At 41.5% G+C, this 72,089-nt stretch overlaps 3 protein-coding genes and 1 non-coding gene across 5 annotated transcripts; 1 reads left to right on the top strand and 3 right to left on the bottom strand.

Moving 5' to 3' along the window:
* Nucleotides 1-20,512: 20,512 nt before the first annotated feature.
* Nucleotides 20,513-20,619, bottom strand: LOC125579653. The gene has a single exon (XR_007317713.1). It is a non-coding gene; the product is annotated as a small nucleolar RNA R71 (small nucleolar RNA).
* A 20,496-nt stretch (nucleotides 20,620-41,115) lies between these two features.
* Nucleotides 41,116-46,406, bottom strand: LOC125579288. The gene is made up of 2 exons (XM_048743278.1): nucleotides 44,855-46,406; nucleotides 41,116-43,387 (listed from the first exon to the last, which is right to left on the bottom strand). Exon 2 carries the CDS (start codon nucleotides 43,384-43,386, stop codon nucleotides 42,322-42,324), a length of 1,065 nt encoding a protein of 354 aa, XP_048599235.1. The 5' UTR covers nucleotide 43,387; nucleotides 44,855-46,406; the 3' UTR covers nucleotides 41,116-42,321.
* Nucleotides 46,407-56,633: 10,227 nt separating this feature from the next.
* LOC106432240 (11-beta-hydroxysteroid dehydrogenase-like 4A) lies at nucleotides 56,634-58,790 on the bottom strand. 2 transcript variants are annotated; one of them, XM_013873092.3, is made up of 6 exons: nucleotides 58,061-58,288; nucleotides 57,763-57,955; nucleotides 57,585-57,670; nucleotides 57,237-57,368; nucleotides 57,012-57,140; nucleotides 56,634-56,946 (listed from the first exon to the last, which is right to left on the bottom strand). In XM_013873092.3, the coding sequence occupies exons 1-6, from the start codon at nucleotides 58,241-58,243 to the stop codon at nucleotides 56,770-56,772; spliced, it is 900 nt and encodes a 299-aa protein (XP_013728546.2). In that variant the 5' UTR covers nucleotides 58,244-58,288; the 3' UTR covers nucleotides 56,634-56,769. The 2 variants fall into 2 exon arrangements, with proteins under 2 accessions (XP_013728546.2, XP_048598657.1); XM_048742700.1 differs by having other exon boundaries at nucleotides 57,763-58,790.
* A 7,289-nt stretch (nucleotides 58,791-66,079) lies between these two features.
* Nucleotides 66,080-67,099, top strand: LOC125578961. The gene has a single exon (XM_048742120.1). It carries the CDS (start codon nucleotides 66,080-66,082, stop codon nucleotides 67,097-67,099), a length of 1,020 nt encoding a protein of 339 aa, XP_048598077.1.
* The last annotated feature ends 4,990 nt before the right edge of the window (nucleotides 67,100-72,089 follow it).

Here is a 72,089-nt window from a genome sequence, read left to right as displayed (position 1 = left end):
CCCTCGGGTCCTAACGTAACCTCCGAGTTACGAGATCAGTCTCTAGACTCCAAGAGTCCATATTTTAGCTTGAAAGCCTCAGGTTCATATCCCATCTCTCTGGTCATAACCGTAACCTCGGGGTTCCCAGGCTATCTCCTGATCCCTGCGTAATCTCAAGGTCCAGGACAACCTCGATACAATGGCTCAGCTCAACAAATAACTAAAAAGTCTGAATACAGATTAAAAAGAAGGCCACAGCAGGGCCGTTGTTCAAAAATAATAAAGGCCACAAAGGACCGAGGTTCAAACAAAAACCATTATTTAGAAAAAGGAAAAACAGATGAAACAAAGACACGAAGTACAGGTCGGAGATCTTCTCGGCTTGACAGACGAATCCACATCCATCTCAAAAACCGGCAGAATTGCAGGCCCATCCTCGAAGGTAGGAGGGGGAACACCTTTGTTCCTGGCCTCCTCTTGAACCACGGCCTTATATTTCTCCAGCGCCGTGACTAAATCCCAGCGGCGCTTTGTTTCCTTAACCATTCCCTCATCAACTCCCAGCGAGCAACGACCCTTGCTCCGTTCACGGCCATCACCATCTCAAACTTAAAGGTCTCCGCCACCGCCTTGAGGGCATCGATCTCTTCTGACTCTTTTGGCTCATAGCCAATGCATCAGCTGAAGATGCCTCTGCCACCTTCTCCAGATCTTTCACCTTGTCCTTAAGATCGCGGATCTCCAATTCCCTGGCCGTCCGCTGATTCTTCTCTCCTGACACCCGGCGCTTCAGGTCCTTGTGGGAACCGAAATTCGCACTGTCGATTTCCGTTTAAATAAGGAAACTAGGAAAACCCTAATTTCCCAGAGGTCCCGGATCTCTGCGAGAGCCAACGACAAGTGATCGAATATATGCGGAAATCATGAAAAGATAACAAACGAGTTTAGAGAAAACAGTAGATCTTATTTCGAGTCCGCGTAAGAGCGTTGCGATCATTACAAGAGAATACAAAGGCTTTGGCCGCAGGGGCCGTCAGCGAGTTACCTAGTTCTAGCAACATAAAACCCTAATCCTAGTTGAGTCGCAGCTCGATAACAAAGGACGAAAAAGATATCTAAAAGGCTTAGATTGATTTCGGACTGAACCTTGTTAAAGGCTGCCTACGTACCCCTTTCGAGGATCAAGCCGAACGTAGTTCAATTGATAGAGCTGGACAAGAGATCGAACTGCCTGGGCGAGTTCGTCTAGTAATTGAGTGCCAGTCATAGAAACCGAACTTGTCGAGAATAAGCCTAAAGTTTCTAAGTGCAGAGAATTCCGAATCTAAAAAGTTTTCCCTCTTGCTCCTCGCCTAGGACTCCTTATATACTAGCTCCAAGGTCGGTTTACGCTTTTACTCTTCTGCCCTTAAGCCGTCATAGCATAAAAATGGAGATATTCCATTTTTCCCGATCTTCACAATTATCTTCAAAACTTCCGTATTTATCCGCGGAAACTTGACATTTATCCTTCCTTGTGGACCAAGCGTAAACCAGGCTGTGGTTTACGGGCTTTTGATTAGGAAAATCGTAGGATGGGCCTCGAGTCGTGTTTTAGGTCCCTTTGGGCCGTCTTCCGACTCGACACGTTTACTACGAGTTTTCCGCGGTTTCTAATCCGCGAAGTTTGATCGATGAATTAGAATGGCGGGAAACATGGACTGAGCTTGCTACGGTCTTCGGGAGATAGCATTCGAAGGTTTTGACGAGAATGCAAGAACTGGTGTCGTATTGACGTTCGGAAAGGTTCAATCGCTACACAGCGACCGAACTTTGGCTCGAGCCCGGTCGCTTCGTAGTGACCGAGCGGGACGAGTGCTCGGTCGCTACGTAGCGACCGAGCTTGGCTGAGCTCGGTCGCTACGTAGCGACCGAGCTTTGGCTCGAGCTCGGTCGCTACGTAGCGACCGAGCGGGACGATCGCTCGGTCGCTACGTAGCGACCGAGCTTTGGCTCGAGCTCGGTCGCTACGTAGCGACCGAGCGGGACGATCGCTCGGTCGCTACGTAGCAACCGAGCTTTGGCTCGAGCTCGGTCGCTACGTAGCGACCGAGCGGGACGATCGCTCGGTCGCTACGTAGCAACCGAGCTTGGCTGAGCTCGGTCGCTACGTAGCGACCGAGCTTGGCTCGGGCTCGGTCGCTACGTAGCGACCGAGCGAGACGGATGCTCGGTCGCTACGTAGCGACCGAGCTTGGCTCGAGCTCGGTCGCTACGTAGCGACCGAGCTGTGTGCATGCTTGGTCGCCGCGTATCGATCGAGCTTGGCTTGTCCGCGGTCTGATTTCCATACTCGAGCTTGTCCGCGGCCGATTTGGATACATGTCCGTTGCCTTCGGACAATCGGTATTTAGTGGTTCGATTGAGATTTGGACGATATTTTACTGCAAGGCTGTTCGTAAAGATATCTTTACGAAGATTACTTTTCGTAAAAACGGTTATGCTGATTTTTACGGACTTTCAGACATTGATTCCGTCGTGACCGATTTTGAATCCAACATGGTGTAGCCATGACCAGAGATATAGAAGAGGAGCTGAGCGAGACTGTTGAGGATGAGCCAAGTGATGAGACTGCCGTAGAAGAGAGGTGTGAAGCTGAGGATACTGAAGAGAACCGGAACCAGAGTGAGATACCATGTGAGCCAGCCAGTGTGTGGAGTGGACCAGTTACTAGATCAAGACTGAGAGCACAAGAGGAGAGGCTCCAGGAGATAGCCAAAACCGTGGGCCTTGGTTCAAGGCATGGAGATCAAGATAAACCAGCTTGTTGGTTTAATTTAATTACTTTGTAAGGGCTTCGGTTATTGGGCTTTCATTTAATTTAAACCAAAGACAATTAGGATTAGAATTAGAATTAAACCACCTTGGTTTACTATTAGGGTTTTCGATTTTACCTTTAAGAACATGGGGGATGCAGCTTTGTTTTCTCAACTTTCAATCTAAGAATTATTCAGTCAACTTTGTTGTCTTGTCTCTAGCTTTCTCTGTTCAGCTCTAGAACATTGATCTCACTTAAAGGAAGGAATTCCTGTGAATCCCATCTTAGACAATACAAGGAGATCTTGTGTCTTTGAGTAGCAAACCATCCTTGGCGCCAACCCACAGGCTCAGGGAGACGTTCATAGTTCAAAGGAGAGCTAGTAGCCTCTTAAGAACACCCTCTATCCATCCACCTTCAAGTGATCCAGAGTTTAAGCCGTACCCAGGCTGCACCAAGTGGTATCAGAGCCACTTGAAGGTTAGGGTTTGCGATTAGACTACTCAGATCATTCATTCCATCAAACACTTCTCTTATCTTTCTATCTGTTGTAAGCCAGCTGAGCCAACCCTGCAAATCAAAAAAAAAAGAAAGAAAAGAAAAGAGATCTCTGATCCAAATCAAAAAAAATATATATATATATATAGCTGAAGAGTAATCCAGCTAGCTGAAGAGAAATCCAGCTCAGGGTGGTAAAGTCAGCTGGTGCCTAAATCTCTTAATACTTTCTATCTGGTTCATTGGGGTTTTAGTTCTAGATCTTAAGTGTAGAACTTTGTTTTTCAACTGAACTTGTGGGAAGAGCTGAGACTTGGCGATTTGAAAACTTGAGTGAGAGAGAGATAATTCTGTTCCTGGCTTTGTGTTTTCTCTAACTATTTCAGGAACAATGAGTGAAGAGAGGCGAGATGGAAAGCAACCTGAGAGTTCAGGAGAACCGGCTGTCCAGCAAATCAACCTCAACCAAGTTCAATTTGAGGCTATGATAGCTGAGATAACCAGAAGAATGCAAAATACTTACAACCGTGCTCAACAAGCTAATGAAACTTTACCTGGTGATAATGCAGGGCAAGAGAGGGACGCGGTTGCTGCTGGAGCTCAGAGAGCACGCATTGGACCTATAAGAGGGCAACGAGTTGAGCTTAGGGGTCGTGGGATTTATGGAGAACATTATCAAGAAGATTCAGCTGATGAAAGTGATGATGGATCTCAGGCTAGTCATCATGGTAGAAATCACAACCGCAGGCGACCAGCTACTGATAACCTAGGCAATCTCAAGCTTAGAATCCCTCCATTCCATGGGAAGAATGATCCTGATGCTTACTTAGAGTGGGAGAAGAAGATTGAACTGGTTTTCAATTGCCAACAGTTCATCACTGAGGAGAGAAAAGTGAGACTAGCAGCTACTGAATTCTGTGGTTATGCTATCAGCTGGTGGGATCAGATTGCTACTACCAGGAGACTGTTGGGGTCAAAAACGGTTACGACGGAATTACCACCCGAAAATCCTCAGAGATCGTATTTCCGAAAGAGTTAGTAAAAGAAGGGATGTAATTTTCGTAAAAATAACCTATACGAGGTTGTTTCTACGAAGAAGTATTCTTTTGGATTCAAACCGAACGATCGTCCCGCTCGGTCGCTACGTAGCAACCGAGCTCGGGCCAAAGCTCGGTCGCTACGTAGCGACCGAGCTCAGCCAAGCTCGGTCGCTACGTAGCGACCGAGCGATCGTCCCGCTCGGTCGCTACGTAGCGACCGAGCTCGAGCCGAAGCTCGGTCGCTACGTAGCGACCGAGCTCGAGCCAAAGCTCGGTCGCTACGTAGCGACCGAGCGAAGCCAAGCTCGGTCGCTACGTAGCGACCGAGCGATCGTCCCGCTCGGTCGCTACGTAGCGACCGAGCTCAGCCAAGCTCGGTCGCTACGTAGCGACCGAGCGATCGTCCCGCTCGGTCGCTACGTAGCGACCGAGCTCAGCCAAGCTCGGTCGCTACGTAGCGACCGAGCGATCGTCCCGCTCGGTCGCTACGTAGCGACCGAGCTCAAGCCGAAGCTCGGTCGCTACGTAGCGACCGAGCTCAAGCCGAAGCTCGGTCGCTACGTAGCGACCGAGCACTCGTTTCGCTCGGTCGCTACATAGCGATCGGGCTCGAGCCAAAGTTCGGTCGCTGTGTAGCGATTGAACCTTTCCGAACATCGATACGACACCAGTCCTTGCATTCTCGTCAAACCTTCGAATGCTATCTCCCGAAGACCGTAGCAAGCTCAGTCCATGTTTCCCGCTATTCTAATTCATCGATCAAACTTCGCGGATTAGAAACCGCGGAAAACTCGTAGTAAACGTGTCGAGTCGGAAGACGGCCCAAAGGGACCTAAAACACGACTCGAGGCCCATCCTACGATTTTTCTTAACCAAAGCCCGTGAACCACAGCATGGTTCGCGCTTGGCCCACGAGGAAGGATAAATGTCAAGTTTCCGCGGATAAATACGGAAGTTTTGAAGATAATTGTGAAGATCGGGAAAAATGGAATATCTCCATTTTTATATGACGGCTTAAGGGCAGAAGAGTAAAAGCGTAAACCGACCTTGGAGCTAGTATATAAGGAGTCCTAGGCGAGGAGCAGAGGGAGAACTTTTTCAGAGCAAACTTAGCACTTAGAGCGATTTAGGCAACTTTCCGTTTTTGTTATTTCGAGCTGCGACTCAATTAGGTTTAGCCGTCTTAGGGTTGCTAGAACTAGGAATCTCGCCGACAGCTCTCGAGCCCAGGCTTATACCTTGTTGTAACGCTCATACGCAGATTCGGAATAAGATCTACTTTGCTCTCTTTTCGATTTCTTATTTTTATCGTTGTTATTCTCGTGTTCTGATTGCTTGACGTGTGGTAATTAACAGATATCCGGGTCCTCTGGGAAACTAGGGTTTTCTTAGTTTCCTTATTTAAACGGAAATCGACAGTGCGAATTTCGGTTCCCACAGTTTGGCGCTAGAAGGAGGGGGCCTTACGGATCAATCTAACCCGCAAAAGCCACACACAGTCAGACATGTCAACCAACGACGCGGATAACGTGCAAACTCCCCTTAACGGAGGCAGCGGCACCGATCTCCACACTCCGGTAGCGGACGTATCTGCGGCCAACGCGCAAGCCAACGCCGCGACTCTCGAGGAGTTTAAAAAGATGTTCGCCACCTATGAAAAAAGGTCGGAAGAACAGGATAAGCTCGTGAATACCTTGACCAAACAGGTTGAAACCTTAACGGCAAGGACCCAAGCTATCCGTCCCCGCGGAACCACCAAAATCCGCGGGAAGAGGCTCGATTTCGCCACCCCACTCGATAGAGCAGGAGCCGCGCGGGAACGACCTTCCGGTCAAAACCCCAGCGAGAAGTCTCCCATCGAGAAGGGGAACTCTGAAAGTCTTCCGCTCCCTGCAAAGGACTCGGAGGATAACGAAGCCGAACACATTGACCTGGATCCTAGCGATGTCTCCAACGACACCGACGAGGATGTCGACAGACATCCAAGAAGGACCAGAAGCCGATCCGCTCGGGAAGGCTCCCCGTTCGAAAAACCAATGACGGAAGAAGAAGAAGTCGCCTATTGGAACGAACAAGAGGAGCTGGCCGAAAGGCAAACCGAGCTCACTCGCAGTAAGCGCCGACAGGCTCGGAAATCCACTGACGAGACATCGGATATCCGCGATCTTCGCGACTACATCACCAAGACTGCGGCAGAAGTGAGAGCCGTAAAGTCTCAAATCCATCATGCTACTAGTGCTGCCCCCGAGATCGATCGACTGCTGGAAGGAGCTCGAAAGACCCCCTTTACCAGTCGCATTTCGGACATGAGGGTGTCCGATCCGGGAAAGATCAAAGTACCGAAGTACGATGGTACGGCCGATCCGAAAGCGCACCTTCAGGCTTTCCACATCGCGATGGGAAGAGCAAGACTGAAGGACGGCGAAAAGGATGCCGGCTATTGCCGCCTGTTCGTCGAAAATCTTGAAGGAGCAGCGCTCGAATGGTTCGCACGCCTTCGTCGCAACACCATCGGGAGTTTTCGACAGCTCGCATCGGAATTCCTCAAACAGTACTCTGTATTCATAGACAGGGAAACCTCCGATGTTGATCTCTGGAGTCTCTCCCAGAGGGAAGACGAACCCCTCCGCGAGTTTATCAGTCGGTTCAAACTGATAATGTCCAGGGTCAGCGGGATAAGCGACAAAGTGGCCATCGACGCGCTGAGAAAGACGCTCTGGTACAAGTCGAAATTCAGAAAATGGATAACTCTCGACAAACCGCGAACGATCCAGGACGCCCTCCACAAAGCAACGGACTATATCATAGTGGAGGAAGAAACTAAAGTCTTATCGCAAAAACATAAGCCGGCAAGACCATCCTCGAAAGACGCAGATCCGAAGGGGAAAAAGAAGAACTCTCGTAACGACAAGTACGTCCATCACGAGGGGGAAGATCTCCAAGGGGCGCATAACTATGCGATCAGTTCGGATCAAGGCCGGACCACGGGCAACACATGGACTCGCAATCAAGGGTATGACGAAAACACCTTCTGCGAGTTCCACCAATCCCGAGGACACTCCACGACTAATTGCAAAGTCTTGGGAGCAAGACTGGCCGCGAAGCTGCTCGCTGGAGAACTTTCGGAAGTAACTAGCGTCAAGGATCTCATCCTCGATTCTGATCGGCCTCCAAAGACGGACAGAAATCCGCCCGCCGAAAAATCTCCTCAACGAAACCAACCTGGGGATAAACGCGGTAGGAGGCCGGATGACAAAGGGAACGATAACAATCGTCGCAGAGTCAATATGATCATCGGAGGATCTCAATACTGCGGCGATACCGTGTCAGCCATCAAGGCTTACCAACGGAAGGCAGAATCAAGCGCAAATTGGCCTACATGGTCTCCTCCTCGAGACGGCCAAAATTGCTCGATCACCTTCACGGAAGAAGAAGCCGGCGGTATCGACCAACCTCACTGCGACCCGCTCGTCATAGATCTCGTCATACGAGATTTAGAAGTCGGAAGGGTACTCGTCGATACGGGAAGCACGGTCAACGTAATCTTCCGCGACACTCTCAATCGGATGAGTATCGAACTCGGAGAGGTAATTCCGACGCCAAAACCACTCACGGGTTTTTCAGGCGAAGTGTCGATGACTCTCGGATCAATCCAATTGCCAGTCATGGCCAAGGAGATCACGAAAATCGTCGAATTCGCGGTAGTCGACCATCCCGCTATCTACAACGTGATCATGGGAACCCCATGGCTCAACGCCATGCAGGCAGTTCCGTCAACTTACCACCTGGGTCTCAAGTTCCCAACGCCGAGCGGAGTCGCGGCCATCTGGGGATGCCAAAAACAGTCGCGACTATGCTTCCTCGCGGAGCATAAGTTAAGGCAAATCACGGCTTCTGCAAACGGCAAACGCGCGAAGATAGATCGATCTTCGGCCAAAAGCGCCCCGCACAAGGACGAAGTAAAATCGTCTGTCAACGCAAACGCATCGGACGTCGAAGCTCGACATAAATCCGAAGCCCACGCGACAACTCAACCGGAACATCCGGAAAATAGCGTCGACCCAGCCACGATCGACACGGTCAAGGCGGACATCGCGACACCAACCGCCGAGTAAGAACACTCGCGGCATGAAACAGAACTACGAGATGGCTTGATCCTCGAAAGGGGTACGTAGGCAGCTTGTCAAAAGACGAGTTCAGCTATCCCCCTCTCTAAAAAGGGGGGGGGGAGTGGGTGCGTATACTCGTATACTCCCACAATCGCCATTATTGTAATCGAGTTTTTAGAAACATAAAAATTTTTACAATATACACTGTCTTTTTATCGAAAACGCTTACGCTTCAGTTTACGCTCGTCTGCGGCCTCATCCGGCCCAAAAATCGTAAAGATTATCACCTTTCAAACACGCATAATCCTCGAAAATAACTGCGAGACGTCGCAAAAAGTTAAAATTCGAGGACAATGCTAAACAAATTGTCCGAACGCGACCACCAAAAACCTTACACCCCGTTCGTCGATTGGCCCCGACGAACACGCCAGCCGTCTTAAACAAACGCAATCCGATCACTCTTTTGATCTTTAAAAACGTCCAGCACAAGGACAAAAGCGCGCTACAACAAAAATCCGAAATTTTGGTTTAGCACTTCCAGTTGATTCTGAGAAGATGCTCGATTCGTACCATACAAGTCATATAAGCCGAGAACATATCGCGGACTTTAAACCGGTGCGAGTCAGGAAGAAATCGCAACAGGAAAAACGATAGCCGGCTAGTCACCGCACAAACCTTAACCGAAAGTAAACCTAGGTCTTGCCCTAAACCCAACGCTCTGGTCTCAAACATCTCAAGGCATGATATCTAAAAGATACGAGATCATAAACCATGCCTCTCCGTTCGTATCTCAATGTTCTCGAAAATCGTAAAGACAGATAAATTTTTACGAAAATCACGAACGAACCAACAGATTGAACGTCTAATTAGAACTACATACGAGACGACAACTCGTATTTACTTCAACCCTACTCAGGAAAAACTCGAAACGAAACATTTATCATATAAATAAACCGCGTAAAGCGGCAAGGGATTCAAAGCCACCAACGGCCAGTCCCCGAAATACAAATACGGCCATCTTGGCCTAAACGAAATCCAAATTCAAAGGGCCATATTCGGCCGAAAACAAGGATAACTGATCCATCCCTCATAATCCAAAGTCGAAGTCCCCGGACAACGAAGCACCAAACGCATCCGCAGGACGATCCACTTCCTCGCCACCATCGTGAAAATCGATCGGGACCTCCTCGGTATCAGGAGAAACCGGGATGGAATCCCAGAACCCTTGAATCCTCTCGTCGATCGGAGGGATAAGCGCCTCAGCGTGGGCACGGTCACTCATCCCACTCTTCATCAAGCTCATTTCCTCTTCAAACACATAGTCGTCGGCTTGCGTCCTCCAAAGACTTCCGACCGAACCACGGCACTCGCGAAAGTCGCCCACCGAGGTAAAGGCATTCTTAAGGTTCCCGTACTCAACCTGGAACTGAGATGCGCGAGTCTTCATCACCTCGACGATCTCTCTTTTGCCTTTCCTCTCCGCTCTGCGAACAGCCCGCGCATGATCACGAGTAAGCTGTGCCTCTCGCTCCAGCATCTCGCCTTGCACGCGGGCGAGATCCCGCTCCGCTTTCTCCGCCTTGAAGCGGTAGACCATGGCTTCTCTATGACCCGCCTCGATGGCCGAGCCCAGCAAGCTCAGGCCCTGCAAAATCAATGGGCGTGTTACAAATCCATACATAGGATAATCACTAAAAAATTCCCAAAAAAAAACTAACCCCATTGATGATGCGAGATCCTTCCGCAACGACTCTCGGCCTCGCCGATTCTTTCGTAGGAGGAGGAGCATCGAAACCCGATGACAGCCCAGCAAAGAAATCATCGAAGTCCGGAATGGGGGCCTCGCTCGAACCGCTTCCGTCGCCGTAAGCAAGGTTCGGATCCCATCCTGGAAGCATAGAGTCATCCATCGAAAACTCTATGTCGCCAAGATCGACATCTTTTCCCTTCCAAGAGCTCAACTCCGGCGCAGCTGTCGGAACTTCGACGGGACTCTGGTCGTCGGGTTCGGAGTCGCTTCCCGTATCCGCGTCCAAAGCTGGACCAGGTTGCACAAATTTCAGTGCCTTCCGAACCCTTCTCGGCGTGAAAGAAGTCCAGAAGAAGGGACCATTCCTGAGAAGATCCCTCACCGCGATAATGTCCTCAGGGAACGGAGCAAGAGGATTGATGAAGGGACGATTGTTCGGCAACCTCCGGAACAGTGGAATGCAACTCTCTTCGACGGACGCAGCGTCCAAACGAACAAAGAAAAAGAACTTCTTCCACGAGTTGAAGTTCGAAATGAACTTCTTAACCACCGACATAAATTTCCGAGGGACAAACCTATGCTTATCCGTATCCTTGACAAGTTGAAGCCTCAAAAGCGCTTCATAATGATCGACGGAAAGGGAAAGGCCATGCTCATAGCTTAGGATCAAGATCCCAATAAGGTGCTGAATGGCAAGGGGTGTCAACTGACTTATCGCGACTTCGAAGCGGTCCAACACTCGGACGAGAATTTCGGGTATGGGGAACCAGAGGCGACAACGCACTATGAACGCCTCATAACAAGTAAAGTAACCCTCCGGGGGGTTGTTAGCACATTCCCCGCGGCAGGGAACCCGGAACTCCACAACATCCGGGATGCGGTAGAACGACCGCATCGTCGCGAGAAACTCGTCAGTAGTCCTGCTTGCGTCCTTTCCCTCGACTCCACGATGGACCAGGACCGGGAATGGCTTCTCCTTGGGAGGGATCAACGAGCCGTAATGAGCAACCCACCATGCCTCGTTCTCGGCAGGATGCACCGAGTGAGGCACGAACTCCATCTTCGGAACGACGAGCTCTTCGTAAGGACTCGCGGACGAAGACCCTTTTTTCGCAATCTTTTTCTTGCTCGACATCTTTACACTTCTCTTAAGAGAATAGAGGAAAAGGGTGGAGAGAAAGATAGAAAGTTTTTTGAAAGATCTTAGAGAAAAACAAGAAAGTGAAAAAATTATGGAACAAGTTACCTCTCTTCTTATAAGACATGAGGATTTACTATTCAAGCTCGGACTTTCGCATATTAATTCCATCCATCACGCCTAACTTGCCAAACATGCCTAACCGCACGCTAGGATCCCCCCATGCATGATCCTAACGGGCTGGGGGGCTAACTGTTGGGGTCAAAAACGGTTACGACGGAATTACCACCCGAAAATCCTCAGAGATCGTATTTCCGAAAGAGTTAGTAAAAGAAGGGATGTAATTTTCGTAAAAATAACCTATACGAGGTTATTTCTACGAAGAAGTATTCTTTGGGATTCAAACCGAACGATCGTCCCGCTCGGTCGCTACGTAGCAACCGAGCTCGGGCCAAAGCTCGGTCGCTACGTAGCGACCGAGTGATCGTCCCGCTCGGTCGCTACGTAGCGACCGAGCTCAGCCAAGCTCGGTCGCTACGTAGCGACCGAGCGATCGTCCCGCTCGGTCGCTACGTAGCGACCGAGCTCGAGCCAAAGCTCGGTCGCTACGTAGCGACCGAGCGATCGTCCCGCTCGGTCGCTACGTAGCGACCGAGCTCAGCCAAGCTCGGTCGCTACGTAGCGACCGAGCGATCGTCCCGCTCGGTCGCTACGTAGCGACCGAGCTCGAGCCAAAGCTCGGTCGCTACGTAGCGACCGAGCGATCGTCCCGCTCGGTCGCTACGTAGCGACCGAGCTCAGCCAAGCTCGGTCGCTACGTAGCGACCGAGCGATCGTCCCGCTCGGTCGCTACGTAGCGACCGAGCTCAGCCAAGCTCGGTCGCTACGTAGCGACCGAGCGATCGTCCCGCTCGGTCGCTACGTAGCGACCGAGCTCGAGCCAAAGCTCGGTCGCTACGTAGCGACCGAGCGATCGTCCCGCTCGGTCGCTACGTAGCGACCGAGCTCAGCCAAGCTCGGTCGCTACGTAGCGACCGAGCGATCGTCCCGCTCGTCGCTACGTAGCGACCGAGCTCAGCCAAGCGGTCGCTACGTAGCGACCGAGCGATCGTCCCGCTCGGTCGCTACGTAGCGACCGAGCGATCGTCCCGCTCGGTCGCTACGTAGCGACCGAGCTCAGCCAAGCTCGGTCGCTACGTAGCGACCGAGCGATCGTCCCGCTCGGTCGCTACGTAGCGACCGAGCTCAGCCAAGCTCGGTCGCTACGTAGCGACCGAGCGATCGTCCCGCTCGGTCGCTACGTAGCGACCGAGCTCAAGCCGAGCTCGGTCGCTACGTAGCGACCGAGCTCAAGCCGAAGCTCGGTCGCTACGTAGCGATCGAGCATTCGTTTCGCTCGGTCGCTATATAGCGATCGGGCTCGAGCCAAAGTTCGGTCGCTGTGTAGCGATTGAACCTTTCCGAACATCGATACGACACTAGTCCTTGCATTCTCGTCAAACCTTCGAATGCTATCTCCCGAAGACCGTAGCAAGCTCAGTCCGTGTTTCCCGTTATTCTAATTCATCGATCAAACTTCGCGGATTAGAAACCGCGGAAAACTCGTAGTAAACGTGTCGAGTCGGAAGACGGCCCAAAGGGACCTAAAACACGACTCGAGGCCCATCCTACGATTTTTCTTAACCAAAGCCCGCGAACCACAGCATGGTTCGCGCTTGGCCCACGAGGAAGGATAAATGTCAAATTTCCGCGGATAAATACGGAAGTTTTGAAGATAATTGTGAAGATCGGGAAAAATGGAATATCTCCATTTTTATATGACGGCTTAAGGGCAGAAGAGTAAAAGCGTAAACCGACCTTGGAGCTAGTATATAAGGAGTCCTAGGCGAGGAGCAGAGGGAGAACTTTTTCAGAGCAAACTTAGTACTTAGAGCGATTTAGGCAACTTTCCGTTTTTGTTATTTCGAGCTGCGACTCAATTAGGTTTAGCCGTCTTAGGGTTGCTAGAACTAGGAATCTCGCCGACAGCTCTCGAGCCCAGGCTTATACCTTGTTGTAACGCTCATACGCAGATTCGGAATAAAATCTACTTTGCTCTCTTTTCGATTTCTTATTTTTATCGTTGTTATTCTCGTGTTCTGATTGCTTGACGTGTGGTAATTAACAGATATCCGGGTCCTCTGGGAAACTAGGGTTTTCTTAGTTTCCTTATTTAAATGGAAATCGACAGTGCGAATTTCGGTTCCCACAGAGACGCAATGGAGAGCCTCAGGTAGCTTCCTGGTTTGAGATGAAAACTGTGATGAAGAAGAGATTTGTTCCTAATCACTATGGAAGAGATCTACACCAGAAGTTGAGAAGGCTTTCTCAAGGATCTAAGAGTGTAGAGGACTATCACCAGGAGATGGAAACACTCATGCTGAAAGCTGACTTAGAAGAAGAAGTAGAAGCTACTATGGCTAGATTCCAAGGAGGTCTTAACAGAGATATACAAGATAGGTTGGAGCTACAAGAGTATGGGGACATGGATGAACTGCTACATAAGGCTATTTTGATTGAGCAGCAGAACAAGAGGAAGAGCTCTACCCGGTCTTCATACACTCCTGCTTCAAAACCGGCCTACTCCAAGGAAGATAAGCCAGGGGATAAGTCCAAAGAAGGTTCTTCTTCAGTGGAGACCAAGAGAGATGACAAGGGTAAAGGAGTAGCCACACCTACTAAGACCAGGAACATTAAGTGTTTCAAGTGTCATGGCTTTGGTCACTATGCTAATGAGTGCACCAACAAGAAAGTGATGACTATCTTAGCCGACGGGGAGGTGATATCTGAAGAGGAGGACGCCGGCCAAGAGTCTGATGAGGAAGGCGTGGAGTACCCTGTCCGTGGAGAGCTATTGGTCACCAGGAGACTTCTCAATGCTCAACCTAAAACCAAAGAAGATGAGCAAAGGGAAAACTTGTTTCACACCAGATGCTTGATTCAAGAAAAGGTTTGTAGCTTGATCATTGATGGAGGAAGTTGTACTAATGTAGCAAGTGCTGAGTTGGTGGAGAAGTTGGGTCTTCAAGTGTTCAAGCATCCTAAGCCATATCTCTTGCAATGGATCAATGATGAGGGAGGATTAAAGATCACCAAGCAAGTGAAGGTATTGCTATCAGTGGGAAAGTACCAGGATGAGATCACTTGTGATGTAGCACCCCTGGAAGCTAGCCACATCCTTCTCGGACGTCCATGGCAGTATGATAAGAGATCAGTACATGATGGCTTTACCAACAGATACACTTTTATCCATAAGGATAAACAAGTTACCCTGGCGCCAATGACCCCTCAGGAGGTACACCAGGATCAGATGCATCTCAAAATGAAGAGAGGAGAGTCCAAGGCCGCCAGCAAGTCCTTGCTTCTTGAAGAGACCAGCCAGGTAAGTAAACTCAACCTCTTTGCTACCGCTAAAGACATCAAAACTGCTGTGATTGAACAATCAAATTTTTATACTAGTGGTTTATAAAGAATTGTTGAGCTCTACTACTAACCCTGCTCCTGCGATTCCAGAGGAGATTGAGAGTCTTTTGCAGGAGTATAGAGATGTGTTCCCAGAGGACAATCCCATAGGTCTGCCGCCTATTAGGGGAATAGAGCACCAGATTGACTTTGTACCAGGAGCTACTTTACCAAACCGTCCAGCATACAGGACCAACCCTGTGGAGACTAAGGAGCTTCAGAAACAAGTCAATGAGCTAATGGAGAAGGGACATATCAGGGAGAGTATGAGTCCTTGTGCTGTACCTGTCCTCTTGGTGCCAAAAAAAGATGGAAGCTGGAGGATGTGTGTGGACTGCAGAGCCATCAACAACATAACAGTTAAGTACAGACATCCTATTCCTCGCTTAGATGATATGCTAGATGAGTTACATGGTTCATGTGTCTTTTCTAAAATTGATTTAAAGAGTGGTTACCACCAGATTAGAATGAAAGAAGGAGATGAGTGGAAAACTGCCTTTAAAACTAAGCTAGGATTGTATGAATGGCTTGTGATGCCTTTTGGGCTTACTAACGCACCTAGTACTTTCATGAGATTAATGAATCATGTCTTGAGAGCTTTGATAGGACGATTTGTAGTTGTATTACTTTGATGATATCCTGATTTACAGCAAGACCATGAAAGAACATGTTAACCACTTGAAACAAGTTCTAGATGTGCTTAGAAAAGAAAATCTGTATGCTAACCATAAGAAGTGCTCTTTTGGCACAGATAACCTTGTCTTTTTAGGTTTTGTTGTGACTTCACAGGGCATACAGGTTGATGAGGAAAAGGTGAAAGCTATCAGGGAGTGGCCGATTCCTAAATCTATTGGAGAGGTCAGAAGTTTTCATGGACTTGCTGGCTTCTACCGGAGGTTTGTGAGAGATTTCAGTACAGTTGCAGCACCACTGACTGAAGTAGTCAAGAAGAGTGTAGGTTTCACTTGGGGGCCAGCCCAAGAAGAGGCATTTCAAATGTTAAAAGAGAAGTTAACAAGTGCTCCCTTACTTGCACTTCCTGACTTTTCTAAGACTTTTGAAATTGAATGTGATGCATCTGGTATTGGAATTGGAGCTGTGTTGATGCAGGATAGGAAACCCATAGCTTATTTCAGTGAGAAACTAGGAGGCGCCACCTTGAACTATCCTACCTATGACAAGGAGCTGTATGCCTTGGTGAGAGCTTTACAAGTGTGGCAACATTACTTGTGGCCTAAGGAGTTTGTGATCCATACAGATCATGAATCCCTTAAACATCTCAAAGGGCAACAGAAGCTGAACAAGAGACATGCCCGGTGGGTGGAGTTCATTGAGACCTTTCCTTATGTCATCCACTACAAGAAAGGTAAGGAGAATGTAGTGGCTGATGCACTCTCAAGAAGGTATACTCTTTTATCTTCAATGGAAACTAAACTCTTAGGATTTGAACATATCAAATCTTGCTATGCTAATGATCCTGAGTTTAAAGATGTGTTTAGAGAATCTGAGAAGCATGCAAGTGGAAAATTCTATCAAGTAAAAGGATTTCTTTTCTATGATAACTGCCTGTGTGTTCCTAGTGGTTCTTTGAGAGAATTGTATGTTAGGGAAGCTCACGCAGGAGGGCTGATGGGACACTTTGGAGTCGCCAAAACACTCTCCACCTTGCAGGAACACTTCTACTGGCCGAGTATGAAGAAAGAAGTGGAGCGTGTGTGCTCAAGGTGTGTCGTGTGCAAGCAAGCCAAGTCTAAGGTCCAACCAACAGGTTTGTATACACCCCTCCCTATTCCTACTGCACCATGGGTTGATATCTCTATGGACTTTGTCTTGGGATTGCCTAGAACTAGGAAGGGAAGAGATAGTATCTTTGTGGTTGTTGACAGATTTTCTAAGATGGCTCACTTCATACCTTGTCATAAAACTGATGATGCATCTTTGGTAGCTGATCTATTCTTTAGAGAAGTTGTTAGATTGCATGGTATGCCTAGGACTATAGTTTCTGATAGAGATACTAAGTTCTTTAGCTACTTCTGGAAAACTCTGTGGGGAAAGTTGGGAACTAAGCTATTGTTTTCAACTACTTGTCATCCCCAAACTGATGGTCAAACTGAATCAGTCAATAGGACATTGTCTACTCTTTTGCGTGCCATCATTAAGAGTAACATTAGGACATGGGAGGATTGTTTACCACATGTAGAGTTTGCATATAACCGAGCAGTGCATTCAGCTACTAAACTTTCTCCTTTTCAAGTTGTTTATGGTTTTAATCCATTGTCTCCTCTTGATTTATTTGCTTTACCTTTAAAAGAACAAACTAACCTTGATGGCAAGCAAAAGGCCGAGTTCGTTTTGTCTTTGCATGAACAGGTCAGGAAGAACATTGAGGAGAGGACCAAGATGTATGAGAGGCAGAAGAACAAGGGGCGCAAGGAGCTAGTGCTTGAACCGGGTGATCTTGTGTGGATTCACATGAGAAAAGAGAGGTTTCCTGTTGAGAGGAAATCAAAGTTGCTACCAAGGAAAGATGGACCTTTCAAAGTGCTGAAAAGAATCAACAACAATGCCTACCAGATTGACCTTGAAGGGAAATACACAATCAGTTCTACTTTCAATGTTTCTGACTTGGATCCTTTTATTGCAGATGATTTGGATTTGAGGTCAAATCCTTTTAAAGGAGGAGGGGATGGTGTAGCCATGACCAGAGATATAGAAGAGGAGCTGAGCGAGACTGATGAGGATGAGCCAAGTGATGAGACTGCCGTAGAAGAGAGGTGTGAAGCTGAGGATACTGAAGAGAACCGGAACCAGAGTGAGATACCATGTGAGCCAGCCAGTGTGTGGAGTGGACCAGTTACTAGATCAAGACTGAGAGCACAAGAGGAGAGGCTCCAGGAGATAGCCAAAACCGTGGGCCTTGGTTCAAGGCAAGGAGATCAAGATAAACCAGCTTGTTGGTTTAATTTAATTACTTTGTAAGGGCTTCGGTTATTGGGCTTTCATTTAATTTAAACCAAAGACAATTAGGATTACAATTAGAATTAAACCACCTTGGTTTACTATTAGGGTTTTCGATTTTACCTTTAAGAACATGGGGGACGCAGCTTTGTTTTCTCAACTTTCAATCTAAGAATTATTCAGTCAACTTTGTTGTCTTGTCTCTAGCTTTCTCTGTTCAGCTCTAGAACATTGATCTCACTTAAAGGAAGGAATTCCTGTGAATCCCATCTTAGACAATACAAGGTGATCTTGTGTCTTTGAGTAGCAAACCATCCTTGGCGCCAACCCACAGGCTCAGGGAGACGTTCAAAGTTCAAAGGAGAGCTAGTAGCCTCTTAAGAACACCCTCTATCCATCCACCTTCAAGTGATCCAGAGTTTAAGCCGTACCCAGGCTGCACCACAACAGTTAGCCCCCCAGCTCGTTAGAATCATGAGCTTCTAGCGTGAGGTTCTAGCGAGTGGCTTGGCAAGTTAGGCAAGTTAGGTGAGTTAGGCGGAATTAATGGTTGAAAAGGTCTGTGGTAAGTGATCTTCTCGCTCTCCTAAAAGTAGAAAACGCGATAAGATTGGGGCTGCGCCTTATGACGGCTGCCTACGTACCCTTGTTGAAGGGATCAAGCCTTTCGTAGTTCATCTTGGAGTTAAGGTTCTTATGACTAGTTTTCCAGTAGGACCTTTATGGTCTAGTTTTTATGTAGCGGTTATAAGGCGTGTTGCTGCCGATGGCATTTTGTATGGGTGTAGAGGGAAGACTACGAGTTGTCGTCTCGTAATCTAACTCTGTGTGAATTGCCATATCCATAATCTGTTTCGAGAGTTTTCCGCAGTGTGTAAACTTGCGGGATTTTCTGAAGACGTTCGAATATTGGCAAAGAGACAAATTTTGGGATCTCGTATCAGGGTGTTTGATACTATGCCTAGAGATGTTAGAGACCAGTGCGCTGGGTTTAGGGCAAGACCTAGGTTTACTCCTGGTTTTAGAGGGTGCGATGACTAATTCGACTTACGTATCCCGTTTCAGTTTCATCCTGATTCCATACCGATTAAAGTCCGCGATAGGTTCTCGGCTTATACGACTTGTATGGTTGGAATCGAGCATCTCTCCGGAGACCGGAAGTGCTGGACCAAAATTTTGGATTTCTTTTATAGCGCTATTATCCTTGTGTCGGATGTACGAGAGTCATCTCGACGAGATGGCTAAGTCTGTTTAGGACGTTGAGAGTTTGTTGTGATCAGCAACAAACTTAATGGTAAAAAATACCGTTTCGAGTCTTCGCGAAGGATATGTTTTGAGAAGATGTTAGTGCGTATGACTGTCTGGTCTTCCAAGAAAATGTTTTTATCGAGGAAGGAAATTTCGTCGAAGAACGAATCTTCAGGCGTCTGCGACGTCTCGCGATGCTGAAGATTTGTTATTCTTTCATATGCCGCGTTTCGGGCTTGAAATGTTCGCGGGTTTGTAGATGTTTCGCGATGTTGCAAGGGTTTAGTCTTAGCCCTGCGTTTGAGAAACATTCTGGTTTGACTACGAATGTTCGCAGCCAAAATTGTTGTTCCTGTTTGGATGCTAATAGTTTTATTTGCGATCGAGGAATTATGACTGAGGTGTCGTGTAAATTTGTCCGTGGGAACAAGCGTTTTCCTTCATAGTGCTTTTGTGAAGTGTTGGCCTTCCGAGATGTATTTCGTGCACTTTTTAGGATGTTTCGTATAGCTCTAGAAGCTTTGTTACGACTATTTCCTTTCATGCCGCGTATTATGGTTAAAACGTTGCGGGCTTAAAGTGAATTGTGGAGCGTATTGAACTTGGTCAATTTTCAAAAAGTTTTAGATTTTCTGTTAACCGTTTGGTTGTTAGGACTTAGTTCCGTTATGAAGAATTTATCATATGATTTCCGACTGTGGGCTATACGATAATTTATCATATCACATAACCGATTTTACGAAGGTCGTAACTCAGTGATATGTATACATATGTCAAAGTAGCATTGTTTCTGCGGGTTCTACGAGAAACGTTCCCGCTGTGATTTTGATCTTAGGTGAAAGTTGCTTGGAGCTACCCATGGAGTATTACCGAAGTTTATTTCAATACGATCAAGTCGCGGGACGTTTTTCATAGGTTACGCTTGGACTGTGATTTCGTTGTTTCCACGTTGACGACTTGGGATATGTCGGTTCCGAGGAAATTGCCAGAAATGAATCGGTTTTAAGACGACGTTCATGTCTCTAACTTTTTCTCTTTTTAGGAAGCGAGCTTGATATGCGTGGCGATCGTTTCTCGACTTTCGGAGAGTTTAGATCGGTTTGCAAGATCTGGATGAACAATTATGGAACAATATATCGAGACAGGAAAAATCGCTTAAAACTTAGTTCGCTAGACTATCCGCCTAGGTTTTACGTTCCCTAAAGTTCTATGGCAGCCTCAAAGTAATTTCCTACGAAAATTCCAAGTCTGATTTCAAAAATTTCAAGTCGGAAATACCTTAGTTCACTCGAAGATGCAGTTTTGTCCCTTCTCAGTTTTGCGTGCTCATTTCCGTTTCCTATTCTCGTGTATGTTCGCCATTTCCGATATTGGTGTTTATCCTTTGAAACTTGACATTTATCTTCCGAACTTGACTGTTATCTTCTCCTTAGATAAGACGTCGATTTTTGTAAAAAGGTTCAACGTAATCTTATAGTTAAGGCGGCTGAAGAACTTCAGAACAAAATTTCCACATTCTCGCAGGAGGCTGGAGAGTCCTTCAAAGATGTGTGGATTAGATTTAGGTTCTTCCAGCGAGACTGTCCACACCACAGATTTAACAAAGTGCAGCTGCTAAGCCCTTTCTTCCGAGGTCTCGCCTTACAGTATGAAATGGCTCTTGATACGGCGAGTGAAGGAAACTTCACTACTCGAAACCCGTTGGAAGCTGTGAGACTTATCGAAAACCTTGCTAACAGCAGCAGCACCAAAAACACTGACTCTGAACGGAAGAAGTTTGTAGCCTCTATCGGGAAGGAACAAATGGACGAAGTAAGAGCTAAGTTAGATGTGGTGCACGAGCTTCTTAGGAAGCAAGTCTGTTTAGATGAAGGAGAAGTAGCAGATATGGAAGGAGAAGAAAATGTGAACTACATCGGAGGTACCGGATTCCAGAAATTTGGAAACCAGGGCGGAAACAGAAACTTCTTTGGAAATGGTCAAAGAAGTAACTAGAGTTCACAATTTCAAAAACCCTTCAACAACAGCAAAAGCTACTCGAACTCCTACTACCAGAATCCACCACCCCAGACTCAGGAAAGCAAGATCGAAGAGATGCTTGATCGAGTATTGTTGGGACAACAACAAATCACCGTGGATTTCAACGGTAAAATAGACTCCGCCTACAACAATCTGAACACCAAAATCGAGACCTTAGGGACTCAGGTGAGAAAACTTGAAACGCAAGTAATTCAGACTGGCGAGACTATAAAGAGGCAAGAAGCTTTCGCTAGAGAGGCAGAAGCCGACAAAGGAAAACACCACGTAAATGCCATCATAGATGATGATTTCTGGCAAGTGGTAGAAATGAAAAGTTTGAGGAAGGAGACTTCGAAATCGAAAGCTCCATGAGTCTCGGCGGATCCCAATGGTGTCGACCGATGTCGATGAACTCACATCGATCGACAGACCATGACGAAGATCGATGTACGGATTACTCCAGTCATCGATCGACGTCGTCCGCTAAACCGACTGAATGCAATGCAGTTCGAATTCTAACTCATGAGGAATTCTGATACCACTCAAATTACCCTAAGGAGTGTTACTCTCATCAAAAGAGGTTCAGATGTAGTACTTAGGGATTGAATCCACAAGGAGTTAGGGAACAATTAAATCTAGTGTTTATTAATTCTAAAGGTTGTAATGTTTTAATGAAATAGCAATAGTAACAAGCGAGTAAATGATAAATGTAACTTAGGTTGGAAATGATATTAGATGCAGGGCCACTATTCAGGTGTTGGAGATTATAATTCCTATAGATGCCTAACTGTTGCATGCATGATATATTAGAGCTCATTCGCTTAACTCAGTGATCAGCTGTCGCATGTACCACTGGTTAACAGACTAGATCTTGTGTCTCACCGGTTAGATGCAGACACAAGAGAGTGTCGATCGATAGTCTATTAAGACGTCAACCGATACACCTTTGCCAACATCGATCGATTGTCAGTTGTGGACATCGATCGACGGGTTCTAGCCAGGCCTATGCGCGAGTATGAAATGCCCTACTAAGATTCTAAATTGGCGGTTAGCCCTCTCTAGCAATCCTAATATGATAGATATATTTCAAGATGGGATAACAAGGATGCTTGAATATGCAATCCTATGATCAAGTTCTAGTTAGCAAGGCTAAAAGAAGCAATGAATACAAATCTATCATGAATATCACAACAAGGCAGATCTATAGTTTGGGGCTAATCCCACAAACCTATCTGAACCCTGGATCTAACAGTTGAACTACTCAGACATAGCAAACCAATTCATATCAATAGATAAATAGAAACTCATAGAATAGATGAAAAGAAATAGAAACAAGGAGTTTCAATCACAAGTGATCTTCTCTCCAAATGAAACTTGTAACAAAACTAGGTCTAAAAAGAAAAAGCTCTCTCTGCCGTCAAAATACTTGCACTATATATATTCTACTAGGTTAAAAACTCGTCAAGGCATTTTGGTAATTTGGCTTGGCCTTGGTTTTTAAGTCTGCTGAATCCAAAATGTCGCGTCTGGTGTCTGTGGGAACCGAAATTCGCACTGTCGATTTCCGTTTAAATAAGGAAACTAGGAAAACCCTAATTTCCCAGAGGTCCCGGATCTCTGCGAGAGCCAACGACAAGTGATCGAATATATGCAGAAATCATGAAAAGATAACAAACGAGTTTAGAGAAAACAGTAGATCTTATTTCGAGTCAGCGTAAGAGTGTTGCGATCATTACAAGCGAATACAAAGGCAAGACCTAGGTTTACTCCTGGTTTTAGAGGGTGCGATGACTAATTCGACTTACGTATCCCGTTTCAGTTTCATCCTGATTCCATACCGATTAAAGTCCGCGATAGGTTCTCGGCTTATACAACTTGTATGGTTGGAATCGAGCATCTCTCCGGAGACCGGAAGTGCTGGACCAAAATTTCGGATTTCTTTTATAGCGCTATTATCCTTGTGTCGGATGTACGAGAGTCATCTCTACGAGATGGCTAAGTCTGTTTAGGACGTTGAGAGTTTGTTGTGATCAGCAACAAACTTAATGGTAAAAAATACCGTTTCGAGTCTTCGCGAAGGATATGTTTTGAGAAGATGTTAGTGCGTATGACTGTCTGGTCTTCCAAGAAAATGTTTTTATCGAGGAAGGAAATTTCGTCGAAGAACGAATCTTCAGGCGTCTGCGACATCTCGCGATGCTGAAGATTTGTTATTCTTTCAAATGCCGCGTTTCGGGCTTGAAATGTTCGCGGGTTTGTAGATGTTTCGCGATGTTGCAAGGGTTTAGTCTTAGCCCTACGTTTGAGAAACATTCTGGTTTGACTACGAATGTTCGCAGCCAAAATTGTTGTTCCTGTTTGGATGCTAATAGTTTTATTTGCGATCGAGGAATTATGACTGAGGTGTCGTGTAAATTTGTCCGTGGGAACAAGCGTTTTCCTTCATAGTGCTTTTGTGAAGTGTTGGCCTTCCGAGATGTATTTCGTGCACTTTTTAGGATGTTTCGTATAGCTCTAGAAGCTTTGTTACGATTATTTCCTTTCATGCCGCGTATTATGGTTAAAACGTTGCGGGCTTAAAGTGAATTGTGGAGCGTATTGAACTTGGTCAATTTTCAAAAAGTTTTAGATTTCCCGTTAACCGTTTGGTTGTTAGGACTTAGTTCCGTTACGAAGAATTTATCATATGATTTCCGACTGTGGGCTATACGATAATTTATCATATCACATAACCGATTTTACGAAGGTCGTAACTCAGTGATATGTATACATATGTCAAAGTAGCATTGTTTCTGCGGGTTCTACGAGAAACGTTCCCGCTGTGATTTTGATCTTAGGTGAAAGTTGCTTGGAGTTACCCATGGAGTATTACCGAAGTTTATTTCAATACGATCTAGTCGCGGGACGTTTTTCATAGGTTACGCTTGGACTGTGATTTGGTTGTTTCCACGTTGACGACTTGGGATATGTCGGTTCCGAGGAAATTGCCAGAAATGAATCGGTTTTAAGACGACGTTCATGTCTCTAACTTTTTCTCTTTTTAGGAAGAGAGCTTGATATGCGTGGCGATCGTTTCTCGACTTTCGGAGAGTTTAAATCGGTTTGCAAGATCTGGATGAACAATTATGGAACAATATATCGAGACAGGAAAAATCGCTTAAAACTTAGTTCGCTAGACTATCCGCCTAGGTTTTACGTTCCCTAAAGTTCTATGGCAGCCTCAAAGTAATTTCCTACGAAAATTCCAAGTCTGATTTCAAAAATTTCAAGTCGGAAATACCTTAGTTCTCTCGAAGATGCAGTTTTGTCCCTTCTCAGTTTTGCGTGCTCATTTCCGTTTCCTATTCTCGTGTATGTTCGCCATTTCCGATATTGGTGTTTATCCTTTGAAACTTGACATTTATCTTCCGAACTTGACTGTTATCTTCTCCTTAGATAAGACGTCGATTTTTGTAAAAAGGTTCAACGTAATCGTATAGTTAAGGCGGCTAAGGTGTTACTCTCATCAAGAGAGATTCAGATGTAGTACTTAGGAGTGTTACCCTAAGGAGTGTTACTCTCATCAAGAGAGGTTCAGATGTAGTACTTAGGGATCGAATCCACAAGGAGCTAGGGAACAATTAAATCTAGTGTTTATTAATTCTAAAGGTTGTAATGTTTTAATGAAATAGCAATAGTAACAAGCGAGTAAATGATAAATGTAACTTAGGTTGGAAATGATATTAGATGCATGGCCACTATTCAGGTGTTGGAGATTATAATTCCTATAGATGCCTAACTGTTGCATGCATGATATATTAAAGCTCATTCGCTTAACTCAGTGATCAGCTGTCGCATGTACCACTGGTTAACAGACTAGATCTTGTGTCTCACCGGTTAGATGCAGACACAAGAGAGTGTCGATTGATAGTCTATTAAGACGTCGACCGATACACCTTTGCCAACATCGATCGATTGACAGTTGAGGACATCGATCGACGGGTTCTAGCCAGGCCTATGCGCGAGTATGAAATGCCCTACTAACATTCTAAATTGACGGTTAACCCTCTCTAGCAATCCTAATATGATAGATATATTTCAAGATGGGATAACAAGGGTGCTTGAATATGCAATCCTATGATCAAGTTCTAGTTAACAAAGCTAAAACAAGCAATGAATACAAATCTATCATGAATATCACAACAAGGTAGATCTATAGTTTGGGGCTAATCCCATAAACCTATCTGAACCCTGGATCTAACAGTTGAACTACTCAAACATAGCAAAGTAATTCATATCAATAGATAAATAGAAGCTCATAGAATAGATGAAAAGAAATAGAAACAAGGAGTTCCAATCACAAGTGATCTTCTCTCCAAATGAAACTTGTAACAAAACTAGGTCTAGAAAGAAAAAGCTCTCTATGCCGTCAAAACACTTGCAGTATATATTCTACTAGGTTAAAAACTCGTCAGGGCATTTTGGTAATTTGGCTTGACCTTGGTTTTTAAGTCTGCTGAATCCAAAATGTCGCGTCTGGTGTCTCGACATCGATCGATGGTACTTGTGTACATCGATCGATATTAATCTTCATATGTCGAGGCATTTCCTGATATCGATCGTCAGCACTGATGCGCATCGATCGATTATTCCTCCTCTCGTCGACCTCTAAGTGGTCAGCTCGGGTGAAATGTCCTTTAAGCTCCAAAATGCTTCAAAGTCATAGCTTTACTCCGAAATGACCCTGAACCTGAAAACATACCTAGAAGAGTAGAAAACATAGATATATATATAGTAAAATACTAATATACCATGGATAAAAATGAGTCAAATCCAAGCTATATCAAATTCGCAGCTAAGCATCCTCATCCACCCTCCCCTTTCTATGATAAAATCGATCGATCGATTGAGCCATTCATCCATCGACATAGTGAGTCCGACGTCGATCGTCACACCGCACCTCCCATCGATCGACGGGCACCTCTGACATACCGAGTGCGGTTACCCTCAATCGATAATGATTATATCAACGCACTCAGACCACCACCTAAACCATTAGCTCGCCCACCCGAACCAAAACCCAACCCTTTAAATAGTTTACCACAACCAGTTCAAGAAGAACAAGGAACTGAACGGAGAAGGTTAAGGAAAAGAAAGGAGAAAATTCCTAAGAACCTTAAGAGGGAAGCTAACGAGAAGGAGATGGATGGTTTCACTAAAAAAGTCCTCAGAATCCCAATCGAAAAACCTTTTGATGAAGCTTACTTAACACACCGGTTGTGGATGTTCTTCAGAGAAACAAAGGTAACTGAGGAGGACATTAGGAGAATGTTTCATCAAGTCAGAGAGAAGATGAAACACAGGATCACATTGACGATGAAGAGTGATCCTGGGAAGTTTGCAATACCATGCGTAGTCAAGGGTGTTGAATTTCCCCATTCAATGTGTGACACAGGAGCATCAGTTAGTATCCTCCCTAAGATCATGGCAGACCAGCTTGGTTTGACCATCGAACCTTCAACAGAATCCTTCACCTTCGTGGATCTTTCAGAAAAACGATCAGGAGGTATCATAAAAGATTTGGAGGTACAGATTGGTAATGCCCTTGTCCCGGTAGATTTTCATGTCCTAGACATCAAGCTTAACTGGAACTCTTCACTTCTGCTTTGAAGATCTTTCCTAGCTACAGTAGGAGCTGTATGTGACATGAACAAAAACAAATTGTGTCTGACATTGATAGACCCCAACATCCACTACGACCCTATCCAACCTAAGAGAAAGGTTATTAATTATGTGACTTACGGGAAAGAATTTGGCTTCATTGGCGCATGCCATTGTGGAGCAGAGTACGAGTCGGAGTACGAAACAGAGTACTCAGAATCGATCGACACACCCACTTCTCCATCGATCGATTCCAATGAGTCAACGGTGACCGATGACCGCAACAACACGTCGCCCGACGTTGATCAGCCGGTTGACCATTTCGCTCCACCTAATCATTGTTATCCACACTTTGCCTTCCAACCTCCAAGCAAGAGAGGACGTGATGATTATTCCATAGGCAGTTGGGCAGACAGTGGTTTCCATGAAAGTTTTGCAGTTGACACTGTCATTACTTCACCTAACGAGGAACATACAGAGGAATACGATGAGGATAATTGGAAGGAACGTGCAATAGAAATGTCTTTGCAGGATGAAAGATTTGAAACACATACGTTCACCAACACGTTTCCAACATCGATCAACGAAGTGCACTCCACATCGGTCGATACCCACCCTCGTCCAGCAAAACAACCGCTCACATCGATCGACACCCATACAGGAACATCGATCGATATTCGCGCCGCAGCAAAAATTCAGGAGCAAGAGAATATTCCATCTCCAACTAGGTTTATAGATACCTATATAAAACGTTTTGCACCCTTAAAACCACCTCCACACACCAGAGCAGACACACAAGCAGTAAAGATGAACACTCTTCCATCTACATTAACAGAAAAATCCATGAAGAGCAATTATCTCAAGAACACAAGTTCTGCAGATATTACTATGCCCTCGATCGATGCATCTGTATCAACATCGATCGATACTACTCTAAACCCTAATCTTTCTATTTCTAAATTGAATGATAATGCAAACATTGATTATGGTTTTCTAACACCTGATGAATTTGGTACTTTCAGGGACCCAGATGGCAACGCACGTGCAATAGATGGAAGGATCTTACAAGTGTCCAGAGAGGACATAGCAGATATCCTTCAAGTGGCCAATGGACCTGACAATCTATTCTCACAGCAACGTGGCACTCCAGACGTCATTCAAACCGATCCAAACAATCACGTAGGAGTCGCAACAACAGAAATCAATCCAGATCTTTCATATCACCAAATGGTCAAGCATGAATTACAGGGACAACTGAGACATCGATCGACAGGGTAACACCAACGTCGATCGATAAGGATGACCCGACGTCGATCGACAGATGTTATGAATTTGGAAACCGCGCTTTTGACATGTACGGAGCCAGAAAGTTCACTTGGGAACGAAGGGACGAGTATGGAGTCTACAGAGATGAGTCTGGACACGCACTAGGCGTAGCTGGTGAGATGATACCTGTCACAAAGGACGACATCAGGAAATTACTGGAAAGAGCATCTCTTTTTGAAGAGAGCCACATCTGTCTTCCAGAACATGCCACTTCCTTCAAACTCACAAGACTGGCACCAGAACTCTACACCAAAGATGAAATCAACGAGATGGTGACTGGTATTTGTGGAGCTCAGAAAAAACTGGGAGAGGAGCTCAAATCATTGGTAGAAGATACACATCAACCTTTGGATAGAGGCTACAATGAGCTTTTCAGAAGTATGGTAGAAATGAGGACAGAAATTGAGAGTTTATGTCAGCAACTTAAGAAGGAAGCCACGACCTCAGCATCGATCGACGCACCACATGGACCATCGATCGACGTCAGTCTTCCTACAGCCCAGATCCCTGCAGAACCACAATGTTCAGCAAAACACAAGGATGAATGGGAAGTCTCATACATCGACACGAGTATAAACGACGTGTACTACCCTCTCAACAACAACGTGGACTGGCTGAGCACTAAAATCGAGCTACAACAGCAAGATCTGGACACCATTCGCAAGAAGGACCAACAACCAGCCACATCGATCGACGTGTGTACTATCACATCGCTCGACGCTAAGATCTCAGCCATGAATGAGGGGCTGAGGACATACGAGGACATGCATGACCGCTTCATATCACCAGCAACTCATCTTCGATCGACAGGCTACGAGGGCTTTGGATCGATGGCAAGAATCCTGAGGAGTTACTTCCCTACACAGCAGCAGAGATTGACAAGATCACATCCAAGATCTACATTGTTATAGACACCATGGAGGAACGACTTGACAAACGCAGCTATGACATCTACTTTCCATTCGACAACAGAATCAGTGGACTAGATATCAGCATTGATCGACAGGAAGCGAGCGAAATCGCTCGATGGTAAGTCGCCGAGATCGACCGATGAACACATAATCGCATCGATCGACGCTGAGTCTACACTAACCGGCGAGCAGCTGATACACAAGACGATAGAGTCAATGCGCAAGGAACTGACAGAACTTTCAGCATACGCCTATGACAACATAGGCTGGCACCAGGTCAGCATTGACAACGTTCAGGATAGGCTACATAACATCTCGAATGTACTTGAAAAGATAGATGACAAATGGACAAGAAATGATGAGGCCACAAGAAGTTTCATTGCATCTTGGTCCAGAATGTGCAGAGATGACGTGGATGCTTGTTTTCCAACAAGCAGCTGTTTCTCCACCAAATAGCCAATCACTACCACAGTCAAGCTAAATGACTATAACCAAGCGCTGAGTGGGAGGCAACCCACTATTAGGTATTTTATTTTGGTTTTATTAGCTAGCATTTATTTACTTTCGTTTTATTTTTTTCAGGTTTAGGAGACCCAAGTAGGAGGACCTGAATATCGACTGCCGACGAGACGTCGACATCGCTCGACATAGACAACCACACGACGATCGATGTAACATTTTCCCATCGATCGATATCTAATCCGGTCAGATGTATCTTCCCTACTTGTTACATTTTGTACATCATGAACTATTCCATCATAACTCCGACTGAGTTACACTGGGACAGTGTAATTTAAGTCTGGGCGGAGATTTACTAATATAATTAATTTTATTCTTATATAAAAGGAATTTTAATAAATTATGCTTAGCTATTGAAAATAGGGACTATAATCTTATATTGATTAAAACTTGAATATCTAACCAATCTTTAGCACCATTTTAGATTTACTGATTGCATATAGCACTATAGATGCTAAAGCAGATCAACCTATCAACTACACACTTGCCTTGAAACGTATGAAGTAACCAAAGCTGATTTCCAACACTAAACCTGACATAACAGCTTGTCTTGGGACTTGGTATACATGGGATCGGATTCTTCAGACAGGTCTGGAAGGTAACGCCTTGTCTAGATTATTTATCACATTTTCTCTCTCTAAATTTTGGTCCTAGAATAGTTAGTCATTTCTATTTCTATTAAAAAAAAGATCTATTTTTTACTTAGGATGAGTCTGAACAGGACTTGGTGGCTAAAACCATTAAGGCTTGATTCATAAAGACTCCAATAAAAGAGTTCGACACGGGACTTGGAGTCGGTAATCTTCAAGGATCGCTTTCGCAAAGAACTCTTGGATATAGGTCAAAAAGAAGTGAACATAGCTTGGTGGCAACCACCATTAAGTTTTGATTCATGGAAGCCTGTCCAATCTTGGTCACTGATCCTGCAATGGAAGCACACTTTGACTCAAGAGAGAAAACTAGAGAGAGAGAGAAACTAGGAACTAACTTTTACCTACAGCTCCAGATACCTGTCTGAAATCCTTGCATCCTATGATCGATACTCCCAAGGTAAAGCATTCAATTTATATTTATGCTAAGAAATGAAGTAAGTAGAGGGGATATCAGACGTGAATTGATGAGTTGTGTTATGTTAGAAATGGTTGCTAAGCTAGGATGTTGCATAGTGTGCTTCTGTGATTAGGACTTTTTAAATGTGGTTGCAAAATTGTTGAGGAAAAGATTTCTATGGTTTAAAATCTTAAGTCCCTAATATTTTCAAACCTCTTTCAGAGAGACTGCATGTATGTTTTGCTTGAGGACAAGCAAAAGGGTAAGTCTGGGGGAGTTGATATACCTTGGATTTGACCCGTTTTCATCTATGGTATATAAGTATTTTACTATTTATATATATCTATGTTTTCTACTCTTCTATGTATGTTTTTAGGTTCAGGTGCATTTCGGAGAAAAGCTATGACTTTGGAGCATTTTGGAGCTTAAAGGACATTTCACCCGAGCTGACCATGTAGAGGTCGACGAGAGGGAGAACAATCGATCGATGCGCATCCAATGCTGTCGATCGACACCAGGCGATGCCTCGACAGATGAAGATTAATATCGATCGATGTACACAAGTACCATCGATCGATGTCGAGACATTGGACACGCGAAATTTTGGATCCAGCGGACTTAAAACCCAAGGCCAAGCCAAATTACGAAAATGCCCTGACGAGTTTTTAACCTAGTAGATTATATACTGCCTAAGTGTTTTTGACGGCAGGAGAGCTTTTTGTTATAGTTTTACTTTGAGAGAGAAGAGAGAGTTTGGGAGAGAAGATCACTTGTGATTGGAACTCCTTGTTTCCATTTCTTTTCATCTATACTATGAATTTCTATTTCTTCATTGTTACGAATTGCTTTGCTATGTCTGAGTAGTTCAATTATTAGATTCAGGGTTCAGATAGGTTTGTGGGATTAGCCCCAAACTATAGATCTGCCTTGTTGTGATATTCATGATAGATTTGTATTCATTGCTTGTTTTAGCCTTGCTAACTAGAACTTGATCATAGGATTGCATACTCAAGCACCCTTGTTATCCCATCCTGGCATCTATCTATCATATTAGGACTGCTAGAGAGGGCTAACCGCCAATTTAGTATCTTAATAGGGCATATCATATTCACGCATAGGCCTGGCTAGAACCCGTCGATCGATGTCCTCAACTGACTATCGGTCGATGTAGGCAAAGGTGTATCAGTCGACGTCCCAATAGGACCATTGATTGACACTCTTTCGTTGTCAACATACTAACCGTTGAGACACGAGATCTAGCTTGTTAACCAGTGAAACATGCGACAGCTGATCACTGAGTTAAGCGATTGAGCTCTAACATATCATGCATACAACAAATAGGCATCTATAGGTATTATAATCTCCAACACCTAAATAGTGGTCCTGCATCTAATATCATTTCCAACCAAGTTACATTTACTATTTACTTTGCTTGTTACTATTGCTATTTCATTTAAACATTGATAACTCTTAGAATTAATAAACACTAGATTTAATTGTTCCCTATCTCCTTGTGGATTTGATTCCTAAGTATTACATCTGAACCTCTTTTGATAGTAACACTCTTTAGGGTAATTTGAGTGGTATCAATATTCTATATTATATGTGTAATTAATTTTATAACATTATCAGATAAGAAACTTACATTGCCAAAATAAATATTTTATGTATCTAGATACTATTTGATTGTCCGTGCACATGATGGTTATGATGAGACGAGGTTTTTAATATTCGATCAAATTGTTGAAAATTTCCTCAAAAGATCCGCCAATCATTTGATGCGGGAATATGATAAACTCAAATTAAACTTAAAATAATTTACTCTCTCAAATAAGTGGTTCAGTTGTAGTACTTGGAAATCGAATCCATAGAAACTGTAAGATTACACAATAAACTTATTGTATTCGAAGTAAAGTTAGAAAGTAATATAAAAAGCAGTAAACAAAGAATTAAATGATAATGTTTGTAAGTTATCAAGATGAGGGGAACGCTAGACTGATGTGAGCTCTCAGGTATGATAGGTATGCAAAATAGATATGTTATTTGAGATTTATTTAGAGACTTATTCTTGAACTCAAACTTGAATTATATTCTATTGACTTTCATAAGTAGAAATTATCTAATGGCCAGATCTAGGAGTCTAACTCTCGTATGTGAATCATCAGGGAGTGTCGATCGATACCTATTGTGGAGTGTCGATCGACACTACTTCTAAACAAGATTTGGTGAATATGTTTGATTTGTTCTCTAATCACCTACACCAACTCTCGTATGTGCCGATCTAATTAGATAATCTAATTTTCGTTCAGGAAATAAACCAATCTCTCGCTTGCGTCAATTTGCGCCAATCAATCCTTTAACATCTAAGTTTATGGTGATCAATTCTAGGCTTTGCAATAAGAAAAACTAGATAAAGAACTAATTTAGTTACCCTAACAACAATACATATTAGCAAACCATCAGGTATACTTTGAGGAACCCTAACTCTAACAGTAGAACTACTCAAACATATTCATAGAAAACATTTCGATGGTCTAAATAATATTGCAATAGATAAGTAAAAGTACATAATAGAGTAAAGAAACAAGGGGAGTTCAAGATCTTCTCTCAGAAGGTGCTCAGATCTAAGGGTTACAAATAGACCTGGGAATTTGAGTCATTATCTGCGGCCCCGCCCTGTTTGTCCCGCCGCAAGGTGGGTGCGGATCTGGTGATTTGAAAATTTGATTTGCGGGTGCGGTTCAGCCAGAATTCAACCGCATGTGCCAACCCACAAAAACAAAAACAAAAAAAAAAACTTTTTAAGAAAAACATTATTCTGAATAATTTTTTAAAAAATTTATTTAATTGAATTATAAATTTATTTTTGTTATTATTTTTAATAAAAATATTTTAAATAATAATTTTTACTATTATTAATATTTCTTGCAGGTGTAACGGATCACATGGTGGTTTATGCGGGGGGGGGGGGGTTGTATTTTCTTCTTGCGGGTCAAATTTTTTGAATCAAAAAAATTACTCAATCCGCAGGATGGCAGGTCAAGCGGGGCGGGTTTGACCCGCAATCCAGCACTAGTGGTTGGGTCGGAAACGACACTGTCACCATAAAAAAAACTCCCTAATGAGTCAATACTATGCAGCTTCATCCTTTCGGGGTAGTCCCAATCTCTAACGTATCCGTCGGGATTTTTCATCTAACAAAGCTTGGATTGTATCTGATGCCTCCTGCAACCACAACAGTTAACTTTCACTTCCTGAATCTGAGAGAACATTTAGAGAAAAAGGTGGTGTCAAACCACACATGGATAAGAACCTCTAGCTTATTTCTGAGATTTTCTTCTTCCTTGTCGCCTCTGTCTCTATCCTCTGAGAATATGTCGATTAAACTCTCTTGCTCTTTCTTCAACTCTTCTAACTCATCCTTTGTTCTTTGAACCTATAATAACAACAGGAATCCATTGGTTAGTGTTGTTATAGGTTTGCAGGCAGACACAGTAAAATGTTACCTCAGCTTCGAGTTTCTTTCGTAGCTCTTTCCCATGTCGTAGCTCCTCTTGAAATACAACGTAAACAGCTTCTTTTTTTATCTAGCATGAGAATAAGAACACACAAGCTTCCAGTGTTCTTACAAGCGAGAAACAGGGATTCTTTAGGCAAAATTAACATGGTACATAAGTTAACAAACCTGTCTTTTAACCTTTCATTCTCTTGTTCCACTTGACTGAGGGTTCGTGAACCGGAAGGAGCTTTGGGTATTTCTGAATTCTGCGAGAAGAAGTACAAAAAGATTATGTTCCCAATTCTGTTTACTGGGCAAAGTATAGGGAAAAAAAGAAGAAGAAGAGCATGTACCTTCTTAGGAAGGTCTGTGGCATCTGCCTCAGCAAAAGAATTGTAATCAGAGTTGTTGATATGCCTTGAATCTGGATGTTACATCTAGGCGATGGATGTTACATCACGTATATCATACCGACTCCGTTGTATCAAGAGCGTTGCATCAAGTTATTATGGATGTTACATCTGATCGTGGGTTTAGGCCCATGAGTCTGTATAGTCTAGGATTTTAGATGCGAGATGCTACTATATATATCTTGTATTCAAAGTAAGCATAAACTTGCACTTTGTTAACTCAATATCGCCTCCAATAATAAGATCTCTCTTTGCCCATGGATGTAGCCATAGGGGTGAACCACGTTAAATATCTATGTCATAGTTACATCGCTTCTATTCACCTGTTTCCGTATCTGTTCCTTCTCACGTTCGTCACAACAAACTGGTATCAGAGCTCGGGGTTTGTGATCTGGTGAGAAGATGTCTAGAATAAACGCGAAGATCGACAAGTTTGATGGGAGAAATAGCTTCAGTCTTTGGCAGATCAAGATGCAGGCGTTGCTGAAGCAACAAGGTATCTGGAGACCATTGTCAGAGAAGAAATCTGAAGCAGCTGATTTGGAGGCTCTGGAAGAGAAGGCATTCTCAACAATTTTGTTGTGTCTAGCAGACGAGGTTATCATCGAAGTGTCGGATGAGAAAACAGCTGCTAGTTTGTGGCAGAAGATGGAGAGTTTGTACATGACAAACTCTTTAACGAATAAGCTACTTTTGAAGCAACGCCTCTCCACCTTGCGTATGCAAGAAGGTATTGAGCATTGCGACCATCTTGACAAGCTGAATTCTATATTACTGGAGCTGCGTAACATCGATGTTAAGGTGGAGGATGAAGACACGACACTAATTCTGTTGGTATCTCTGCCAAACTATTTTGAGAACTTCGTGCAATCGTTCATTGTTGGCAAAGATACAGTGAAACTGGAAGAAGTTAGGTCGGGAATTGCGCCATAAGGCATCCAGCTCAGGCACAAACAATCAAGCATCGGGGTTGTTTGTTAGTGGTGTGAAGGGACATGGGAACAGAAGGACTTCGAAAGATAGGAAGTCGTTTCCAAGGAGTCCTAAAGCATCTGATATTTGCAACTATTGCAAAGAGAAGAGACATTGGAAGTCAGACTGTCCCAAGATGAAGGAGCAACAGTTTGGTTCTGTTGCAGTAGCCGAGAATGAAACCAAGTCTGACGACGACATCGCTCTTGTTGTGCACGGACACACACACTCTTCTGATGTGTGGGTTCTTGATATGGGAGCATCCTACCATATGACACCGAGGAGTGAGTGGTTTTCAGAGTACACAGAGGTACTTGACAACAAGATTAAGATGGCAAACGACTTTGTCTACAAGATTGTTGGGATCGGCTCAATCAAGCTCAGGACACATGATGACATGTGAGGGTTCAAATATTCAGTTGGCGATGGAGTTTTGAATGTCTACAGGGGTTTTGATGTGATTCTGAATCATGAACGGTACTCTGTATTTGCTGAAGGGTACAGCGGTTACCGGTTCAGCAAATGTTGCATCGCCAAAGATCCCAGAGGAAGATATGACAAAGCTATGGCATATGAGGCTTGGACATGTGGGTGAGCGTGGGAATGCTTTGGCCGAGTTCCAGACTTATCCTGATTCTTGTGAGCTTTCTTTTCTTTGCTTTTGCTCCAGCTCTTGGTGCTGTTTAGCGTAGGCTTGGGCAGCTCGACGTTGGTTGTTCCCTTTTCTTAAGATGAGAAAAGGGCATCAACTAAATGCCTGTAGTTCCTCGTATCATGCGCCTTGGACTTATGGGAGCTGCACCATAGGTTTGGCTCAGCCGAGCCAGGACTCGAAGTTGAAGGCGTCAAAGAGGTTTGCGGCTTCTCGTCGTTTTCCCAGACGTTCCAACCTTTCTCACGCACGATGACAGTCGACCCTGGGGACGGGGTTTTGTCTTCGACCACATAGACGATGCTTTTTGGCTGGTTTGTCTTGTTGCCTGAGGCGTGCTGGCGAGGTTCTTGCCGTGCCTCAGGAACTTTTGGAGCAGTTGCCGGTTTGGCTGCCGTGTTGAGTTTCTTTAGGATCGCTGCTGTATCTTCTTCCATTCGGATGAATTTGTTCGACCTTGCGATAGCATCCTGGAGCAAAGTGGTGGGATTTCTGTAGAGGTCCTCGCGAAAAAGGGACTTGAAGTAGAGGGTATTCATCAGCTCGTCGACGGCAACGCTGTCGGGGACTTGCACCTTCGAGGCGACTGCTTTGAATTTTTCCATGATGAAGTCGCGGAGGCTTTGGCTCGGTCCTTGAGATAGATTCCAAAGGTCAGACAAAGTCGCTCCTTGTCTTGTAAACATGATGTACTGCTTGAGGAATGCAGTCGTCAGGTCGTGAAAGTCGTTGATGGAGTCTCGCTCTAATCCAGTGAACCACCCGAGGGCTGGTCCTTGAAGACTCTCGACGAAGAAGCAACAATAACATGCGTTTCTTTCTTCTTTGGAGAAGTTGGTTCGACCCATCGTGATGTTGAAAGCAGTGATGTGGTCGGTTGGGTCCGCCTTTCCGGCGTATATCGAAAGGCAAATTTTCTCGGTCGGTCGGTATCAAACGTCAGTGATTTTCCGAAAAAGGGGTTTTTACGGTTTCTGCGAGGATGAGTTCGATCAGCGGCGCTGAAGTAGGTCCTTCGAGCATCCGGTCTTTCATGTCCAGGACTGATTGCTTAAGCTCAGCGAGTTCCCGGACGGTTACGAAGTCTACGCTGCCGGGCGTTTGAACCTGTACGGCATCCATGTTTGTAGGGTTTCCGACACTGGCAGTTCTGTAAGTGTCGAACAGCTGTTTTCGGACCGTCGTAGCCGGATCTCCTGAGCTCCCGGCCAACAGAGCAAAAATGGCGGTGAGTTGCTCGGTCGTCGCCTTATGGGCGGCGTCTTGCTGCGCCATCCTCTCGAGTATGGTTTCTGCGAAGGCCGCTGCTGTTGGAGCGCCTTCAGTCACAGGCGACTCGTCGTCGAACGGCGAGTAGGGTCGAGTCATGATCTTTTATTGACGCTACTTTGTCTGCCCCATGGTGGGTGCCAACTGTTTAAACCAAGACTGTCGATAAACTAGTAAAGAGAAAGGACGAGTTCTCGTCGGTGGGTCAAGACAAAGACGTGTTTTATTACATCAATGATTCGAAACAGTGTTACAAAACGGGAAGAGAACAGAGGAAATAGTCCAGCGAAGACAAGTTCGTCGGACCGTACAAGTCGGCGAGATGTAAGATGTAAAACCCTAAGTCTAGCCGAAAGTGAGTGTAGTGATTTGCGGATCCCCCTCCTTGTTGCCTCTCCTCCTCCTTTTATAGACAAATGCTCGTTGACCTAATGCGCTCTGTCTCGATAGGCCTCCTCGAGTAATTGGGCCGAGGTATCGGGTCGCTGAGTCAAGTCGTCGAGCCGATGACGTTCAATCAGTCGTCACGGCGACTAAAAGTAGTCTAAAGTCGAGCCGATCGTCGGCTCGCAAGTCGACGAGCTGACTTTCTTTGTTGTAATCATGTGTCTGGATAATTGTCTTGCGGGCCTTTTGGGAGGGCTAGGCCCATATCCAACAGATGTGGTAAAAAAAGTTAATGGCATCTATGTAAATAGATTTTTGTTAACAAAAGAAATAAAGGTATTTTGGGCATAAAAATAATGTAGTAATTAAAAAAAATTGTATGTTATTCTAGTATAACATGATTTAATTTTATTTTAGTAATCTTCCCAAAAACATTTAAAATAAAAAGAATATTTTAATCATTCTCCTCTTTGAATGTTATTTTTGTGACAAAAACTTCTTCTTTTCGATATAACGGAAATTAGAAACGGTGATTAACTCTGTTAGATCACTCCGTTATCCGAATTAACGTCGTCTTTAAGTTAGTTTAGCCAAATAAAATTGAGGTTTAAAGTGATTATTCAAGTTAAGTTGGTGTTTTAAATAGTCCAAGGGAAAGTTCATGTTTTTTTCAACCAAATTTGAAAGTTGGTGATTTAAATGACAATTTTCCCGTTATGGTAATGTTATAATTACTGTGATTTACGAGATGAGCCAACTCTTTAATCATAGACACCGTCTTTGTAATAACTTTTTATTAGGATACCAACTTCTGTGGATCCCTTTACACAACTCGTGCTGCGCTTCCTTACCTTCTGTGAAGGCAAGTTAAAAGTCGACCACGACATCAGATATGTAAGTCGAACCTAACTTCTTAATCATTGTCAAATAGTTATGTGTTGTATCTGTTATAGAATACTTGCTTGTAAAACTAAGTTCAATTAGGAGCATTTCCCATAGCATTGGTCTCAAGTTGTGCTATCCACATAAAACTAAGGGGATAGTGACCGGTGTGTGTCGGAAATAGACTTACATGACCGAAACATTATGGTTTTGGGCTTTGGAAAGTGTTTTGTCCGGAACTGATTGAGTGGGGTTGTTGGTTAATGTTCTTGAGCGGACATGGTACGTCTGAGGAAAATGCACAACAAGAAAATCCTAGACATTCCTGGTATACGTAGTGTTCTGTGCTCCGAACCTATTAGAACGCCAGCAATCAAGTCAGACTAGAGACCTAGAGTATAATACATGTTTCTCATAGTAGAGGCTTGTTTTGTGGATAGACTTTGACTATGTATAGGTTACTAGTATATCTCAGTTTGTGTACGCCTGTAAAAATTATGTAACACCCGTCTCCTCTTCCCTTGAGAATGGTGTGTTACGAACAGTACAATGTGAATCAAAACCGAATAATAAAAGCCGAAAAATATCAAAGCATTTAATAAAATAAATCTGAAAGACATACATCTTTAAATTGTATTAAAACTATGTTGAATAAATCGAATGAAAACCGGAAAAATCACGATCATCCCAAAACACCAATCCATCCAGATATTCGACTACTCGTCATGCTCACCTGCAAGATAAAGAAAGAGGGGTGAGTAACATGAGAGTCATTCAATGAGGTATGAGATGTTAGACTCGCAAACCACTGACTTGAGTAATAGAACTTCCACTATGGAAGTTTAGCTCTAACATGAACAAACACGACGCCTAAAGTATCACGCAAAATACACAATGCACTGATAGTGCATAGCTAGACCATACACCCCACATTCTCCTCAATATACGTTCGCGGCGTCGCTAATACAGTTTGTCTTTATACCTGCCCACCAAGCTGCATCGAATGCAAACGTCTCTGCACAACGCCCCACACAATCAGCGTCGAATCTCAGACGTCTTTGAACTCACGCCCTCTATAGTAAGGTCCAAGCTCAAATATCTTTGAATTCATGCCCTCAATAGTAGGGTCGAAGCTCATACATCTCTGAAGTCAAGCCTTCGTCACATAATCCCTATTCATAACTATGTATACATATATATCACTTAACATCACACAATCCAATCAAGTTGAATCTTCTATACTCCTAATTCCAGTTTACAATGAATGAACTAATTACTAAACAAGACTTAAAAAAACTCAATTCAAACAGATGGATCATGCTTCGAAATCTAAACTAGGATAGGGATTTACGAATTAGACCTTCACCTTAGCCAAATCAAAAGACGGGTAGTGGATCGGGAAATATTCTGGAACAAATCATACTCGGCAAGTCTTGGCATTAAAGAGACAAGATCATAATTGCTTCTTGCGCAGGAAACAAATTCGATTCAAGATGGCAAGGCTGGAAAGAGACAAAAGATCACTTAACCATCCAATAAAGGCAAATTGGAGATTACCAACCAAAAACATAAGCGGTTGATACTGAGAACAAACGATCGATCAAATGAAATGGTAAGGAAGCTTGAGGCACAAGAAACAAGGAATGAGACACTTAACCTTCACGACCCTAGCTTGCGATGGTGGATCTCGGTCTCAGTGACATGGAATGCTTGCAGTGCTTAGATAGTCACGATGGTGCAGATCTACGAGCGGTGGTGTCAAGACGCGGTGGCTCCGTGTAACAGCCCGATCCCCCGGCGTCCGACCGGGGTTATCGAAGGGGCGTTATGGACACGTGTCTACTCATTTAGACAACCCTACGTGTCCCGTTACTGGTCCCGAGAGACGAGCGCATAACCTTCTTTGAAATACCGTCACACCCACATCCATATACTTCTACTTACAGTCCTGCGCACAGGAAAAAATGGAAATGGAGGGGGTGAGCAACAAGTTACTCAGTGAAGTGGCTCTAGACCAGCCTGCCCGCATGACACTCTATACTACTCTATGCGGGAACTAGGACTGACTAGCCACTACAATCAGTTAATGCATTTTATCATTTCCTATCACCATCTGTAATTTCTACACACACTTCCATTCATTTCTAACAACCTAGTAATCAATCAATACAATGATCTCACTCATTGCCACACACGCCATCCCTAGACTTAACCGACTCATCTTACCAGTCCGACTCGATCCTATGACTTCTTTAACTTCCTGTACCCGACCATGAGCTAAAACCCTACAATGCATATCCTTTTCATCTTTTCATCTTTTCATCTTTTCCTCTTTTCCTCAGTGGGTAGCCCCCCACTAGGCTTCTACCCCATATTCATGTGGATTGGCCACATCTCCTATGGGTGCTTCCATATTCATGTGGATTCGCCACATCTCCTATGGATACCTAGCGTGGACTACTACCCCACCTACTTTCCTTAGACTCTCTATATGCTTTCCCACCCATGCTTAACCTTAACAACATTCTTTCATACTTTTACTTATCCTTTCACTTCTTATCGTTTTCACCTAACCCTTCCCATTCCCAATTACTTCCCTTTTCATTCCTACTTGTACTTGGACTCAATCACTAGACGCCACCCGTTATCGGTGTCACACAATACACATCGCATTCAAGTTCTACTTCAATAACTTTTATAATCATTGCTCATCTATCATCCTAGCATTTATTACTCTCTAGCATCCTAACTTCAATCACAACCACACATGGGACAACACAACCAAACATACAAGTATCAACTACCAATCAGCCATTACCACAACAATTCAATTCAGTTCATCAAGTCCCATTTATCAATATGAGGGTTCTTATGCATCATGATCCATTCATCTATCATCCTAGCAATACCATGTACTATCAACCTAACTCCCAAACAGGGTCTAATCAAACCTAACCCCAACATATAGGAGTATACAGGACCATGAAAGAAGGTTGGGTTCGAAACACTCCACCTTAGTCTTAGATCTGGATCTGGATCTGGAAACGAGGATTGAGAAGGTTGAGATCTGATCAGCACCACCACTTCACGGCGCCGGCGAGAGGGAGAGAGAGAGAGAGCGTGCGACGGCAAGGAGAGAGAGAGGGTGACGGCGAGGAGAGAGAGAGAGAGAGCGACGCGCGGGAGAGAGAGAGGAGAGAGAGAGGCGGCGCAGGAGAGAAGGAGAGGGAGCTCGACGGCTAGGGTTTTCGACCTCCGGGAATTCTCTGCAGAGCTTCGCTTCAGATTTGTGATCCGGCAGAAAGGGAGACTGCATCTCTTTTTATAGTAAAGGGGAGGGGAAGCCCTAGGGTTTTGCCAAATGGGCCGTAGAGAAGCCCGTATTCTTTGGGAAATTTTTATGGGCCAGGAACCGGGCCGTTACAATCCTCCCCCGTTAATCGGAATTCGTCCCCGAATTCCAAAGCCCACATCTTTCAGACCAATCGTTCGTTACCGAAATGGATTCACACATTCACACAACAATCAAGGGAGGCATACATGGCATGATAACTCTACTGGAATCTTTAAAACCAACGAAGGAATGTCATAGATAATAAAAGGAGTAGGACTACAATAGTTTGTAAAAGAAAACTCAGCACATCTGCACAAATACAGAATGCCGTAAATAAGGGGAAAAACACCAACTCCAATAACCAATAAATGAAATAAAACCAATAGCGGAACACGTGTCCTACTCCTACGAATCGTCCCTAGGATCTCGTCTAGCCACATTGACATGGCGAGGGGCAGCGGGACTCGGATCCCAGGTCTTCCTCGCCCTCTGCGACGCGGTCATCCTCGGCCTCCGCCTCCTTTTCCGCCAACCACTCCTCCGCGTGCAGTGCTTGGTTAACCATCCTTCTCACCAGTGCAAATTCCAGAGGCTCCAGGACTCCCACGAGTTCTTCACGAATATCCCCACGTAGCCCAGCCCTAAACAGATGACACCACTCCTCAGCTGGCTTTGGTTGACACATCTTGGCCGTATCCAAGAACTCCTCCAGGTAATCTTTCACCTTGCGTGGCTTCTGAACCATCTGGACCAGTACGTCACAATCACATGTCACTGTAGGTGGTTTTCGCGGACGCCCCCGCTTTCCCTTAGCGGGTGCCCCTACCGGCACCTCATGGCCATCGACGTCCCTACCCGGGTTTCCTCCTTCCATGCTCGAGAGAGCGGCCACATCGGCTGCAATCTTCTCTTCTGCCTCCATGGCGAAGCCTGCCATCCGCCTCACTAGCGCGAACTCCAAGGGCTCCAAAACACCCCTCAACTGCGCCTGGAGTTCCTTGCGTAGCCCGTTCTTATACCATATGCACCACGTCTCTGCATTCTTTGGTTTGCACAGCTTGGCTTGGTTGATGAAGTCCTCCGTGTATCCAGCGACTGATCGGTCCTCCTGAGCATTCTTGCTCAGCACTCCACACTGGCACTTCCCGGTGAACACCCTTGGGGGTCCCCCTGCTGCACTTGGCGTCTTGCATGGACGGCCACGCTTCCTCGGGGGTCCCTCTTCGGTTGCAAGCTGGAACCTCGCATTGCCCTGCAGTAGGCGTTCCTCCATAGCCATCCTCTGGAAATGTGGCATCAACACCTTATGCCTCACAGTCTGCTCGTGCGGGTACCTGAATGGAAACTCCCTGTACTGTTCTTCAGGATCCGGAAACATGGGTAGCACCAAGTTACCCTCCCTGTCATAGTGACGCCTTTGGGCATACTCCCTGGTGTTCCTCCGTCCGTAGTGCATACGCGGCATCCTCCACTCGTAATGGTCAAGCGAAAACATCCTGCAATAAAATTTCAATCAGAACCATAATAGAAGTATGGATATAGTGGAATTTTCAATTAATCTTTCACAATCCGAAAATACTCAGTAATTTTGCAAAGAAATTTTTTTTTTTTTTTTTCTTTTTCCGAAAACGAAATATATAGAAATGTTTTTTTTTTTTTTAAAAAACGTCGGAAATGCCGATCCCTTAGGACAGAACTAAGGGATCTTAACCCGCTCTGATACCAATTGTAACAGCCCGATCCCCCGGCGTCCGACCGGGGTTATCGAAGGGGCGTTATGGACACGTGTCTACTCATTTAGACAACCCTACGTGTCCCGTTACTGGTCCCGAGAGACGAGCGCATAACCTTCTTTGAAATACCGTCACACCCACATCCATATACTTCTACTTACAGTCCTGCGCACAGGGAAAAATGGAAATGGAGGGGGTGAGCAACAAGTTACTCAGTGAAGTGGCTCTAGACCAGCCTGCCCGCATGACACTCTATACTACTCTATGCGGGAACTAGGACTGACTAGCCACTACAATCAGTTAATGCATTTTATCATTTCCTATCACCATCTGTAATTTCTACACACACTTCCATTCATTTCTAACAACTTAGTAATCAATCAATACAATGATCTCACTCATTGCCACACACGCCATCCCTAGACTTAACCGACTCATCTTACCAGTCCGACTCGATCCTATGACTTCTTTAACTTCCTGTACCCGACCATGAGCTAAAACCCTACAATGCATATCCTTTTCATCTTTTCATCTTTTCATCTTTTCCTCTTTTCCTCAGTGGGTAGCCCCCCACTAGGCTTCTACCCCATATTCATGTGGATTGGTCACATCTCCTATGGGTGCTTCCATATTCATGTGGATTCGCCACATCTCCTATGGATACCTAGCGTGGACTACTACCCCACCTACTTTCCTTAGACTCTCTATATGCTTTCCCACCCATGCTTAACCTTAACAACATTCTTTCATACTTTTACTTATCCTTTCACTTCTTATCGTTTTCACCTAACCCTTCCCATTCCCAATTACTTCCCTTTTCATTCCTACTTGTACTTGGACTCAATCACTAGACGCCACCCGTTATCGGTGTCACACAATACACATCGCATTCAAGTTCTACTTCAATAACTTTTATAATCATTGCTCATCTATCATCCTAGCATTTATTTCTCTCTAGCATCCTAACTTCAATCACAACCACACATGGGACAACACAACCAAACATACAAGTATCAACTACCAATCAGCCATTACCACAACAATTCAATTCAGTTCATCAAGTCCCATTTATCAATATGAGGGTTCTTATGCATCATGATCCATTCATCTATCATCCTAGCAATACCATGTACTATCAACCTAACTCCCAAACAGGGTCTAATCAAACCTAACCCCAACATATAGGAGTATACAGGACCATGAAAGAAGGTTGGGTTCGAAACACTCCACCTTAGTCTTAGATCTGGATCTGGATCTGGAAACGAGGATTGAGAAGGTTGAGATCTGATCAGCACCACCACTTCACGGCGCCGGCGAGAGGGAGAGAGAGAGAGAGCGTGCGACGGCAAGGAGAGAGAGAGGGTGACGGCGAGGAGAGAGAGAGAGAGAGCGACGCGCGGGAGAGAGAGAGGAGAGAGAGAGGCGGCGCAGGAGAGAAGGAGAGGGAGCTCGACGGCTAGGGTTTTCGACCTCCGGGAATTCTCTGCAGAGCTTCGCTTCAGATTTGTGATCCGGCAGAAAGGGAGACTGCATCTCTTTTTATAGTAAAGGGGAGGGGAAGCCCTAGGGTTTTGCCAAATGGGCCGTAGAGAAGCCCGTATTCTTTGGGAAATTTTTATGGGCCAGGAACCGGGCCGTTACACTCCGGATCGTACGTCTTCTCTTGCTCTCGCTCACGTTCTCCACCTCATGGATCCTACATGTAACGTCAACGCCATGGACGTAACGACCGAACGAGGGGTGTGATGTAAGGAGCTGCTCCTCCGGTGGTGGGTGGTACTGGTGGTGAAGAGTGGTGACGGTGGTGATGGGATATGACGGCTCCGGTTCCGTTCCTCCAGTCTTCACACCTCACGTTATAAGCCTCTCGGATCCAACGAAAGGCGGCTAAAATGGAACGGCGTTGATCTCCAATGGCGAGGCTGATCTCTGGTGGTAGCGGCAAGGTTCTCCGGTGATGAACGGAGACGAGCACACACACATCACGTGCACCACGCGAGAGAACATGGCGGATAAGAACAAAACAAAAGAAAATGGAGAAGGTAAGAAGATTAAGAGAGGAGACAAGCTGCTCTTGAAGGAGGGTGGAGAAGAAGCAAATGGGAGGGACGAAGATGGCGTCACACTCTCTCCCACGATCAAAAATGTTGAAGGCTGAGTTTAGAGGAAGAAGATAAATATATATAGATACGCATACACGGGTAGGGCTACTGAAAGTTGGTGGCTGGTTTGATTTAATAATGATAATAATTTCTTTTAAATATAATTATATTAAAATTATCCCGGAAAACCGGGCATTCAAGTTCGGGTTACAAGCTTGATCAGAACAAAATCTCCCAAATCGATGTATTACAACCTAGCTTCGCCCAACCATTAAACCCGACACATTCCGTTAAGTTGATTTTAAAATCTTTAGGAATCGAATGTTGTTCTCAACCATCGGCGTTGATCACGGGAACGTGAGGTTCACCTCATTGCCTCGGATCCCGGAAATTCCCGTGACGCCTCCAGAGTAGCTAGCTCCCGATGAACTTCTCAAAACATATAACCGTCACTGCCATTAGCGCACAAGCAATGTAGGAGAGGTTTATGAGAACAAACCAAGATGAAAATCGGTCATGAACCGCCTGTACAATCTTCTACATGCCTAAGACTGCTCGGGGACCCAAGACTGATGAAGACCTCAAATCCACAAACGAAAGCAAAAATACGGACACGGAACAGCAGCAACCAAACATACCAGAAAAGCTCCAAGACCTGCCAAAGCATAAATTAAAGAACACTACCGCAAGCACAAAGCACCCACAATACTGGAATGTATCGTTGAACCGATTGCACCACCAAGGAAGAGGAAGCTCCACAGACCACAAGAAGCCTCCTATAGCCTTGACAATCACCCCATTTCCAAGAACCAGAGACAGGTGAACTTTAGCTGTCAGAAATTTGAATCAGTGGCACGATCCAAATCAATTAACGAACCGGAGCAAAAACCCAAGAGAACCATGTCGACACAGCTCCATTGGATGTCTTAATACAAACGGCCGAGAAAAGGGAAAGAGATCGAGAGGAGCATCTCAGCACCACGATGAACACGCCATAGGCGAAGTCTCCGCCTTTGCACCACTACGACACTTCCCGAACCAAACACCACAGCACCAACACACTCCAGAGCAGAAGCTAAGTACGACTTTGAGTTTACTGAAACCTCCAAAGCACCCTAGGTACAGAGAAACATAGCACATCTTTCCGAGACACCAAGGAGAAGACGACTCCATGAACCCTACACCACTCACCCTTGGTTCGAACCAGAGACCAAAGACTGCAGTTCAGATCCAGAACGGTGAGCCAATTGACCTCCTCTATGCGCCACTGTTCCTCCAAGGAGCTTAAGGAACTCCTTGGAAAGCCCTAAGAGCCGACTCCACCATACACAGACTCTCCAACCCCGTGTTGCGACTCCACCACCAAGCTATACTACACCCAGTGGCGGAGCCAGGATATGGACGTGGGTCATAAATTTTTTTCTTAATTGTAAAGATGCATAAATGTTATCGAAAAAATATTACAATGCACTAAAACTTAAAGATGTACTCTACGCTCACTCATATCTTGGAATCTCTTTATCACTGTCTCATTTGTCACTGTCTCAAGCACTTGTTTCTCAATAAAACAAACTAGAAAATCACTTAAAAATTTATCACCGATACTGTTACGTGAAGTTGTCTTCACAATATTCATTGCAGAAAAACACATTTCTACACTTGCAGTTGCAACAGGAAGAGTCAAACATAGCTTCAAAAGACGATAAAACAAAGGATGAGAAAGATGTTTTCTTGTATCCACCAATACACGAGCAAGATAACCAAGGCTTTCTAGATTGGTAAACCGTTCATCTTTTTGCACATTGTCAAGGTAGATGTGAAGTTGCAGTTCAAGAGATCTTCGTTCCATAGAACTAAAATCATCTTGATAAAGCTCAGCCAATCTCATCAACATTGACTTGTAAAACTGACAAAAAGAATGTATCGGACTTAAGGATGCCATGCAAACAAGTAGTTAAGAATTCACCTCATCAAAACGATCATTAAACTCTTGAAGTTGCATATCTAAGACGGTGTAAAATCAATCCACCTTATAATGATGCAAGTTGGTGATGCTAGTTTTTTTTCCTTGACCTGCTTGAATCAACAAACTCCTCCTCCATATCAAGAACTTCAGTTTTATTATTCTCACTATAAGAATAAACTGTAGCCACAAAATTCTCCCATCCTTCATCCCTAAGCTTCTGTAACTGTCATTTCGTAGACCCAACCAACGAGACAGCATTCAAGATCTTTTGGTCTCTTTTCTGTAGAGACTTTGACAAATTATTAGTGAGTCCCAGGATAACAAGCATCAACTGTAGATAAAACACAGAATCAAATGTGTGAAAATATTTGAGGAGACCAAATGCTGGTTGTCTTTTGCTGCTGTCCATGCCTTCAGTCTGGATATATTCAAGAACTTGCATCTCACCAAGACCCAAGAAAGTCTTGTAATGTGATCCCTAACGAGTATTTCCTGGTCTTTTAAGAGAAAGGTCTTGATTCAGCCCAGTTCCTGTCTTAATAGTTCCCTTACTTATCCCCTCTTACATTATGTTGCGATTACTTTCAGTGAGTATAAGCTTTCTCTTGCAAGAAGCTCCAACGCATTGCAAGACAAGTTTTTTCACAGACATGAGGAGATGTCATCTGGTTATTTTAGGAGCATTGTGCAACACAAGTTTTTTCACAGCCTCGTTATGTCTGGTTGTATACTTCAAAATCTCTGAGAAATTGCCTTTGTTTGTTGACTCTTCTTTCTCATCATGAGCATGAAAAGTTAAACCCTGATGTAATAAGTGTCTACAAACATCAATCGAAGCGCCCAAGCAGATTCGATAATCACTTTTCACAATATCAGTTTGCTTATGTAAAGCATGTTTGATAGACTGACCTTGTCTCATCAAATATTCACATTTATTTTTAGCATCATTGTGTAAACTAGAATGATCTCCCACATGCTTACTGAAACTATCAACCTTATTCCAGCTAGAAAACCCATTGATGCAAAAGTATCACTCCCACCTTGTTTTCCAACTTGAAATCTGAACAACTAACAAAACAAGCAAAAATCATTTTTTATTCTACACTATACTCTAACCAATCAGGATACTGGTCAAACTATTGTGGATTAAAACGTCACCATACACCTCCTATTGATTTTTGTTTAAAAGTATGACCGCGAGGTTGACAAGGTCCTCTAGTCAAATATATGCGTCATACCTCATCTATATGATTATGATCATACTCTCAAATTCTTTTTCGCTTAGCTAGATCAAATGCCAAATCATCCACACTAATCCTCGGTGGTAGAATTTTTCTTTTTATTACAAACCGATCCATTGTTTTTGATAATATCTACATAAATAAAATAAAATGAAATACAGTTTTTTTATCAGAATAACAAAATGTATACTAATGATATGATAAGTAAATTAAACTTTTAAAACAATCGTAGCCTAATCTAGCCCTCCTCTACATCAAACCGTTTCATTCACAAGCTTCAAAACAATCCTAGCGTAGCTTATATTCGTCTACATCCCACTAAAGCTAAGAAGGGTTTAATTCTCTATAGATTTTACTTTCTAAATTAACTCACAAAATCTAGAACATCTCAATGTAACATTGAACCAAATGCTAGCAAAAAAAAAAAACATTGAATTTAGAATTTACAGAAGAAAAACTACTCATAAAGTTAAAAAATAAAATAATTACCTTGACTTTAAAACCAAATTGGATCAGGTTTCAGACTTACAACAAAGGTTCATGATTCATGACAGGGAAAAATAAAAGCAGAAGAAGAAACTAAATAATTAGGTCGTTAGTATTAGTATAACGAGATCTCTTAGTATAACTAGGTTCTAAGTATAATAACAACTAGGTTAAGATCCGCGTCTTGTACGGGATAAATGTTATATATAAATTATTTTTAAGTATTGTATATTTTTTACATATTATGAAATAATAAATTTATATTGAATAACTAAAAATTTAAAAACTATTACGTACATAATTAAATTGGTACAAATATTTAAATAAATTTTATTAATCTAAACAAACACTTTTTCTATTTTATATGATATAAAATTAAGTTTAAATGATATTAACATAGATATATAGTACATTTTTAACATTGACATCTGTTAAAAATATTTTATACTCATGTTATTTTTGATCATTTGTATTTATTTATAACAAAAATTTTAAATCGCTGATAACAATAAAAAAATTTGTGGGATATTTAATAGTTGTAGTAATTTATAATTTTTAAAACATTCAAGTCAAAGTTTAAAATCTAAATATTAAGTTGTCAATAATTGTTCAAAATGTTTATCAAAAAAATTCAAAGCAAATTTCGAAATTAAAATACTTATGTATTTTATATGGTATATAATTTATTTTTAAAAAATATTAATGTACATATATATAATATTTATTAAATGAGACTTCTTACTTATGTAATTTCATAATCATTTGTATCTTGTTATAACTGAAATTTTAAACCATGGATCACAAAAATGTTAATGTGAGATTTTTAACAACTTTAGTCATTTATATTTGTTTTAAAAATTCAAAATAGAACATATACGAAAAAAACTAAATTTTTATTATATAGTTTATGTGGTTGTTTAATTTATTTTAATAAGTTGAAATTTTAAAATATGATAGAGAATAGACTAATTTTTATCAAATCTTCATTAATCAAAATCATTAATTGTCATATATACTTTAGCCACATTAGGCAATTTCGTGAATTTTATTTATGGAAACAATGAAGAAAATTTATGATTAATTTATGGTTAGTTTAATAAAAAGCTTATTATATATTTATATGGACCAACATATTTTTCTAAAGATTCTAAAAATGATTGTAGTGATGACATGTGGCTACCAAAAATATGTCGCAATGCTTCTTTTTTAATATATAAGGGATGATAATTGGGTTTATTTGTTTTGATGGGCTTAGTTTATTTTATTTTTTGTAATGGTTTATATACATTATTGGGCTAGTAATTAATTTGTATAGTTTGAAATTGGGTTAAACAAGTTTGATTAAATTAATTAGGGTCAATCAAAATAATTGACTAAGGTCAATCTATAATATTTAACAAAGTATTATTTTTCCAAATTTCACATGGATCATTTGACCACCATGCCAATGCATCGCCTCTGCCACTCACTACACCGACGCCAAAGCTTCTCATGTGCGAAGACAGCACCGGAAAGACCCTAGGAGCAGAGCAACGGACAAGACGAAGAGAGAGGGGACCATAAAGATTAATCAAATGAAAAAGGAGAAGCAAAGGTAGAAGCAAAGGGAGAGAGGGGAACCCTTCGGCGCCGGTACAGGCCCGCACGCACCACCGGATGTCAGAGGTGAGAGTTAAATCTGATGAAGATTGGTTGGTCGTGAGGAAAAGAGAAGGGGAGGAGATAAAGGAGAGAGAAAAAATTTATATAACAACCCTATGATAGATGATAATAATTATACCAAGTTTGGTTAGGAAAACCGGGAATATATACATTCGACAGACAAAATAAATAGATGATATGATTTTTGTTATTGAAAATAAATACATTCGACTATTACTTTATTTTTGTTATTGAAAATAAATTAGAAGATTGTATTTAGATTCATTTTAGATTTAAAATTAATTTTATAATATATTTTCTTTAATTATTTATTCTTTTTAAGCCAAAATTCTTATTTATTATTAAAAGTTAATCAAATGATTTATTTTATGGTCGATAAAAACTGAAGTTAAAACAAAATTTTAAATATTTAAACTATATTTTGTATAAAACTCGATAATATCTTATATTTTTCAATGATTAAAAATATTATATTCATATTTATACAATTTATTAATCTGTTGACTCGTGTCCGGATCGGGTTTAAAAACATTTGTTGTGGTCTTACTGACCGATAATGGAGTATATATATAATTATTATAAGCCTTGATGCTCAAGTTGTGTTACTGCCAAGCAGAATATATTTACATTAATTAATATATTACGGAGTAAATTTAGGACTAAGTAATTCATAATTAGCGAACATGTTAGGAAACTTCTAACTTTAGAAAAAAAAATCTACTTAGGAGAAAACAAAATCGCATCATTAAAAGTTTTCCAATTTGCATGAAAAAATCAATGAGTTTGTGTTGTCTTTAACTTGTCGATTCCTTATTGAAAAAAAAAAAATACAACATCCCTTTTTGTGGAACTTAAGAATCCCCTATATATCATATCCCATAGATGTTGTATGTAGCCCGTGATTACATATAACTTCACGTAAAAATTAAGGTAGTCTTACTGTAAAAATTCAAAAACATCAAAAACTGTATCAAACTGGTTATTTACAAATTTGTCGGTTATTAACTGGTTATTTACAGTAAGTTGTATCAAAAACTGTATCAAACTTTCAATTGATGAAGATGGTTTCTGAACCTGAAGAATGACCTGCATTTGCAAGTTATCTGAAAGACATCAAGGTCCCACAAAGTAGTTTTTACAGCTCAGAGCATACCAAGGACGCATATTTCAAAGGTGGATAGTCTAGCACGCAATGCAAACAACCAACCCTCTTTTGTTGTTTATATGGATGCAGAGCTACCAGTTTGGTTTACCGAGTCTATATGAGACTGTTTGTTGCTGAGAAAAAAAAAAGTACAAAAAGTTAATCATGCAACACGACCGTCTTAGCATTAAGCAAACGATGAGTAAACAGTTATAGATCAAAACAAAACGTATCAATAACAAAGTCTTTAACTACAAAAATCTAAGTAGCTGAAACAAAAGATGATCCATCCGAGCTTGCAGTAATTCTATAATGGCTGAAATTACCCAAAGTTTGACCATTGTAATGCATCAATGGATTAAATATCGAAAACCATATAGCAATTGCTGAAACAGTCGGCCACATACATGAAAGCATTATCATATATACAATGGTGGAGCTCTTGAAAGCCAAATATAAACGGCTGTAACCATTTATTATAATGGACTGAAGCATTGTTAGTTTTCAATTGTGTTGGTATGACAAAATAATAACCGAGGATTTGGTATGGGTTATAAATTGTCGGTTATTAATAGTCAACATATAATTAAATACATGGTGAATTTGAGAACCGATTTGGTATGGTTTAATAAATTGTCGGGTAACAATCAACATATAATACTCCCCGAGGCATGCCGGGACTAAATTATTAAAACAAACTAGATTTTTTAACAGCGCTACGCGCGGATAAGATATTATATGTATTTCTCAATTCTAAAAAATAATGTATAATATTGTATTATATTATTTAAAAAATATAAAATATGACTACATAACATAAATATATTTTTTAAATTTTCTTTGTGGAAATCATTATGTTGTTTGATTGTTGTACTTGATTCACATATTTGCATAGATATTTGTGATAGATGAATAACTATATTTTTATTATCAGTAAATAATATATATTTATTATATAATATAAGAAAAATAAAATTATTTACTTTTTAAACAAACTTGTCTCAGGTTGGGGACTCGGTTATAGACATATCATATACGAATGAGACATTTTTACAGTTATCAATCTTCTTAACATTGAAAAAACAAATCTACATATCAAAACAATATCTCATACGATCTATTTGTGAAATAATTACTCTGAAGAAATTGAATTTAGGCATCAAAAAGGACTGAAAATGTATGTGCATATATGTTATCTAAGTGTGCTTCACAAAGTACTATTCATAGTTCATATATCATTAATGTTCATCCTATTTTTTTGTCCACCATTTCTTAAACATCTTGAAATAACTGATGCTAATTAATAATAAACTTTTTGCTGGAAAAAAAAATCAAATTTGTCTAATTATCGCTTAAATATTTTATTAATATGGTCTAAGAAGCTTTTAAGTGATATCATAGTTTAATTTATTAGTTTTTTTTGTTAATTTTTAGAGGTTTTTGTATTTAAGATTTTTTTTCATATTAAGCTTTTATTTCTTTCACAGAATTGATATATATATATATATATATCATAAAAATTACCATGAAATCAGTTTTACTTATTTATTATTTTGTTTTAACGAAAATACACTTTTTAAATAATTTAATTTAAAATAAAATTATATATTAATTTGCTGTATTTTAACAATTTCATTGATTTAATTAATTTGCTTTGGTGGATAACTTAAAAAGTTTTCATATGAATCGGGGAAGGTAAATTTATGTTGTTATATTATATTTATTTTGTGTATATAGAATCTATATATAATGATAATGTAATAAAGAAAGAACATTATTTTTTTGTAACTTCAAAAAGATACATTATTACAATTTAAAATGAATCAAAATTGAATAAAATGGTAATTAAATATTTGTAAATCTAATTGTTTAGTTGGATTCTCATGAAAAAAAAATCGATTGGTTAAACAAATGTTTCAAAATTTGTTGTGGGATTGTTTTGTCTATAAATTATTAAATTTATTGAATTAATATATTTAATTATTGCATCCTTAAATAATATTTTATTAAGACATTAGAAAAATATGTTTTGAGTTGTTTTGTCAAATTGTACAAAAATCTATGCTTTTTCATATTTGTAACTTCAAAAAGATACATTATGATAATTTGAAATTAATCAAAATTGAATAAAATGGTAATTAAATATTTGTAAATCTAATTGTTTAGTTGGATTCTCATGAAAAAAAATCGATAGGTTAAACAAATGTTTCAAAATTTGTTGTGTTATTGTTTTGTCTATAAATTACAAAATTTATTGAATTAATATATTTAATTATTGCACCCTTAAATAATATTTTATTAAGACATTAGAGAAGTATGTTATGAGTTCTTTTGTCAAAATTTTACAAAAATCTATGTTTTTTCATATTTGTCACGAAAATTTATATGTTAAACTTACTTTTACAAAATTCTTAACTTTGTCACGAAAACAAAAATCTATGATTTTTCATATTTGTCAACGTTCTCACACTTTCTAAGAATATATTAGCTTAGTCACTTACTTATTTTTTTTTTTACAAAACAAAGTATCGGAGTCTTGAAAGTTGAATTCATATTATTGTAAATGTACATAAGAGTTTGTGATTATATACTTAGTGGTTCTTGTATATGTGTCCAAGAAAGTTTCAATGGCTTAGTGGTAACTGTCCTATATATATATCATACTAACCCGGGTTCGATTCTCACCTTCGCATTGTTTTTTTATTTTTTTACGAAAAAAATGAGATGACATGGCAATTTCGGGTTCTCTGATTGGTTGATTTTTCTATCCTATGTGGACACCCTCTCCATGGCTTATATCCCCCTTTTAGTATAGTATAGATGGCATTAGTTGTAAATTCCCTAGTAATAAAAGAAAACTAGATTTTGATCCGCATTTTGAAATCGCGGGATAATTTTAGTTTGAAAATTTTGTTTTATTATAAATTATAATTTCAAATATTTTATATATTTTTTGAAGTTATAAAACTTATTTTATTTGTTTTTAAGGTATGCTAAATTTGTTGGGATAGGAAAGAATTATGTCCACCCTTTATACTATTTTAATTTAAATAACTGAAATTTATATGAAAAATATTTTATTAAAATTAAAATTTTAATTTTGCTAAAACAGTACAATTTAGTCTTCTATGTTAAATGTATGAATAGAAGGTGCAACTTTATTTTGTGACATCCATTTGTGTTTGTGAAAAGTAATTCAAAATATATACTACAAAGCTCTACTTATATTCTTGGTAGGTTCCAACTTATTTTATGACATCAGAGGGAAGAAAATTACGATATATTTTAACCCGTTTTACATTGGTTAGTTTTTTATAATAATATTATAAAACTGATAATGTTTTTGTTCAACCCATTGTATTTTACATATTTAATAGAGTAACCACAAAATATGAAAATGTAGAAACATCAAACACAACTTGATTCATCGCATAACATTATAACTAAATAAAAATAATCAGCTAATTTTAATATTTTATTTTTATTAAGTGCAAATATATTAATATAATTTAATAAATAAAATAATCTGTTAAAATTAAGTAATTTAAATTAAAAAATTGTCTGCATAGTTAGATACTATATTACGTTTTGGGGTTCATTCCAAAACCTATAAACAAAATCTCGGAAAAAAATGAGTAATCAAAAATATGAAAGTATATTATTTTGAAAAATTATTGATATATCTTCGACTTTCTTCAAAATAACATTTGTTATCTATTTGTTAATGAATTCCTAAATTTATGGAGATTTTATTTATATGCAATTTTTTTAATAAATTAGCATATATGAAGTATTAGTTCTAAAATTTTCGTAATGTAAATCATTGTTTGAGATAAATATTGACGTAAATGGTCAAAATTTAAAGGTTTTGTTCTGAATTATTGTAGAACAACATGTGTTCATGGTATATATAAGAATCATGATTAAGAAGCTCATTAAACTACAAATATCGTGTACATACATGTTACCAATTCAAGTTTCTTTTGTTATTAATTATTGCATTGTTTTTACATCTGTATCAGTTGTGAACCGTTTATACATATTTTGTGGAGTAAGAGCAAACAAATGAATAAGGAGAAAGAAGAAGGTAATCCCTTTAAAAAAAGGAAAGAAGAAGACTATATAGGATCGCTTGATTTTATGCCATTAGTATAGTAAATGTTGTTGCCGTGATTAAACAATAAATCATGTTTTTTGATTGGTCGAATATATTGATAAATTTATTAAAAAGATTCTAAAATTAAGGAATGACATAAGATTGTAATTATGAAAGAAAACTAAAGGCAGAATTCTAATAGAGATTTTGCTTTAATAGTATAATTTGCTTTAATAGTATAAATTCAAATAACTTGGCTGAAAAGGATTGTGAGCTTAACACCAAAGTAAAATGACAGTATTGTAAATAAAGTACAAAACAAAGGTTATTCTTTCCAAATGTTTCTCAATTAATAAAAGTAAATGATCATTAAACTGAACCGAAAAAACAGAATGCCAAGTAAATTTTAATTAGACCAATATCTTTAACTGTTTTACAAAACAAGTGGTCAGTTTCTTTTAGGCTTAGAGATTAACAGCTCAGGGCAGAGAATACTAAGCCAGAAGAGAACGCGGACCCACGACGGCTCTGCCAGAAAGGTCTTCCCCCTGCAGATTCCATTGACAACCGCCTTGGCACATTCAGTTGCTGACTCGATAGCAACAACTTGCGACCAGTCTTGTTTCTGCAATGAGACCATGTCATAAAAGATCGGACAAACACAAATGAAATATGATGATAGTATTATACCTCAGCCAAAAGATCCGGATTGGTATTTCCGTTTTCAACTAGACCTGGAAACACGATTGTCACACCAATTTCCGGACCAAGCTCGATTCTAATAGTCTCGTAGAAGTTTATCATAGCTGCTTTGCTTGCCTGAATCAAATGTTACACTGTCTCACATTTAATATAGAGGAAATATACAATTAACAAAAAAAGAACAGAAAAAACAAGTGAGGAACAAGAAGTTACAGCATAGATACTCATTCTTGGCACTCCAGACCATCCAGCAGGCGACGCGACCGCCACTATCTTTCCTTTGGTTTTCTTTAAATGTGGTATAGCGAAATGTGTCGTGTAAACTGGTCCCCAAAAGTTAGTATTCTGCAAATTGTTATTGACAGCAATGGTATGTAAACGTTCACTGAGATTTCTTATGGATTATTTTGATTTTCCATAATTTTAACTGGTAAAATGTAGCTAGATTAAATCAGTTGTAGAAAATAATTTCTATCAATTAGGTTTCTAAACTATAATCACTTCTAAAGTACTATCTATTATTGATTATTGATTTGATTGGTTCATTGTTTCTTAGTTTACCATAATGGGAAGAACATCAGAGATTTGTAAATAGTCTTCGAAAAACTTGGCCTCCGCAATTCCCGCATTGTTCACCAGGTGATCCACTGCAACCACCACCACAATGGTGACAAGATTTATTTTGTTTGATCTTAAAAAGAAAAAAAATATCTGTTGTCAAAACACAAAAACAACTCACGTCTTCCAAAACGAGAGATGGTTTCTTCGATAAAACGTTTACAGTCTTCAATGACTGAGACATCACCACGTACTACGGCAACGTCGGGTGATCCAAGCCTCCGACACCGATTAGCCACAAGTCGGAGACGATCCTCTCTCCGAGCTACTAACGTCAAGAATGCTCCTCTACGCGCATACTCATATGCAAGGTGCTTTACAATTATAAAATTATAAAATTTATAAATGTTTATTTTCTTTAACCATTGGCCAAAGCTTTTGATCATTGACTTTGAAAACACGGGTAAGAACTCACTAACCTCACCAATTCCTGAGGAAGATCCGGTGATGATGACGACTTTTCCATTGACTTTGTCGGACTCTTTGCTATTCCTTATGAAGCCAAAGAGACTGAATAATATTGAAATTGGCATGAACACTACAAGAAGCGAAAACGTGACAATAGGAAGAAAGATGTTAAGGATCTTGTTGATCAAAGCCATATCCTTGCTTGACCTTGTGTTTCTTCTCGTTCAAGAGAGAGCAGTTATACTTTTATACACTTCTCGAGTATGCTTCTGTTTAGATGTCACTCTCTTGGAATCCTTATTAAAGATTTAAGGGGAGAAAACGAAAAAGAATCTCCAAATCGTAGTTTGGCATCTTTTACGTAGCCCAACATTTGTCCTCACTCTAACATATTGCAGTAACCGATAAAAACTCAACTCGGTTTTGTGCAAAATTCCGGTTTACAATTCCAACTCCATTTTTTTTTGGTACAAACAAGGTGTGAGCCCAAAGAAGAATAAGTAATACAGAACAAACAGGTTAAGGTTTCGCTTGACAGTTCTAGAAGGTTTTCGAAGCTTTCAAAGTTGCTGTTAATTACAGAGATGCCAGTGACCAAAGGAAAACTTCTAAACCAAGAAACAAGAAAACTAATAACAGGAAAAAATCCAGAATCTGTTGGATAAGCTTGAAGATAGCTTAAGTTATAAGTTTCCTATTTGTGTTGTGTTTATCTATAAGAGTTTAGGAAACTTATAATTAATAAGTCCTAATGAGTTTAGGATAATTAGAGATATATATTTATATGAGAGATCATGAGATGATCTAGTTGTGAGAGTTGAGAGCTTGAGGTTTTGAGTGAGTTTCCTCAAGAGATTAATAAGAAGAGTTCTTATATATTGTGTTACATACATTGGTGATCGTGTGACTTGGATACTAGATTTGGTATCAGAGCTACTCGATTCAATCATGGGAGATATAGTTGCGGCAGTAGAGAAACCTAAGGGAGGAGGAACGTCTTCAATACAATGTCCGATGCTTACTGCGACGAATTATACGGTATGGGCCGTAAGGATGAAGATACTTCTTAAAGTGCATAAATCTTGGAAAGCAGTAGAGACAGAAGCTCCTAACACCGAGAAGAACAACTTAGCGCTGGCTCTGCTGTTCCAATCAATACCGGAAAGCCTTATAATGCAAGTCGGAGAGTTCGACGTAGCAAAACAAGCATGGGATGCTATTAAGACAAGGCACGTGGGAGCAGAGCGTGTGAAGGAAGCTAGGCTTCAAACGCTAATGTCGGATTTTGATCGTTTAAGGATGAAAGAAACAGAGAGTATTGATGATTTCGGTGGAAAGTTGTCTGAGTTAGCGTCAAAATCCGCTGCTCTAGGATCAACAATCGAAGAAGCAAAGATTGTTATGAAATTTCTTTCAAGTCTTCCGCGAAAGAAGTTTATACAGATTGTTGCCTCACTAGAACAAGTGCTTGATCTTAATACAACAAGCTTTCAAGATATTCTTGGACGCTTAAAAGCGTATGAAGAACGGATCAGCGAAGAGAACCAAGAAGAAGATGATAAAGGAAATCGGCAATCGGCTAGACCCCAAGGCGACTACTCTTCTTGAGCGTATTCCGATGGAGGAAATCGTGAGTACAATGATACATATAGGGGCAGAGGCCGTGGAGGACGCTTCTTTTGTCGAGGAAGAGTTTGTGGTCGTTATAACGGAGGAAGAAACTACAATGGAGGCGGAGGAAGAGGGGAAAACAGAGACGCGTCTCACATTACTTGCTATCGATGTGATAAGCTTGGTCACTTTGTGGCCCAATGCCCGGAACTCTTATTAAAGTTGCAGGAAGCTCAAGAAGCTGATAATACAGAGACACAGGAAGCCGACGAGCTCATGATGCATGAGATAGTATTTCTGAATGAGAAGAAGGTGCTACCAGAGAAGTAGGAAAGCAATAGTCGAGGAGAAAACATTTGGTATCTTGACAACGGAACATCGAATCATATGACTGGAGACAAGGTATTTTTCCAAGCTCGATGATACGATCTCTGGAAAGGTACGTTTTGGAGATGACTCTCGTATAGATATCAAAGGCAAAGGCACAATCTCATTCACAGATATGAATGGAGATTCAAGAAAGATGACCGATGTTTACTTTATTCCAGAGCTAAAGAGTAACATCATCAGTTTGGGACAAGCAACAGAAGCTGGTTGTGACATAAGACTTAGCGGAGAGTTATTAACAATGCATGATCAAACCGGGAAGCTATTGGTTACAGCTAAAAGATCGATAAATAGACTATACAAGGTGTGTATGGGTATAAAAGGAGGAACCTGTCTTTACTCGAAGGCAGAAGACGAGTCAAGTAGATGGCATGAGAGATTGGGGCATATAAATACGGAGACTATCCGCAACATGATGCAGAAGGAACTCGTTGAAGGTATATCTAAGGGTTTTGTAGAGAAGAAAGTGTGTGGTTCCTGTTTACTTGGGAAACAAGCAAGACAAGCCTTTCCAAAATCTACCTCATACCAAGCCACAAAGCCGCTGGAGTTGCTTCATGAGGATCTTTGCGGTCCCATATCACCGATGACACAAGCTGGTGACTGATACATATTTCTTGTTATTGATGATCACACAAGGTATATGTGGTCGATGCTACTAAAGGAGAAAAGTGAGGCTTTCAGCAAATTCAAGAAGTTAAGAATCATAGTTGAAAAGGAGATAGGAGAGAAAATACAAACCTTCAGAACAGACAGAGGGGGAGAGTTTGTAAGCCACGAGTTTGACGGTTATTGCGAAGGAGCAGGGATAAGGAGACATCTTATTGCGCCTTACGCGCCACAGCAGAATGGCGTGGTCGAGAGAAGGAATCGAACCTTAATGGAGATGGCAAGAAGTCTTCTCAAACACATGTCAATACCAAATTACCTTTGGGGAGAAGCCATAAGACATGCTACTTACCTCATTAACCGAGTAGCAACAAGAGCCTTGAGTGATAAGACTTCGTATGAGATGTTGCGAACGACCGAACATAAGCCACATACGAGTTTTTGGCTGCGTAGGGTATGCAAAGATAGAGGGAGTACACTTGAGGAAACTTGATGATCGGTCTCGAATGTTGGTGCATCTTGGTACGGAACCTGGATCAAAAGCGTATCGTCTGTTTGATCCAAACACACGAAGAATCATTGTGAGTCGAGATGTAGTCTTCGATGAAGAGAAAAGTTGGAACTGGAATAAAGAAGGGACAGAAAAGGAAAACGGCGGGAGCTTTGTTGTTACAGGCAGCATGTTTGGAGATAATGGTGAAGAAAGCTTGGCTCCTAAGGCAATCACAAGCGGAGAAGAAACAGAGGAAGCTTCTGAAACGTCAAGCTCTGGTTTAAAACAGAGCACAAGTGAAGCCGTTTGTAACGAAGATCAGTCGCAATGGCTTAGAAGATCAGAGAGACAAACTCGTCCACCAGCTTACCTCGAAGACTACATCCTATTGGCTGAGGAACTCGGAGAAGAAATTCTGCTCTATCTAAACAACGAGCCAAGGAACTTTGAAGAAGCAAAGGGCTCGAAGGAATGGACAAGACCTTGTGAGGATGAGATATAATCTATTGAGAAAAACAGAACATGGGATCTCGTTGATCTCTCGTTTGGTGCAAAACTAATAGGTTTAAATGGGTCTTCAAGCTAAAGCTCAACGCCGACGGAAGCATCAACAAGTTCAAAGCTAGATTGGTTGCAAAAGGTTATGTGCAGCAATATGGAGTTGATTTTGAAGAAGTTTTTGCGCCAGTTGCACGTCTTGAAACGATAAGGTTGCTTATTAGCTTGGATGCAACAAATTGGATGGAAAATACATCACCTCGACGTTAAAACCGCTTTCTTACACGGAGAACTGAAGGAGACAGTATATGTTAGTCAACCAGAGGGTTTCGAGAAGAAAGGATATGAGAAGAAGGTCTACAAACTCAACAAAGCGTTGTACGGTCTGAGACAAGCACCAAGTCCATCTTCTGAGGCTCATATATAGGCAAGTAAAGTAAACTATTTGGTCTCCATGGTTTTATCATTCTTGGATGGTGGTGAGAACTTTTCAGAATGTGATGTTTACATAGATTCAAAACTGACTCTGATTTCATCCAAAACAAATCTATGGAGTGATGAGATACAATGTGGAGAAGAAGATGACCTGGCCTTAGATTAAAATAATGGTTTCAAAATGTTAATCTTTATTTATATTTATGTTTAGTGGGATTTGTGATTCCGGATGTGTTAGACCACGTTGACATGTTAGTTAGTCAACAAACTCAACAAAGCGTTGTACGGTCTGAGACAAGCACCAAGTCCATCTTCTGAGGCTCATATATAGGCAAGTAAAGTAAACTATTTGGTCTCCATGGTTTTATCATTCTTGGATGGTGGTGAGAACTTTTCAGAATGTGATGTTTACATAGATTCAAAACTGACTCTGATTCCATCCAGAACAAATCTATGGAGTGATGAGATACAATGTGGAGAAGAAGATGACGTGGCCTTAGATCAAAATAATGGTTTCAAAATATTAATCTTTATTTATGTTTATGTTTAGTGGGATTTGTGATTCCGGATGTGTTAGACCACGTTGACATGTTAGTTAGTTATTTTTTTTTTGTATTTAAGATCAGTTTACGTTAAATGAAAGAGAAGAAGAGAAAATTGTAGTAACTTGTGTTTTGTTTTATTAGTTTGTTTTTTACAAACTATCTTAGCTTTGAGGAGGGGTCTTAATTGGCACCAAATCAACTTGTGTTATAAGGTATCAAAGGGGTGATTAGGTTCACTCTTAACAAAGCATTATATCCTGCGATTTATTTTTCATCGATTTGATCCGGACCACGTAATTGTGGTACCAAATCATTTTCACCCACAAAAAAAAACATGTTTCAACAAGATTGTTACGATCATGTGCATGTATATGACATATACAATGAAAATGTGGTGGTGGGCTTCCATGGAGTGCAAGCTGAGATCTTAAAGGTTCATGACGAGTTCCAAAATATGAAGATTTGTATGGCAACAATATTTAGGAGCTTTGGGGAGTCCATGAACCTGGAGATCACAAGGAACACTAGAGTTGGTGCCAAAAAAGACTGGTGATGGAAGTGTTACTTCATATAGTCCGGTACGAGCCGGTTCGCCTTACACTATTGTATCAATCGATCAATCAAAAATATCTCCACCAAAATGCTGAAGAGCTCCATCAACTCGGATCAGTCACCAACATCACACTTTCTGGAGCAAAAAAAACTACACAGACACAAGAAGAGGAAAAATAAGACCTCACCGACAAACAAAAATGAAGACACAATGAAAACAAAGAAGACGAAGAAACAACAAGAGATTGAGTCTACAAATCAGGTGTTTGCATGTATGCATTAGAAAAGACTTTCACCAACTGAAGCAATGTGGAAAGATAAGCAAGCTTTCATAAGAACCTTGAGGACAAGGTTCTTATTAAATGGGGGATTACTGATGATATACAATGTGGAGAAGAAGATGAAGTGGCTTTAGATCAAAATAATTGTTTCGAAACATTTATCTTTATTTATGTTTATGTTTACTGGGATTTGTGTTTCCTTAATTTTTGGATGTGTTAGACCACATTGATATGTTAGTTAGTTAATATATTTTATACTAGGATTGGTCTGTGCTACGCGCGGGATATACTTTACGTGTGATGTATATAACTATATTATTGTATATTTTTATTACGTGTGTTTTATGTTTTCATTTGAAATGTATAATAACGTTTGTGATTTTTTAAGAATGTTTGGGCATGGGATGAACTAATTCTTATATCATGTTATTGTTTGTTTCGTTTGGTTAACATATGGAAGTAATAACTGGATAAGCGTTTTTGGTTGCGTTTTTAAATTACGTACACGAATAGGTTACTGAGAAGCGATTACTGGAGTAGGAAGTTGATGTGTTGTTACCGTGTTTATACTATAGCAAAATTTTCTATTTTATATAATATTGGTTAACCTTTTGTGTGCATAATAAGAGAAGTCATTGTCGCTGAGATATGAGACAATTCGACATAGATAAGCAATGGCCGGATTATATTTTTCTAAAATTTAGTGGCTTTAAAGTGTATTGTTATTTTTATTTTTTTTTGGAAAAATAAAAATAAAAGAAATTTGTTAAAAAACAAAGAAGTGTGTCCTTATTACTGGACTTTTTAAGATAGAAAACAAGTTTCTAAACTGACTTGTATTTATTTTTAATGTTATTTGGGCTAACTTGAATGAAGTTTTTAGTATTTCATATTTTTACCAGTAAATTATTAACGCTTTTGGCGGTGGGATAATAGGTTAACAACTTTGGACTTTTTGTAATGTGTTTTGTGTTATAAATATAAACTTGTAGGTCAAGATAACATGAAATTTTGCTTTATTTGTCATAAAGATTTATCTTCTAATACTGTATACCGAATTTTGCTTTAAAAGTGTCTTTTAAGTTAGGAATAAATCGTTATGGCAATGATTGATTGGTGGTGTCTCTATTTTAGGTAGTCGGTGAGTTTTTTTTTCGTCGGTCACAGAAGACAAAAAGGTTTGTATAGCTGGGTTAACAGCATATGGAGATCAAGGTTTGATTCTAATCTTTATGCTTTTCTCAAATTGTAAATAATTAATTTTGTGAAAATATTTATAAATGAATTAGGGAGGGAAATTTGTAGGTTAGTTTTGTTACAATCAGATTGGTTCGTAGGCATGCCTGCAAAATCTTATTAGTGCACATTCTGTTATTTCTTTTATACGCATGAATCTTCTTATGTAATCATATTTTATATATTTGTCTACGCAATATGGGCAAATCGTCATTGTAAATTTTTGTGCGAGGAATCGTCAGAAGTTTATCAGAGCTATTGGAAAATAAGAGGCACTAATTTATTTTAGGGTTGGCCCGTCCTATACGGACGGCAAATTATAATAAAACTATTTTATAAGAATTTATATTAATTTTATGAAGCATTTAAAAAATTTGTAGATAGAAAACAATATTATAAACAAATGAATAATGAACAGAGTTCTGCGATCATATTGTAACCACTGAACAGAATTCTGAAGTATAAACCACTCGAAGTTATATGTGGTTTGCTTGGTTGTATCTATAATCAGTGTTCCATAATTTTGCTTTTGTTTTTATTTTTGTACACATACTTGTGTGCGTGGGGGAGGGAGGGGGGGGGGGGGGGGGGGGGGGGGGGGGTCAGTTGTTGTTTATTATGATTTGGGGGTCGGAATGACTTTGTTGGAGTTTTCTAAATAAAAATTTGGATATATTTTTATGGTTATCTTGTTCAAAACAACCTCATACATTCAGTTTGGAGATGAGTTGATTTGACGTTTATGTAGAATCTGTTTAGAATTCTAGATCAGCCCTAAGTTTTGGAGTATATTGTGTTACGTAATCTGAGCATCATGGACGCGGCAATTTTGATTTGGATATATATATATATATATATATATATATATTACTATTTTTAATCATCGTAAGAAAATTAGGGCTCTGAGGCGATTTTGAAGTGATTGTGGAGGCGGCTTTCCAGATCGGATTTCTCTTTGGATTTTCGATCTTCATCTGGTCTCTACGTTCTTAGACGTAGTTATCAGCTGGTGTCATCTCTCGCGAACGGTAAAGGCGTCCAAGTTTATTTCTCCAACACTCTCCATCGGTTTCAGGGTGAGTAGTGGTGATCTCAATTCTATCTCCTGACGAAGCTCTGCTCTGCTCTTCCATCAGAACCCGAATCTCTGATATCAACACAACAGTTCTCTGATGCTACTTATCGCATCCACGACTGGAGTGTCCCATACGTAATGATCTATGATGGTTACCTGATCGCTTATTTCAATTGAAGTATTGATCATTAAAGCTTGCACGTTCGCAGTCATTACTGAGACGATCTATCTCAGAACACGAACCATCTAATTAACGGTGAAGTTCTGGCCTTCGTATGAGGTCATCACTCCACACTAGGTCTGCTCATATGGCGGATCTAAAAGGCAAAGGGATCCTCTATGAGGATGATGACGAGCCGATCAAGCTAACGGAACAAGATGATTCTCAAGTCATTAAAGAGTTTCGTATGTCGCTGATTGGCAAGGTTTTAAACCCGAAGAAGCAAAACGTTGAAAAACTGCTTCAGTCAATGCCAACTCAATGGGGTTTACAAGATCGTATTATTGCGAATGATCTAGGCAAAGGGATTTTCTTATTCAACTTCACTACGGAAGAAGATCTTATGTCTGTCCTCCAAAAGGGGCCTTTCCATTACAACTATTGCATGTTTGTATTGGTAAGGTGGGAACCAGTTGTCCATGATGACTATCCTTGGATCATCCCATTCTGGGTTCAGCTCTATGGCTTGCCCTTGCACCTATGGACAGTTACAAACCTGAAGAATATTGGTAGCCGCATTGGCCATGTTGATGTTGATTCCATTGAGCTTACAGAAGGTCGTATGCGAATTGAGGTCAATTCGAGGCGGCCGTTAAAGTTCAAACGAAAGGTGGAATCTCCTGATGCAGAGGAGGTAGCGATAGAGATAAAGTATGACATGCTGTTTAAGCATTGTACCACCTGTGGCCTTATGTCACATGAGAAAGGATATTGTCCTACAATGGAGCCTCCAGCTCGAGTATCATCGGAGAGAGGGGGAGTTTTCACTCGCGTTCAGGTACCACAGCTTCGTAATACTCGTCAGCCATCGTTGAATGAGTATAATCAGCCGTCTCTGCGACGAGATGTTGAGCCTGCTCGTAATAGGGCTGAAATCAGAGAAATGGCTTCTAGGTGGTCTGCAACGAGAAACCAGATTATGGTTAGAGGCAGGTATCAAGATGATCATGCTTATCAGAATCGTAACACAGGGGCTGGTGACCGGTTTCGATCACATTCTGATAGGATAATAAGAAGACGCGATGAGAGGCAGAGCGGCAATAGGTATGGTGGTAGTCGATACCAGCATGGCCCATACGATCGAAAGGAGGAGCTAACATGGCGTTAGAAGAAGATGGATATGCCTTTGGTGAAGGATAAGAACCCGGCTTATGCGCAGGGACGCAGCTCGCCTAAGACTGACGATGTTCCTTATGAACAGTTGCAGAGTAATCAACAAGGCAGGGTGTGCACAGAGAGGTCTCAAGATGAAATGGAGGTTGAGGCAACATGAGGCAACAGGAGGCTTGCCAGTACTATTGTAACTCCATCACATCAGTTAACTCCCCAGGAAGATAACGTCACGATTCGAGGGAAGAATGTGGCTCTGTCTCTCACGTTCTCTCCACAAGCGAATGGTGGCGCCGAGAATGACCAAATTATTGGAGCACTGAAGGACATGGAGATTTTGGACACGAATGATGCGGGGATGATGGAGTGTGATGTTCAAAATGACGACCTCCTGGCTGATGAAGTTAGGGAGATGGATGAGAAAGCAACGCATAGTCATGTAGCTGCCTCATCGAATGTGATGTTGGCGCAGAGTAATAAGAAGAGCTCCCGAAGTGACGCCAAGAGGAGTGCTCCTTTGGGCATTCAAACCAGAAAGAGAGAGATTCTTCGTCAAGGTTCCCCTCGTGCACACACAGTTAAGTCCTCGGGAGGAAGCAAGATACGAGGGAGGGGTAAGTTGAGGCGCACATCCAAGAAATCAAGGGAGAATGCATCCAAAAGTGATGGTTTGATGGGTTCCAAATGTCCATCAGATCGGTATCCATGAGGACAATCAGTTGGAACTGTCGAGGGATTGGGAACGACCTCACAGTTCGACGCCTTAAGGAGATGTGTCAGAAGCATCGCCCAAGACTTGTGTTCCTTTCTGAGACGAAGAATAAGAGGCCGCTGTTGCAAAACATTCAGGCCGACTTAGGATTTGATCATTTGTTTACTGTTGAGCCACTTGGACTCAGCGGAGGTTTAGCGTTATTTTTATGGATGAATTTCGAGTTAATGTTTTGTTTTCGAATAACCGCATGATTGACATTGAGGCAGTCATTGATGGAATAAAAGTCTATATGACGTTTGTTTATGGGGACCCTGTGCTAGAAAGACGTGATCAAGTTTGGGAACGTCTTACGCGTTTCTCAACAACACGAGATGGACCTTGGTTCATGATAGATGATTTTAATGAAATCATAGGTCATAATGAGAAAGGAGGGCGAAAACGTCCTGGTAGCTCTTTCCTTCCCTTTAAGCAAATGCTTAATGACTGTGGGATGCTAGAATTTCCTTTTACGGGGGATATGCTCTCATGGGTAGGGAAGAGATCAGGAGGTGCAACTGTTCGATATCGTTTAGATAGAGCAGTGGGAAATGCAGATTGGCATGAAAAGTTTCCTCATTCGTCTGTGAAGTATATGAGGTTATGGGGATCGGATCATCGTCCGATTCTTGCAGACATACTTACAAAGCCAACAAGAAGATCAAAAAAGTTTAAGTTTGATAAGAGATGGATGGATAACGAGGAGCTAAGGCAAGTTATTCTTGAGAGATGGAAATCTCCTGATCTTCCTCCTGATGCGACTATTATGGAACATATTTCCAGCTGCAGGAAAGCCTTGAGTGAATGGAGGAGACAACATAATGTAAATTCGGCTAAATTAGTTGAGGAGCTTAAGGAAAAAGTGGAGGGCATGTACGCGAATGATAACGCTACAACTGAGGAAATTGCATAGCGTTGAAGGAACTCTCTGATGCTCTTAAAGCTGAAGAATTGTTCTGGAAACAGAAGAGCCGGGTGTTTTGGCTGAGGGAAGGGGACAAAAATACAAAAAATTTCCATGCCTTAACCAAGCAAAGAAGAGCAAGGAATAAGATTACACAACTCTTAGACGAGAATGGAGCCATTGTGGAGGATGAAGAAGGATTGGTAGCCATTGCTACTAGTTACTTTAGACAGATCTTTGAATCATCGGATCCTGAGGATATTGAAGACGCTCTTTCTCAGATTCCTGCAACGATTACTGGATACATGAATAACAACCTTACAGCTCCGGTCTCTGAATAGAAAATCAAATTAGCACTCTTTACTATGCATCTAGAAAAGGCCCTCGAGCCAGATGGGATGACTGCACTGTTTTATCAGAAATTCTGGGATATAGTAAAAGATGACCTAACTCTTATGGTTAATAAATTCCTTTTCGAGGGGACAATGGCGGATGGACTGAATGATACAAATATATGTCTCATTCCGAAGACAACAAGGCCCAATGAGATGACCCAGTTTAGGCCAATCAGCTTATGTAACGTCAGTTATAAGATAGTCTCTAAGGTCTTATGCCAGAGATTAAAGAGGGTGTGCTACCAGGACTTGTATCGGAGACACAGTCAGCCTTTGTTGCTGGGAGACAGATCTCTGATAATATTATGATTGCTCAAGAGATGTTCCATGCTCTTAGAACTAAACCAGGTGGACGTAGTAAGAGGATGGCTATTAAGACAGATATGAGCAAGGCATATGACAGGATGGAATGGTCCTTTATTGAAGTTGTGATGCGAAAAATGGGATTTTCAGAGGTATGGATAGCCTGGATAATGCGTTGTATTACGTCGGTGAAATACAAGGTCCTTATGAATGGAGAGCCAAGAGGAAATATTGTTCCAGGTAGAGGTTTACGCCAAGGAGATCCTTTGTCTCCTTTCATTTTTATTCTATGCACAAAAGCGCTCGTTAGCCTTCTTAATCATGCAGAGAACCAGGGGAAGATAACAGGGATGCGTGTCACACGCGCGTGTCCGTCGGTATCCCACCTTCTCTTTGCTGATGATAGCCTTTTGTTCTGTAAGGCGGAGGCCTGTGAATGTGAAGAAGTAATGAAAGTAGTCAGGAAATACGGCAAAGCGTCTGGACAATGTATTAATTTTGATAAGTCATCCTTACTCTTTGGTAAGCGGATTAATGCGACCACGAGACAAGAGCTTAAAGATGTGCTTGGAATACAAAATGATGGAGGAATGGGGACTTACCTTGGTATCCCAGAAGACATAAGTGGCTCCAAGTGCAAACTCTTTGCATTTCTGAAAGATAAGTTGATGCACAGAGTGAATGGATGGACAGGAAGATGGCTCTCTAAAGGTGGGAAGGAAGTGCTGATTAAATCTATTCTGCTCGCTCTACCGACATACGTTATGTCTACTTTTCTACTCCCTTTGGAGATATGTGAAAATCTGGCCAGTGCCATTGCACAATTCTGGTGGAGCTCAAATCCACCAAAAAGAGGAATACAATGGGCGAAGTGGGAAAAAGTCTGTTTACCCAGAGAGGAGGGTGGAATCGGTTTTCGAATGATCCATGAGTTCAATCTGGCCCTTTTGGCTAAACAACTATGGAGGCTACTTCAGTTCCCTGATTCTCTGGTTGCACGGGTATTGAGAGGAAGATACTATAGATTGAGTTCTCCACTAAGAGTGAATAATGCTACAAGCCCATCCTATGTGTGGACAAGCATTACAGCCGCAAGGAAGTTGCTACTACTAGGGATCAGACAGAAGATACATTGAGGGTACGAAGTTAAGGTGTGGGAGGATCCATGGATTCCAATGACCCTGCGAGACCAGCTGTCCCCGTAGCGCCAGTTATGCACCCAAATATGAGAGTCAGTGATCTCATTGATCAGGTATCGAAGGAGTGGGATGTTGGTTTATTGGAAAATTATGTTTCCCCTGAAGACATACCTCTCATAAGGAGTTTAGCCATAAGCTCAACCCATCGTCGAGATTCTTTCTGTTGGAACTACACAAGGAATGGCCAATATACGGTTAAATCTGGATATTGGCTGGCACATAATGTATTAACACCAACGGTAGAGGAGGAAATTGTAGAGCCAAGCATCAAAAAGCTCCAAGCCTTCGCTTGGAAGGTAAAGGCGCCGAACAAGATATAAAAGAACTTAACAAGACGTAATATGAGGTGTGACAACTATTGTCCAAGATGCGGAGAATTAGAAGAAACTGTGACCCATGCATTTTTTGAATGCCCGCCTGCTCTTCAAGTCTGGTCATTATCATCGACTCCTACAAGCCCGGATATATTTCCAGTATCAAGCGTCTACACAAACATGGATTATTTGTTTTGGAGAAAGAATATCATCATTGAGCCGGAACGAGATAGGGATCCTTATCCCTGGTTGCTATGGTATATTTGGAAGGCTAGGAACGACAAACTCTTCAGAGGTATAGATAGAGATCCCGTGGAGCTAGTTCGATATGCAGAGAGTGAATGCCAGGCCTGGTTTAATGCTAACGATGTACAACCAGTGGTCCAACCAGTGGTACAATATAATATTTCTGAGGTAGACCAAGTCATAAGCTTGGGTAACATATGCTTGTTAGATGGATCTTGGACATCTTCTGCTCACATTAGTGGCTGCGGCTGGGTATGGATGGACAGCGCGGAGAACACTCAATTTATGGGAACAAAGAATTTCACTCGACTTGAATCAGCCTTGCATTCGGAAGTAGAAGCATTGCGGTGGGCAATGGAGAATATGCTTCAATACTCAACATGTCAATGCTTCGGGACAGATTGTAAGGAGCTGATTGCAATAATAAAAGATCCACATGCTTGGCCAAGCTTTGCAACAGAATTGGAGAGGATAGAGACGCTACAGATATGCTTCCCGGAATTCAGCATCATTCATGTTCCACGGGCACGAAATCAGATTTCAGATTTTCTAGCTAAGACAGCAAGATCCTTCCATAGGGAGTTATTTTTTATTGATTGTTCTATTTCGGTTTGGTTACCCAGATCACCTCAAGCTTGAGTAATAGAATGGCCTTTTGACGTCAAAAAAAAAAAAAAAATCATTGTAAGAAATTTTTTGTTTATAATATTTAAATATGTTTTTAAATAGCTCTTATTTATCTTAGATATTGAATACTAAAATATTAATTATTGTAGTATTACAACTCCATAATTATTTTTGATAAAAAATTTGGTGAAATTAAATAGATATATATATATACTGTTGTTTAAAAAAAAACTAATGTATAAGTCAAAA

Source organism: Brassica napus, chromosome A10 (genome assembly GCF_020379485.1).
Source record: "Brassica napus cultivar Da-Ae chromosome A10, Da-Ae, whole genome shotgun sequence".
Lineage (NCBI taxonomy): Eukaryota > Viridiplantae > Streptophyta > Magnoliopsida > Brassicales > Brassicaceae > Brassica > Brassica napus.
This window is presented reverse-complemented; position numbering and strand designations above follow the sequence as displayed.

Coding starts and splice junctions, on each gene's coding strand:
- LOC106432240 (XM_048742700.1), bottom strand. CDS start 58,243: ATGGCTTTGATCAACAAGATCCTTAACATCTTTCTTCCTATTGTCACG. Junction 57,671..57,762: donor CATCTCTCGTTTTGGAAGAC/GTGAGTTGTTTT, acceptor TGGTGGTTGCAG/TGGATCACCTGGTGAACAAT. Junction 57,369..57,584: donor CTGATGTTCTTCCCATTATG/GTAAACTAAGAA, acceptor AACAATTTGCAG/AATACTAACTTTTGGGGACC.
- LOC125579288 (XM_048743278.1), bottom strand. CDS start 43,386: ATGTTTTCGCTTGACCATTACGAGTGGAGGATGCCGCGTATGCACTAC.
- LOC125578961 (XM_048742120.1), top strand. CDS start 66,080: ATGGCGGATCTAAAAGGCAAAGGGATCCTCTATGAGGATGATGACGAG.